This window comes from Triticum dicoccoides, chromosome 2B, assembly GCF_002162155.2.
Source record: "Triticum dicoccoides isolate Atlit2015 ecotype Zavitan chromosome 2B, WEW_v2.0, whole genome shotgun sequence".
NCBI lineage: Eukaryota > Viridiplantae > Streptophyta > Magnoliopsida > Poales > Poaceae > Triticum > Triticum dicoccoides.
Window position 1 is genome coordinate 104,188,671 of NC_041383.1, and position 72,089 is coordinate 104,260,759.

Below are 72,089 nucleotides of genomic sequence, written 5' to 3' on the forward strand. Positions count from 1 at the left end.
GTAGGTGGTTCTCTCTCAGAAAATGTATGTTGGAAGTGTAGGCATGTTCTGATGGCTCTCTCCACGAATGAAGAGTAGGTGGAGGGGTATATATAGCCTCCACACAAAATCTAACCATTACACACAACTTACCAATCTCGGTGGGACCAAATCCTGAAACTCGGTTAGACCAATTCAGCAAATAATGTGACTGTTAGGATTTTCGGTGGGACCGACATGTCAACTCGGTGGGACTGATATGGTTAGGGTTAGGGCATAACGTAATCTCGGTGAGACCGATTACACAAACTCGGTGGGACCGATTTTGGTAATAAGCTAACCAGAGAGTTGGTCAGGCAAACTCGGCGGGACCAATTCGCTCATCTCGGTGGAACCAAAACATTGCGAAAGGGAAACAGAGAGTTTGCATTGCAATCTCGGTGGGACTGGTTGCTCATCTCGGTTGGACCGAAATGTTATGAATGGAAACAGAGAGATTATAATCCCAACTCAGTGAGACCGAGATCCCTATCGGTGAGACCGATTTGATTAGGGTTTTGAGGTAGTGGCTATGACATCTGAACTCGGTGGCGCCGGATAGAAAGAATCGGTGGGGCCGAGTTGGACTCTTTGTTTGGGTCATAGGTGTATGTGAGAAAGTAGTTGAGGGCTTTGGAGCATATCACTAAGCATTTTGAGCAAGAACCTCATTAAGAAACACCTCATCCCCTCTTGACAGTATTGGCTTTTCCTATAGACTCAATGTGATCTTGGATCACTAAAATAAAAAATGTAGAGTCTTGTGCTTTGAGCTTGAGACAATCCTTTTGTCCTTAGTATTTTGAGGGATCCACTTTTCTCATCCATGCCATGCCAATCATTGAGCTTTCCTGAAATATTTATCTTGAAATAGCATTAGCTCAATGAGGTATATGTTGTTAGGAATTACCAAAACCACCTAGGGATAGTTGCACTTTTAGGAAACCATTATGGGATCAAATTTATATGTTGCGTTGGTATGCTAGGCAACTAGATTTGAGATATGATTATACTTGTTGCTCTAGGATGAATGCTGCACACCTTCCCTTTTCATGCAAATTTAATGTTAATGAAACCTTAGCTACTTATTCTAATGGTATATATGATTACTATGATGTTGAACAAATTGAGGAATTTGTTGCTTTTAAGGGTGCTTATGAAATTGAATCTTTGTTTGAAAACTATGAAGCTTTTAATGATGATGTTTATAAGCATATTCCAGTGGCCAAAGAACTAGTCCGCTCCAGTCTAGCAAAAGAATGTCAACTCCATTCTAAGAAGCGTGTGCGTATCCTCGCATCATGAAATTTTATAGCATTCTTATCATATTTTCTACATGCTTCTTACCCATCTCTCCTTTAGAAATTAAGGTTAAATGAAAGAAGACTTCCTCCATTGGAATTGTATTCGAGGAAAATATCTTGCGGGAATTTTCTGTGCTCCAATGTTGATGTAAGTACATGTATATCACTATATTTTTACATCATCATGTATTTTGTTAATCGGCATGAATCCAACCTTTATCTGATCTAAAATTAGTTGTAGCAAAATGTAAAAGGCGCCAATGTTGATTTTTGTAAAGAAAACTACCTGGTAGTTTTGTATACTAAGCTGCATGAGTGTACTATCTCATATCATGCACATTACTAAATTGTAGTGCTGATCTAGTTGCCTATTCAGTCATTGTGTTAATGTTGCTTTCGTATTACCTTAACTAGCTGATGATAGTTGTGCCATATTGTGTTTATTTGGTGTAGGCTAGTTGCCCAAACGTTTGTTGTGTCAATGTTGCTTTCCTATTATCTGACTTGGCCAATGATAGCAATGTTAGTGTGTTAATTTGGTGCAGGCTACTGAAGTTAAGAAGACAAACTCTGAAAACAGCAAGGCAACCCCATTGTTTCTTTCCAATAAATCTAGGCCAGGTAATATGGCAATAACTCATGATTAATCTGTTTGGTTCCCCTCCTAATTTATGTTATGATGCAGTGGTCAAGACACTCTCCACTATCAATAATACAAGCCTTCCAAAATCGCCATCTGAATCTGTTCAGTATCCTCTGTCTCGAATGCAATGGAAAAATGTATGTTTGTGAACCCATTAATGGTTGAAGAAATGATGGAAATGGTGGAGGAATCAGAGGTGCAAATTCGTGCGCAACAACAACTGATCAATGTTTTCAGAGACAGTGTAGCAAAGCAGCAAGAATTTGCCCACATGCTTATGGGCCTCATCCGTGTTGAGGTTGCAGATTGTGGCGTTGTAGATCATTAGGTTCTATTCATTTATTTGCACTGGCATCAATCTTTGATTGCCGAGTGGATGTAATTTCCTGTAATATATGCTGGATGAGCAACGTTTTTCCTACCTTTGCTTGATCGGTTTTGGTCCTGTGCATAATTGCTCATCGTAATGGGCTCAAATTATCTAATTTGGCCTAAAGACATGTACAAACTTTAATGGGCCCATAAATTTAATGGGCCGTTACTAGGCCGAAAGTTAATGGTTGGCCCTCTTACCTCCCGGGTCGTTAATAGGCCGACATCGAAGCGGGCAACAGGTGGGCCCATTTGATTTCACGGGCCGTTAACAAGCCCTTACTAAGTTCGGGCTACATATGGCCCAACTATACTATGGGCCTTTAGCAGGCCGAAAGAGACAGCGGGCTTGTACTGGACCATGAAGAGCATGGCCCGCTAAGAGGCTGAAAGTCAGGTCGTATTGTAAATGGCCCAACTGTCTTGTGGGCCTTTAGCAGGCCGAAAGAGAAACCGGGCTGGTATTGGACCATGAAGGGCATGGGCCATTAAAAGGCCAAAACTTAGGTTCGACTACAAATGGCCCAACTCATTTATGGGTCGTTAACATGCTGAAAGGCACACAGGGCGGGTAATTGGCCCAACACTTAAATGGGTCGCTAAAAGGCCAAAACTCAGGTCCGACTACAAATGGCACAACTGATTTATGGGCCTTCGACGGGCTGAAAGACACACTGGGCCGGAAATTGGCCCAACACTTAAATGGGTTGCTAAAAGGCCAAAACTTAGGTCCGACTATAAATGGCCCAACTGATTTATGGGCCGTCAACAGGTTGAAAGACACACCGGGCCGGAAATTAACCCAACACTTAAATGGGTCGCTAAAAGGCCGAAAGATGTACATCCTGAAAATTGGCCCATCCCTTGAATGGGCCATTAACAGGCCGAAATCTCATCGGGCCAATATTGAGCCCAAATATATAGCGGGCTGTTAACGGGCTCGAACTGACGATGGGCTGCAATGGTGTCAAATTTTTGACGGGCCGTTGACGGGCCGATTTGGCACATCTCATATGTGCCATGGGCTTAAATGGACCTGACACAAGTAGGCCTTATATGGGCCCGGCCTACTAATTTTTACTAGGCCGACCTTTTTCACCACAATGGGCCATTGTTGGGCCATGCCATGTGTCGACCTATCATAGGCGCCTCCTGTCCAACGAGTGGATGACATCTATCCCAACGGTGAGGCAACATGTGTTTCCTTCGACCAATGATGATTTTACACGTGGAAAATCCCCATTGGTCTGGGCTGTTAACGGGTTACCAGATCCAAAACCGGACCCGATAGCTTAATGGCATTCCGTTACGGTGGATGCCACATGTGGGTCACCCTTGATGAAAGCACTTCTGTGACGCATGATTTATCGTCATGGAAGTGGACACTTCCATGATGATAATTTTGGTAATGTCATGGAATACTTCTACGACAACACAGGTATGACTATCTTGATTCTATCATAAAATCATCATGGATGTACATGCATGACAAAAAACGTGACCTACTATGACAAACACGTATCATCACGAAACTGTATTTTTTTTGTAGTGTATGAGCTCTTGAAGAGGTGGACTAGCAGATGTAGGGGAAAGTTGGTGTACCTCTCTACCCAGAGTAGAGGGTTAATGCTTCAGAAAGACTATGTCTCAATCTTCCGATCATGGATGTGGTCGAGTCTTGTGGGGAAAAGTGCACAACCTCTGCAGAGTGTATAAACTAATCACGGTTAGTCATGTCCCCGGTTATGGACATCTTGAGTATCGAGAAGTGGATATTATTATTGATCTCATCATTCTTTAATTAAATGAATTGGGTTTCATGATGTTACTTGATTAATGTTGGGAATTGAGTTGGAGGAACCTTCTCAAATATTGGTTTAACTTTGTAGTAAATAAAATTTATTCCTTTGTTGTTGGGAAAAATTAGCTTTATGCAAAATATTAAACTTAGAGCCTCCACCACGCAAATATGCATGTAGATGTAGTTTCTTGAATTTGCTTTACATTGTAACTCTGCCAGCATATTCCATGTGATGACCTACACGGCTGCAACGTCTCATGTTGCAGGCTTTACCTACGAAGAATAAGGTGCGGTAGGTTGTTGTCGTGCACTCAGCTATGCCGTTGGAGTTGATAGACTCATTTACCTTTGAAGCTTCCGTAGTTATTTAGTTTAGATGGCCTTCAGCCATATTACTTGTGTAACAAATACTCTTTATGAGGACCTCGATGTAATAAGTGTGTGATTGAACTCTGTTATAATCCCTCGAGTATTATGTGTGTCAGCATACTAATCCAGGGATGAAACTTAAGCACAGTGACTTCGGTCCATTGGGATCGTGGTCCTTACAAGATGGTATTAGAGCACACGCTGACTGTAGGACGCGGCCACTAGGAAAAGCCACATGATACTCTTCTCTGCTCATTTCTAATTCTCCTCTATTTCTACTCTATAGATGGCGGACCCCAGGATCAAGTTCACTCAGCTAGATGACGGCACCCCTTTCGGATGACACTTGAAGGAAGTCACGAAGTACCTGAACATCGGACTACCAAGCTTCACTGGAACCTTCACTACAACATTACCGAAAGATGAGCACTGGAGGATCAAAGTTCGCGTACCTGGGAGGACGTTTGCGCCAACAACGGATCCCATTGATTTTACCTTGGATGCACCAAGCTAGAACTTGGGAAAGAGCATGGCAGCCCACATCACTTTTGGACGCATTTGTGAGGTGTAACACAAGGAGCTTGAAGACATCATTTATCAGATATGTGGACACCGAGACGAGCAATGGGAGATGATTCGTACCAGGAAGGATGGATCAATTGCAGCATACATTCAAGAGATGGATCAACACATTCATCGTTATGAGAACCAGATGTGCTCTATCATGAATACGACCAAGAAGCTGATGAAGAGGAATATTGAGCTAGAAGAGGAAATCAAGTCAACACGTGATGGATATGAAGAAGAAATTGTTGTGCTACTAGAGAAGCATGAAGACCTGAAGAAGAAGCTAGGAATACCCGTGGTGAACCATAAGCAAGAACCTGAAGTGGAGATCTGTTCGGAGGACTACATCATCTTGGAAGACACTGACACAGAAAGTAACGCAAATGACGAAAGTGATGACGACTATGTAGATGAAGCTGGAGCTAATATTATGGAGTCTTCCACCGATCAAAATTTCTAGACGACCACCATGTTACTAGTAGTATTCTTCCAAGTAGTTAGCATCGATCGATTTGTAATCATAGTTTAGATCGTTTGTGTGAACCTTGTTTAGTATTGAGTGAAGTGAATTGATTGTATTTGCCTCATATGCATATGGGTAGTGAAATCTCTCTTAGACCTTATTCTATTCTGTTTTCTCACCCCCTCTAACCCATCACATGCCTCCGAGACGTGACACCGGATTCGTTTTCCCGTCAGAGCTCACCCAGTTGATTCAGCAGCAGAATGCCTTGATGAAGATGCTAGTCTAGAACCAGAATCAGAACCAAGGTAACAACAACAACAACAACCCAGCGCTACCACCCCTATGGACAACCTAGCCCGTTTTCTGAGGTTGAATCTGCCAGTGTTTTCTAGTAGCACCGAGCCGATTGTTGCAGATGATTGGCTCCGCAAGATTGGAAGAGAGCTGACTGTTGCCGGATGCACATATGCGGAGAGAGTGCGCTTTGTCGCACATCAGCTTGATGGACCCGCAACATCTTGGTGGGAGAACTTCACCACCACTTACCCCATAGCTACAGTTACATGGGATCAGTTTCAGCAGGCCTTCTGCACTGCACCTGTTTCACCTGGAGCCATGAGTTTGAATAAGCGTGAGTTTCGCAACTTACGCCAAGGGAGTCGTATAGTGGGACGGTATGTCGATGAGTTCAGCAAGTTAGCATGATATGCCCTAGATGATGTGGCCACAGATGGCGCGAAGCAGGAAAAGTTTCTTGAGGGACTCAATGATGAGCTGAGTATGCAGTTGATGGTGGCAACTTTCAACAACTACCAGGAGCTGGTATCTAGGGAAATCATGATAGAAGGCAAGCAGCAACAGATTGACAACCGCAAGAGGAAGTACAGACAGGGGAGGTACAATTCTAGAGCTCAGCAGAAGCCTTGCTATTCCCCGTACTCAGGAGGACAAACTCATAACCATGGAGGGCATAGCCATGGAGGACATTCACACAATGGAGGAACTTCACACAACCACAGTGGCCCTAAGAATGGCAATGGGAATGGAGGAAGCAATAGCCAGAACCGTTCCAACCCCGCAACACCCGCCAAGAAGGATCTGAGTCACATTACTTGTTTCAAGTGCGGGAAGACCAGACACTACGCCACTGAATGTTCTGAAGCAAAGAATGGAAATGGCAATGGAAGTTCTGGAAAGAAGCCCAACCCCTTCACCAGAGGTCAGGTGAACCACGTCGGAGTGGAGGAGATTGAGGAGCAGCCCGACGCAGTTGTCGGTAAGTTTTTGATTAACACATTTACAACACTTGTTCTTTTTGATACTGGTGCATCTCATTCATTCATATTAAGGGGATTTGTGGATAAGTTTAAATTGCCAATAGTAGCCCTTAAGTCACCTATGCTAGTGAGTTCCCCAGGCGCAGAGTATATGGCTAGTCGCGGATGTTATCAGTTGCCAATAACCATAGGTAGACATGTTTTCCCCACCGACATTATTGTACTGGAGTCACAAGGATTGGACATGATCCTAGGCATGGATTGCCTATCCAAGTTTGAGGTAAACATTGATTGCACCAGTAAATCAATTCTTCTCACCACCCCAGAAGGAAAGAGGATCAAGTATGTGTCTAGGCATGCGCCGAGGAGGACTCAAGTGAATTCCCTATCGGGAGTTGTTCAGGAGGAAGTACTAGTGGTGAAGGATTTTCCTGATGTATTTCTGGAGGAGTTACCAGGCATGCCACCAGATCGAGATATTGAGTTTTTGATTGAGTTATTGCCAGGCTCCGGACCAATATCAAAGAGACCGTATCGGATGCCCACAAATGATCTGGAGGAGATTAAGAAACAGATTAAGGAGTTACTGGAGAAAGGTTATATTCGACCAAGCTCATCGCCTTGTGGAGCCCCAGTGCTTCTAGTGGAGAAGAAGGATGGATCTTTAAGGATGGTTGTTGATTATCGTGCGTTGAATGAGATGGCGATCAAGAACAAATATCCTCTACCGATGAGCAATGATTTGTTTGACCAGCTGCAAGAAGCTAAGGTTTTCTCCAAGATCGATCTTCGGTCAGGTTATCACCAGCTGAAGATCCGAGAAAAGGATATACCTAAGACAACTTTTAGCACGAGGTATGGGCTATATGAGTATACCGTTATGTCATTTGGTTTGACTAATGCCCCTTCCTATTTCAAGAGTATGATGAACAAGGTGTTCATGGAGTTCTTGGACAAGTTTGTCATGGTGTTCATTGATGACATATTGGTCTACTCGAAGAATGAAGATGAGCATAAGGAACATTTGCGTTTGGTTCTCGAGAAGCTCAGGGAACATCAGTTGTATGCCAAGTTCAGCAAATTTGAGTTTTGGTTGAAAGAAGTTGGATTTCTCGGACATGTTATATCAGGAGAAGGAATAGCAGTAGACCCTACCAAGGTTGCATCTATCTCTAAGTGGTTGGCACCCACCTCAGTTGGAGAGATCAGAAGTTTTCTTGGACTCGCAGGTTATTATCAGAGATTTATTAAGAATTTTTTCAAGATTGCAAAGCCCATGACAAATTTATTAAAGAAGGACACCAACTTTAAATGGACTGAGGATTGTGAGGCCAGTTTCCACGAGTTTAATAAACGTTTGGTTACAGCCCTAGAGCTTATTATCCAGACATATGCAAGGATTTCCAAGTATATTGCGACGCTTCATGTCGACGACTTGGAGGTGTGCTTATGTAGGACGGAAGAGTTGTTTCATATGCCTGACGACAGCTTCGACCTCATGAGTTCAATTATGCTACGCATGATTTGGAGTTAGCAGCCGTAGTGCATGCGCTCAAGACATGGAGACACTTTCTCATCGAAAACTGTTGTGATGTTTACACGGATCATAAGAGTTTGAAGTACATATTCATGTAGAAGGAGTTGAACCTCAGGCAAAGGAGATGGTTGGAGCTCATAAAAGATTATGATATGGGGTTGCATTATCATCCAGGAATGGCCAATGTCGTAGCAGACGCATTGAGCTGCAAGAGTTATGTTAACACGCTCATAACCAGAGGATTACCTCAGGAGTTAGCCGATGATCTCCGAGAGCTATACTTGGAGATAGTCCCGAGAGGTTATGTTGCCGCGTTGGAAATTCAGTCCACTTTACTGGGAAAAATCCGAGAAGCCCAGAAGACGGACAAGGAGACTGCGGAAATAAAGGAAAGAATGAGTAAAGGAAAATCTAAAGGTTTTTTTGAGGATGAGTATGATACTTTATGGTTTGATGATCGCATCTATGTGCCTAATGACCCTGAGATCAGGAAGTTGATTATTTAGGAGGCTCATGATTCACCTTATTCGATTCACCCAGGTAACACCAAGATGTATCTGGATTTCAAGGAAAGTTTCTAGTGGACAGGAATGAAGAAGGATATTGCCGAGTATGTAGCAATATGTGATGTATGTCAGAGAGTTAAGGCAGAGCATCAGAAACAAGCAGGGTTACTTCAGCCTTTGCTAATACCCGAATGGAAGTGGGATAAGCTTGGCATGGATTTCATCATCGGATTACCCAGGACCCGTTCAGGCTATGACTCCATCTGGGTTGTAGTCAATCACTTGACGAAGGTAGCCCATTTCATCCTCGTGAAGACAACTTATACGAGTGCTAAGTTGGCAAAGATATACATGACTAGGATCGTCTGTCCGCATGGAGTTCTGAGGACCATCGTATCAGATAGAGGAACACAGTTTACTTCAAAGTTTTGGAATCAGTTGCACGAAACTTTGGGTACTAGGCTAGAGTTCAGTACAGCCTTTCATCCGCAGACAGATGGACAGACCAAGAGGGTCAATCAGATTCTGGAGGACATGTTGAGAGCTTGTGCGCTAGATTATGGATCTAGTTGGGATGACAATTTGCCCGATGCAGAGTTCTCCTATAACAATAGTTATCAAGCCAGTTTGAGATGGCCCCTTTCAAAGCTTTGTGCGGAAGGAGGTGCAGGACACCATTATCATGGGATGAAGTTGGAGATCGACAGTTGTTCGGACCAGACTTAATCAAAGATTCTGAGGAGAAGGTTAAGTTGATTCGAGATAGGCTCAAGATAGCCCAGTCCAGGCAGAAGAGTTATCCAGATACTAAATGCAAGGAGGTACCCTATGAAGTCAGAGACAGAGCATATCTTCGTGTATCCCCACTTCGAGGAGTTAAGCACTTTGGAGTCAAAGGGAAGCTAGCACCAGGATTTGTGGGACCATACCAAGTTTTGGAACATATGGGAGAAGTTGCTTACAAGTTGGAATTGCCCGAAGGATTGTCAGGAGTTCATGATGTGTTTCACGTATCCCGGTTGAAGAAGTGCCACGCAGAGATGGCTGACATTCCTCCGAGAGATACAGTGCCACTGGAAGCAATTCAGTTAGATAGTGATCTGACCTATGAAAAGAAGCCAATCAAGATTCTCGAGTTTTCTAGTCGAGTTACTCGCAGCCATCAAGTTTTGCAAAGTTCAGTGGAGCCAACATACCGAGGAGGAATCCACCTGGGAGCAAGAAGAAGACCTCCGCAAGGACCACCCACACCTTTTTAATGACCAACCCGAATCTCGAGGGCGAGATTCATCTTAAGGGGGGTAGGTTTGTAACATCCCAATTTTCAATTTGGATGTTATACTTAGATCATTCATATGCATTCATATTTTATTGCATTTTGTTGTTTAGTTGTGGTTGCATTTTGATCCAAGAGGCCTTAAGAAACTCAAGGACCAATTTGAGAGAGCTCGAGGTTTCACAAAAATCCAGTTTTTATTTATCAAAATTTGGTAATTGGATTAACATGTTTTTCAAAATTCCTTTTCCAGATATTTTAAAAATAATGAGAGAAGATAATATGACTTCTTCAAATCAGTAGAAAAATATTGGAAATTGAATTATGAATTTTTGAGAGTTTATTTGATTTTATTCGCTAATTTAATTATTTATTAGCTCAGTAATAAGTAATGTAATGTTTATATTTTAGTTAGGCATTTTAGTCCTGAAAAATGTTCACGAGGCCATATGTAAGGTCATTTAGCTATGTGAATTTTTCTGGAATTTATAGGATCATATTTATATTTATTTTGAGTGTTATAGTCTCCAAGAAAAAATTGTTTAAAAAAAGTCCAACTGGGCCAGCCCAGCTCGCGCCAACCGCCATCGCCGTCGCGTCGTGTCCCAGTCGGACTCCTGCAGGGAGTCCGGGTCACCGCCGCCGCGCCGTCTCCCAGTCGGACTCCTGCAGGGAGTCCGGGTCACCACCGACGTGTCGCCCCCTTGCCCAAGTCGGACCTCCCCCGACCGCTCTTATAAGCCGAGCCCCCACCGCCCCTCCTCTCCATAAATCGCCCCCGATCCCAAATCGCGCCGCCGTCACCGCTTGTCGCCGCCCGCCGCTGCTGCTATCGCGCTGTGCCGCCGCCGCGCCACTGCCGCTGCTCGCGTCGCTGGAGCCTCGCCCCGTCGGAGCCCGCCGCCTCACTGGAGCCCTGCCTCGCCTTTTGACCGAACCGGTAAAACCGCTGGATCGATCGGTTTAGTTTTTGGTTTAGTTAATTAGATCAGTTTATTTTTTTAGTTCGTTAATTTGTGAACGTTCACCCGTTAACATCTGTGAACGAACGAATTCATTCATTTGTCTCTGTTAGCGGACGTTCGTCCGGTAGATTTTTTGTTTTCTCTTTATTTTCGGCCAGGGACCTATCCGCAAATAGTTTTATCGCAGTTTAGCCCCTGATCTTCAAATTAGCACAACTTTTAACTCGTTTATCCAAATTTGATGAAACCAACGCCTAAATCTTTGTATCAATCCCCTCTATCCAGCTAACCAACTTGAACATGATCTTGATAATTTAAAATTTGAGTTTAGTTCAGATTAGTATTTGATCTTGTTTTGTTTGTATCTTGAGTTTCGTAGCTCCTTGTGAGTTGATTCTTTTTGCAAATCATAGCTAATGACATGTACCTACTGTTAAGATCTAATACAAATAATAATAATGATGTTAGAATTTTTTTCTGTTTAGATTAGTTATTTGCTTGTTTCGAGTTTTATTTGGATGTTTTCGCGATTTCTCTTTGCATCATTTATTTGATTGCTTATGTATGCTATTGTTTGTCTACGCTAGATTTTCCGAAGTGCATTAGTATTGCCATCGTTAGCAAGGCAAGTTACACTTTGATCATACTCTTCTATACCCAGTTTTTCCTATGCATTAGTATTGCCCCTCAAATATTTGCATGAGTAGGATTGGGAACATGTGGTTTGGTTGTAGTACTTGAGGTAGGAACCTATTACCTTTGATCACCCCGGGAATATACGTTATGCTTAATTATTTCTTAGCCATGCTCGTAGACGGGGATTGGATCGTGATGTACATCGAAGCTGTGAGAGATATTAATTTTGGAAAACATTAAGGTAGCAACTTTAATACACATCTGGGTGAATTGATTGGGGCACCTGGAGAAACCAATGCTTGCCCATTTGGGAAATCCCAGAGTACCCGTGTGATTTTTCTTCAGTTCACCACCCAGGCTCAAAGCGATCATATGATATTTCATGCCTAGAAACTTCCGTGTGCAGCCACAAGCCATTATGGGCTCTCGCATAGTTGATTAAGTTGTATGAGCTCTTGAAGAGGTGGATTAGCAGATGTAGGGGAAAGTATGTGTACTGGTCTACCCAGAGTAGAGAGTTAATGCTTCAGAAAGACTATGTCTCGATCTTCCGATCACGGATGCCGTCGAGTCTTGTGGGGAAAAGTGTACAACCTCTGCAGAGTGTATAAACTAATCATGATTGGCCGTGTCCCCGGTTATGGACATCTTGAGTATCTAGAAGTGGATACTATTGTTGATCTCATCACTCTTTAATTAAATGAATTGGGTTTACTGATGATACTAGATTAATGGTGGGATTTGAGTTGGAGGAACCTTCTCAAATATTAGTTTAACTTTGTAGTAAATAAAAAGTAGTCCTTTGTTGTAGGGAAAATTAGCTTTATGCAAAATATTAAACTTAGAGCCTCCACCAACCAAATATGCATGTAGATGTAGTTTCTTGCATTTGCTTTACAGTGTAACTCTGCCAGCATATTCCATGTGTTGACCTACACGGCTGCAACGTCTCATGTTGCAGACTTTACCGACGAAGAATAAGGTGTGATAGGTCGTTGTCGTGCATTCAGCTATGTTGTTGGAGTTGATGGACTCATTTACCTTCGAAGCTTCCACAGTTATTTAGTTTAGATGGCCTTCAGCCATATTATATGTGTAACAGATGCTCTTTATGAGGACCTCAATGTATTAAGTGTGTGATTGAACTCTGTTATAATCCCTCGAGTATTGTGTGTGTCAGCATACCAATCCAGGGATGACACTTAAGCATAGAGACTTCGGTCCATTGGGATCGTGGTCGTTACATATGAACTCTTTTGCTCTTGTTTCACAAATAAGCTTAAACAACACCTAGGTTTTCAGCAAGGATTATAACTAACCATGTTGACAATAACTCTTAAAAATTATATTAACTCATATATGTGACATAAAGAACTAGAGAGCAATAATAACATATATCAAATAGCAACACATTGTCAAAACAACCATGATATATTATGACAATAATGGTATCTCACTAGCCCTTTCTGAGACCGCAAAACATAAATGCAGAGCACCCCCGAAGTTCAAGCAGAGACTAAACATTGTAATTCATGGGAGAAAAGATCCAGTCATGATGCACCCAACATTAGCTATACACAATGCATTAGCATGATAGCAGTGCTCTCAGGTTCTGGCGCTTATTTGAGAAGGTGATGACAAAACATAAAAGTAAATAGATAGTCCCTTCGCAGAGGGAAGCAGTGATTTGCAGAGGTGCCAGAGCTCAAGTTTTTAAAACAGAGGTAAATGATATTTTGAGACATGCACCCTTCTCATTTACTTCACGACCATCAGTTATCAATACATTACATGCCAAACATGCTAGTGGAGGTTCCAAGCGGAAACGTAAAGGTTATGACTCCATTGGGAGTTTTTGTTTGATTATTTGTATGCTCTTTTCTTTTTGCAGTTTGGGACTGGGCGTCCCTATTACCGACATTTTCTCGTGCGATGGCGAGTGAATAAACACTCAACGTGAGAATAACCTGCTTAGCATGGAAGATACCGACTACCTCCTGTCGTTCCATGAACGATCCAGGCACACAAAAAGGATATTTATATGAAGTTTTTTAGAGATGGTGCATGCAAATTTACTTAGGATGGCAGGGTAATACCGCATATAGGTAGGTATGGTGGACTCATCTGGAATAACTTGGGTTTTTGGTTTTTGGATGTACAAACAGAGTTCCCACTTAGTATAGGCGAAGGCTAGCAAATAGGTTGAGAACGGCCAGCTAGAGAGTAACAACGGTCATGAACATGCATTATGCATAAGTAACATTGGATACTAGCATGAGTAGGATATGAACACCATGAACATAAATATCATAGAGGCTATGTTGGTTTTGATTCAACTACATGCATGAACCTGTGCCATGTCAAGCCACTCGAACATTCAGAGAAGGATACCATATCATCATACTACATCACAATCATTTTAACGCAATGTTGATATCCAAGTTAAGCCATTATTCACTCCTAGCTACTTATGCATGGCATGAGAAACTATAATCTCTAATTGTCATTGCAAACATGTTTAATCATAATAGGCTGAAACATGGATACTAGGTTAAACATATTTATAAAAACAGAACAAGTCGAGTTCATACCCATTTCTCTCTTCCACAGCCAGTTCATCTAATATCGTCATTATTGCCTTTCACTTGCATGACCGAACGATTTGAAATAATAATAGTGCATGAGTGTCGTGGACTAAGCTGGAATCTGCAAACATTTTATTCAAGAGGAGAAGACAAGGTAATATGGGCGCTTTGTTAGATCAACGATAATGTAAATGAGAGCCACTCAACATTTTCATCGTGGTCTTATCATCGGTATGACTTGATAAAAGAAAAAGAAATTCAGAGAAACACACTGAAATATTTTTTTGAGTTTTTGGTTTTTCGAAAGCAAGCAAATGAAAAAGGGAAAAGCAAAAACGAGAAAACAATTTACACGGGAGAGCTCCCACCAAGTAAAAGAAGAACAATGAAATCTTTTTGGGTTTTCTTTTTAGTACTACAACAATTTAAACTAGGAAGAAAAATCAAAAGGAAGCAAGAAACATATTTTTGGATTTTTTTCAAACACACAAGAAGAAAGCAAGAAAAATAATTTAAGCATGGATGATACATTGAAAAAGTATGGACACCGACAACTAGAATGAAATGTGTGAACATGAAGGTAATGTCGGTGGGAATACGTACTCCCCCAAGCTTTGGCTTTTGGCCTAACTTGGTAAGTAGTCAGTAGCCTGGATGCTAGTTGGCGTGGTAGCTCACGGAGGCTCTCGGTGTTGATGTCTCGGCCTGCCGTGCTGCCTCCACTGCTGCATTGTGAGCTCGAGCCTCGCTCTCAAGAACAAAATATCTTCCTCTGCTTTGATAGTCAAAAAGAGCAGCCGCAAGAAAATATGTGTGCACAATAGAAGTTTGGTTAAACAACAGATTGTAAGTGAAGTCGTGACTTTTTCCTGTGAGGATCTTATGAGTTTTTAAAGCATCAAAGTCTAAATATTGCATGGGTAGGATTCAAAGGGCAAAGGTGAAACACCCAGCTCTCGCGCTAAATGCATGGCATAAATTCCGCCATAGAAATAGCCACTGTTAGCGTTATGTTGCAGTCTGCGTGCAAAAATCACTCCAAGGTTATAACTCCTTTCACCGATGAGAGCGGCACGTATGGGGCTCAAGCCTGGAGCACAAAGAGTACTACAGTCTTGCTTGCCTACTATACATTTTCCACTAAATAATGCAAAGTACTGAATTGCAGGAAAATGTATGCTCTTTATTCTACCTTGTGTCACTCCCCTAGTTTCACCAAAGCAAAGACTAGTCAAGAAGGCTTCAAACTCAGACCTAGGTGGCTCATCGACCGAACCCCGGAATGGGATTTTTGCAGAGGTGAGCAAACCTTTCTAGAGAAATGGTAAATGGATTATCATAAAGTTTAAAAGACACCCTAGACTCACAAGGAAAGAATTTAAATTCTTTGACAAATGATTCGGTGAGGATGAGGCGTTGGTCACACTTATCTGAAATGTAGGGACCGAGCTCGCCATTGTGAACATATTGCTCAAATTCCTCCTTAATACCAACTCTCACCATGTAATCATTGCATGGCCATAAGCATGTTTTGGTGGTGGCACTTTGAATGGAACTTTCACTTGGTTCAGCATAGGACTGACGAACGGAGCTGCTGCTAGAAGATGCCTCCGAGGATCTCCTCCTCGAAGAACTCCTTCCAAAGAAGTTCATAATGTTCGCGTACAATTTTCTGAAAATTTTGGTCACAAAAATTTATTAATAAAACTTCACAAGAATGATAGCAACTACTCATAGAGGTGTATAGAGGCCATAGCAAGCATTTAAACTACTTAGAACTCTAAGAATTCAACATGCAAGCTCATCTACAGCATCACCAAGAGTAGCTAATTATTCTAAATGTAAACCACTCAAACAAAAACTAGTTCAACACATGGAGGACTCACATACCAGGCAACAAATCCACAAAACAGTTTCAGAAACGGAGCTTCGAGCAAAGAGATCGAAATCCGCGGTTTCGGGAGCAAGAACGCGAGAGAGAGTGGTGGTGATTTTTTTCTGTGTGAATGGAGTGATGTGGGAATAATAAGTAAGTGAGGGGGCCACCAGGTGGGCAGCACCCACCAGGGTGCGCCTGGGGGTCCTGGCGTGCCCAGGTGGGTTGTGCCCACCTGGTGCACCTCCCTCTGATATTATTTGCACCAGGAATTCAGAAATATTTAGAAAAAAATTGTATCAGATTTTCAGAGCATTCTGAGAACTTTTATTTTTGGGTCATTTTTATTGCATGGCAAACTCAGAAAACATACAAAGCATGGAATTTAATTTTATTTAACTAATAAAAACATAAAACAAAAGCTAGGGACAGAAGGTAGTTCTTACTAAATTCATCAACTTCATAACTCTCAAAAATGATCCATTAATAAGGTTGATCAAGTCTTATTAACAACCACTTTCGATTAGAATGAAACCGAAGAGCTTTCGTAAATCACTAAGTTACCTCAATGGGGATATGAATGTCCCCAACAATAAGCATTTCATATTTCTTTTTAACAGTATGTAGCAGTAGTTGAAAACTTCCAATAGTGATTGTTGGAGATTTTTTCAATAACGTTAGTACCATTCACTTGGAATTGTTTCTTCGGAAAGTGCACCGTATGCTCATTATTATTGATATGAAAAGTGACCTTGCTTTTATTGCAATGTAACAGCCCCTGCAGTATTCAAGAAGGGTCTACCAAGGATAATCGACATGTTTTCATCCTCGGGCATCTCAAGTATAACAAAGTCAGTCAAAATAGTAACATTAGCAATAACAACACACACATCCTCACAGATACCGATAGGTATGGCAGTTCATTTGTTAGCCATTTGCAAAGATATTTCAGTAGGTGTGAGTTTATTCAAATCAAGTCTTTTATATAAAGAGAAAGGCATAATGCTAACACCAGCTCCCAAATCTTACAAAGCAGTTTTCACATAATTTCTTTTGATGGAGCAAGGTATAGTTGGTATTCCCGGATCTCCAAGTTTTTTAGGTACTCCATCCTTAAAAGTGTAATTAGCAGGCATAGTGGAGATTTTATCTTCTGGTATTTTTCTCTTATTAGTGATGATGTCTTTCATGTACTTTGCATAAGGAGGCATTTTCAAGATATCAGTCAAGCGAGTACGCAAAAAGACTGGCCTAATCATTTCAAAAAAGTGTTCAAATTCTTCATCATATTTCTTTTTAGTTGACTTAGATGGAAAGGGCATAGGCTTTTGAAGCCATGGTTCTCTTTCCTTGCCATGTTTTCTAGCAACAAAGTCTCTTTTATCATATCTTTTATTCTTAGGTTGTGGGTTATCAAGATCAACAGCTGGTTCTATCTCAGCATCATTATCTGGTTCTTTATCATTTGGTTGAGTGTCTTCATGAACCTCATCATTATCTTTTTCATTATTAGAAGGTGAGTGTTCATTACCAGATTGAGTTTCAGCATCAGAGATAGATACTTCATTATCATTATCAGGAGGTTTTTCTATTTTAGGTTCACTAGAGGCAGGCAAAGTCCTATCATTTTTCTTCTTATTTTTCTTTTTGGAAGGACTAGGTGTAGTGGTGTTGTTCCATTGAGAATCTTATTAAATTCTCTTTGGGTGTCCATCGGGATAAAGTGGTTCCTGAGTCATTTTGCCTCCTCTAGTTGCTACTCTAACAGCAAAACAACTTATATTATTGTTCATTTCATCAAGTAACTCTCTTTGAGATTTAGCAACTTGTTCTAATTGAGTTTGAACCATAGAAGCATGTTTTCCTACACCTCTAACATCATTTGAGATTCTAAATAACAAGTCACTTAAGTGAGCAATCATATCAGAGTTGTATTTCAATTGTTTCATAACATTTATTGAAGTGATCTTGCTTTCTAATGTAATTATCAAACTCATAAAGGCATTGACTAGGATGTTTATTACGAGGATCATCACTATCATTGAATTTCATTAAAGATTTTACCTCTACCACCTTGGGCGGTGGTGGTGCTTCAAGCCCATGTATTTATTTGATAGGTGGTAAATTTTTAACATCCTCGGCCTTAATACCTTTTTCATTCATAGATTTCTTTGCCTCTTGCATATCTTCAGGACTGGGATATAAGATACCCCTCTTTTTCGGAGTGGGTTTAATAGATGTTTCAGGAGGAGTCCAATCATCATAATTTTTCAATATGTTATTCAATAATTCCTCAGCTTGCCCAATAGTTTGTTCCCTGAAAACACAACCAGCACAACTATCTAGGAAGTCCCTAGAAGCATCGGTTAGTCCATTATAGAAGATATCAAGTATTTCATTTTTCTTGAGAGGATGATCAGGCAAAGCATTAAGCAATTGGAGAAGCCTCCCCGAAGCTTGTGGGAGACTCTCTTCTTCAATTTGCACAAAGTTAAATATTTCCTGCAAGGCAGCTGGTTTCTTATGAGCAGGGAAATATTTTTCAGAGAAGTAATAGATCATATCCTAGGGAATACACACACAACCAGGAGCCAGAGTATTGTACCAAGCTTTAGCATCACCCTTTAATGAGAACGGAAATAACTTAAGAATATAGTAAAAGTGAATCTTCTCATCATGAGCAAAAAGGGTAGCTATATCATTCAACTTAGTAAGATGTGCCACAACAGTTTCAGTTTCATAACCATGGAAAGGATTAGATTCAACCAAAGTGCTTAACTCTGGGTCGACAAAGAATTCATAATCCTTATCATCAATCACAATAGGTGAAGTAGCAAACTCAGGATCACATTTCATTTTAGCATTTAGAGATCTTTCTTTATACTTGCATAATAATTTCTCTAGATCATCTCTATCCTTACAAGCAAGAATATCTCTAGTTGCCTCCTCACTCATAGTATAACCTTCCGGTACTTTTGGCAATTCATATCTAGGAGGACTAGTTCTAATAGGTGTTTCAAGATTTTCAGTATCAATTTCATCATCAGATTCAACAATATCATGTTGTATTACTCTAGCAATTTGTTCATCAAGAAACCACCTAGTGGCACATCATCATCAAGCAAGGTACTAGCATCATCATGAGTAGCATTCATAGCAGAAGTAGCATCATCTATAACTTGTGGCATATCATAATTAATAGCATGTTGTGGTGTTGTAAGTTTACTTATAACAGAAGGTGAATGTAAAGCATAACTGGATGGTAGTTCCTTACCCCCCTCATCTTTGAGGGAAAAATCTTAGTCTTAGCATCCTTTAGATTCTTCAAAGTGATAATATAATAATAATCCCAAGTGAATCAACAAATATATCTATGATCCCCGGAAACGGCGCCACAAAAAGGTCTTGATAACCCATAAGTATAGGGGATCGCAACAGTTTTCGAGGGTAGAGTATTCAACCCAAATTTATAGATTCAACACAATGGGAGCCAAAGAATATTTGAAGGTATTAGCAGTTGAGTTGTCAATTCAACCACACCTGGAGATTTATTATCTACAACAAAGTGATTAGTAGCACAGTAGTATGATAGTTTTGATTATAGCAACAGTAGTAACGGTAATGGTAACAGTGATAGCATTGATATTGTAGCAGTAATGATAGCAGTAGCAATAGTAGTAACTTAGCAAGAACAATATAAGATAAATTCGTAGGCATTGGATTGGTGACTCATTGGATGATATTCATCATGAGATAGTTATAACCTAGGGCGATACAGCACTAGCTCCAGTTCATAAATATAATGTAGGCATGTATTTCGTAAATAGTCATACGTGCTTATGGAAAGAACTTGCATGACATATTTTGTCCTACCCTCCCATGGTAGCGTGGTCCTATTGGAAACTAAGGGATATTAATGCCTCCTTTTAATAGAGAACCGGAACAAAGCATTAACACATGGTGAATACATGAACTCCTCAAACTACAGTAATCATCCGGAGTGGTCCCGACTATTATCACTCCGGGGTTGCCGGATCATAACACGTAGTAGGTGACTATAACTTGCAAGATTGGATCTAGAACATGGATATAATGGTGATAACATTAACAGTTCAGATCTGAAATCATGGCATCCGGGCCCAAAGTGACAAGCATTAAGCATGGCAAAGTCATAGCAACATCAATCTCGGAACATAGTGGATATTAGGGATCAGGCCCTAATAAAACTAACTCGATTAGATGATGAATCTCATCCAACACCTCACCAACCAGCGAGCCTAAGAAGGAGTTACTCACTCCCAGTGGGGAGCATCATGGAATTGGCGATGGACATGTGTTAGTGATGACGAAGATCAAAGATCCTTCTCTCAGGAGCCTCAAATGGACTCCAGATCTTGCCTCCCGAGGAAGAATAGGAGACGGCAGTAGCTCCATCTTGTGAAACGCGATAATTCTTTCTCCCTAATTTTTTCTGGAAATATGGGATTTTATATCGTCGGTTTGAGGGTCAATGGGGCCACCAGGTGGGCAGCACCCACCTGGGCGCGCCTGGGAGGGCAGGCGCACCCTAGTGGGTTGTGCCCACCCGGGTTCCCCCCTCAGGTACCTCCTGGCTCCAGAAGTTCTCCTATTTGGTAAAAAAAATCCTCACAAAGTTTCGTTCGATTCTGAGAACTTTTATTTATGCACAAAAACAACACCATGATAGTTCTGCTGAAAACAGCATCAGTTTGGGGTTAGTTAGATTCAAATCATGCAAATTAGAGTCCAGAACAAGAGGAAAAGTGTTAGGAGAAGTAGATACGTTGGAGACGTATCACGGGCACCCATGAAGCTTATGTGGCTTGGTTGCATGGCTAGGAAAGGCTAGATAAAAATAAATAGATATTGTGTTTAGAGTGCACTCCACTAAATAGATACCTTGGATCCATTGCAACGCACGAGCCGACACATTGGTAGTAGTAAGGCACAAATTGCGGGTTTGTCACGAGTTCGTACTGCGGGAGCACCACAACGCATGGCGCAGGAGTGACATTTCCCCTTCTCGGGGCCCACGGGACCTAGCTTCAGTGGCTTAGTGCACCGGCCTATGAGTCAATGACATGTGAACCTTAAATGTGGCTGGCCCACATGTCATTTCATGAAAGCCGAGCGATGGTGGGACCAAGAGGGGTGAGGCGCAGGTCAGCGGATGAGGCTTGCGTGCTCCCCTCCCATGCTCCGGCCCGTACTCCTGCACCACTAATTTTCATTGAATGTTTATAATAGATTTACTCATGTGGGTAATCTATAGCCTCAAAGAAAGGTAAACAAAGGCTGTATTTCCATGAAATAATTTCTGCATGAATCTGTACACGCATCCAAGACCCTTTCCTTTCCTTCTCGTCCTCCTGCGGATCATCAGCTGCGTTGACAATGGCGGTGCCAACGCTAGAGCGTCGCAACAGGTGCCTGCTTAATCCATGTAGCACGCTGCGGCGCCATCGAGTACCACCTCCTGCATGCCAACATCGACGTCTGGGCCATGTGCATGTAGTTGCTCCCGTATTATTTTACCCGCATGTTCGACTGAAGTACCACACCAATCTTGGACGAGACCATGGAGCTTGTGGCCAAGAAAAGCCTCTGCCCGGCCGATGCATGTCGATGTGCCTGAATTTTGTGACGTGCTGCACGATGTTTACTAGCTCGCACTCCGGATGAGCGGCAGAGTGCTGCTCCCGATCATCAGTGTTGCGACGGTAACGGCGGCCGGGTGGGAGCTCAGGCGGGAGCCACTGATCTACCCGGGGCACATAACTTCGACTTGGGCTCGGGATTCCGACTGCTTGCACCATCCCGAGGATGTACCACTCGGGGACGAGGCTGGAATGCTAGATACGTATATGTGTGTGCTTGTGGGCGGGAGGAACCTGCTCAGCGGATACTAGTTTGTGAACGTGATGTACTCTACATAGCCTGAGCCAGGAGGCGTAGATGTACGCCTATGGGGAAGCGGCATCGGTGTGGTTTGAGACGCCCAGTTGACCATTGTGGTGGTGGCGTTTGCGACTCACTTGTTCGAGTTGAACCAGCGGATGGTGGCCTGGCCGTGGCAAGGGTGCCACAACTGGACGTCGGGGTGTTATGAGGCGTAGATGTCCATGGAAGGAAACCATGACAATTTTGCAAAAAGATACCCACACCCCTCTCCACATTTGCAAATAAGGCCTTCCCTCGTTCATCCTTTTCTCCCACAAGATAAACTACTCATACAAATGCATCTTGATGTTCCGTGCAACGCATGGGCATTTTGCTAGTAAGAAACAAATCTCGACTTTGGCACGAGTTCATGCAGCAGTAGCACCACAAGGCCTGGTGCAGGAGTTACATTTCCCTCTCGGGGCCCACGGGACTAAGCTTCAGTGGACCCGATAGGTGGCTACTCCACATGTCTTGCTCCCAAGGCAGAGGGGCGGTGGGTCCGAGAGCGGTCAGCCGCAGGTCGAGGGACGTGTGGTGTCATGGGTTCGAGCGGCGTCGTGGGAATCGCGTGTGGCTATGGAACCATGATGCTCGCCGCATTTTAGCTGGCCCACATGTCATGCACACAAAGGCAGAGGGGTGGTGCGGCCGAGAGGTGTGAGGCGCATGTCGGGGGACATGGTGCGTGCCGTGGGTTGGAGCGGCATCATGGGAATCGCGAGTGGCTGTGTATGAAACGTGATGGTCGTTGTAGTTCAACTTCCATGGACAAGTTGTCATGTCTACTGACACATGCATTGCATACTGATCACTGGAAGGAGTAGTAGAGAAAGTTAGGCGGATAAAAAATTCCTTATAGTCAAGCGGACCTACGCTGCTACTTGTTCCAAAGACATGCACACAATCGAAATAGTTCATCTATTTCAATATACACAGAGAGGAAATATTTGTTTACAAGAGAGGAAATAGTTCATCCATCCATAATGCCCTACTGCTGGTGCAACTTCTTCTTATTCTTCTTCTTCTCATTTTCTGTGCGAGACGGCTTCGCAACAAGCTCTTTGGACCTTGCAGCTATTTCGGAACTCGCACAGGCATAGAGGGCAGCATTTTTTATCCGCGCATACGTCAAGGGATAATTCTCCCAACCATACGACCTTAATGCCAGTGTCTCGTCACCCTTCTAAAGATTGTACCGAGCACAAAATTTGCTACGTCGAATAGGGATGGTATCTGTTTATCACAATCTTCTACATGAATTTTGATTCTGGTTTGTAGGTTAGCGATGCTTTACAAATCAAGGTTGTACGTCACCAGCTTCTGTTTTTCCCCTTCGACGGCTGCCCCACAAAAGTATATATCCTCCCGAGACAAGAAATCATGGAGCTCACCTGTTATGGCAGGCGCATGTATGATGTGGTACACCAACACATCATCTTTGAGGCACAGCTGAAGGACGGCGGCGGATTGGATCTTCCCAGTGGCACGATCCATGTACTCTGCGTCGAGACTGAAGACCTTCATCTCTACCTTTTCAAGGGAGTTGGATAAATTGTTGATCCACTTTCGAACAACCCTTGGGTGGTCCGTGACGGTGGCAACTATGCTCAACGAGCCTTCGACGAGGACATGTTGGATGCTAAAAACCTGCATCTGGATCTCTTTTGCCATTTGGAACCGCTAGAACGAAGGGCTATGGTTTGGAGAATTAGGATTAGATGGCTAGTCTAACTGAAGAAGATGATTATTTAAAGAGGCTTCGGAATTACTCCAGGAGTATGTAAAGAGGTTAAAACAATGTGAATGTGGTGGGGTTTGGATGCAAATGAAGATGAAGGAGAGGTGAAGAAGCCGTGGAAATCGGTTCCTGATGGAGAAGTAGATGGGAGAAGTGGCCTGCATGCAGTTGATTAGACGGCTGGGTAGACTAAACGAAAAGGCTATGAGGGTAGAATGAGGAGTGGTACTTTTCCATGTACGTGCCCATCCTTCTAGCGCTACATGTGCCACTGGCTAGTTGAGGTGACTCTTTTGAATCACCGTGGCGAGACATTTTATGATTCCTTTTTATTTCTGCACCTTTCCTGACAAGTGGGACCTATGCAAACAGATAAAAAATGTGTCCTAGCTAGTTCGGATGGATATTGGCGCGTGTGTGGGAGATACATCATTCTCTGGTTAAGGAATATGCGGTTATCCTCAAAAAATAAAAAGCCCTTCTTCGCGCTTCCGCTTGCACGAGAATTTGGTTCTGCTTGCAACATGGATTATACCTGGAGGATGAAATGAATGCAGAGGCATGCTAGCACGGGAGATCTATTTCCACTATACAGTAGTGGAGTACACATGTTCCTACTACTAGTAGTAGTAGTACAACTGTGGTACACTTGATGGTCAAAATACTATTCATCCAGTCCTCACAGTGAAGTGACAACACCCTGTGCCTCACACTAGTCCAGGCGGCGTGTTCAGGTTACCAAAGTTAGCCTCACCTTGTGCAATGTGCAGTCTGTCACCGCCGTTGTATAGCACATTAGCATGCCTTGCCTCGTCTCCCTCTCCCCTAGCACTACTCCATCTCCATCTGCATCTCACTGTGCCCCCGCGTAACCTCGCCTCGCTCGCCTCCCCCAGTACCACTATTCTCTCGCTAGCCGCTCTAGCACCGATAGCCTTCTCCCCCGTAAATCAAGCCCCCCAAAACCCCACCTTCCAAACTCCACCATGGCCGAGTGCGAACCGTGCAGCATCCATATGAGCCACGACTGTAGCAATCTTCCCAGTGACATCCTCGACCTCTGTTGTTCGCATATGTAAATATTGAGCATCGTGCGGCTGGCTACATGCTCGAGGGACATGCACACGGCCATTGTCGAGGCGATGCCTAAGCTTTTCAAGACACCCTGCTTGCTGCCATCTGGTCTTGCGAGATTTTCTCACCATGACACGAGGCGTACATGATGCCCCTCAACTTCAATCCGACCTCCATTAGACAAAACTTCTTTACAGGTATGTAGTGGGTCGCCGTACATCATTTCCCTCAACTTCGATCCGATCACCATCGCCCGAAACTTCTTGGCAGGTATGTACTGGGTCGGCATGAACCCCCACTGGATGGCATACGTTAGAGAAGACGGGAGAAAGTTTGTGCTCGTGAACTTCCAGACCTCCCATGAGATTATCCTTCCTCCGTTGGATTATATAGGGTTTTACCGTCGCGGTCCAAGTCATTTAGATTACCACGTCAGTTGGACGGACCTTGTTTTGCAGAAGATTGTAGTCTGCCAAGTGCCCACACGACATGCGGATTACGCAGACTTCAAGCTAATTGCCTTGTTCAACCATGGACTCGCTGATACGTCTCCGTCGTATCTATAATTTTTGATTATTCCATGCCAATATTCTTCAATTTTCATATACTTTTGGCAACTTTTTGTATTATTTTTGGGACTAACATATTGATCCAGTGCCCAGTGCCAGTTCCTGTTTGTTGCATGTTTTATGTTTTGCAGAAAACCAATATCAAACGGAATCCAAACGGGATAAAAATGGACGGAGAATTATTTTGGAATATTTGGGATTTTCGGAGGAGGAATCAACGTGAAACAGTGTCCGAGGTGGCCACGAGACAGGCCCCCCCGGGCGCGCCCTGGACTCTCGTGGGCCACCCGTAAGGTGGTTGACGCTCTTCTTTTTCCGCAAGAAAGCTAATTTTACGAGAAAAATCTAGGCAAAAGATTCACCCCAATCGGAGTTACGGATCTCCAGATATAAAGGAAACGATGAAGGGGTAGAATCACAGAACGCAGAAACAGAGAGATAGATCCAATCTCGAAGGGGCTCTCGCTCCTCCCAAGCCATGGGAGCCAAGGACTAGAGGGGAAACCCTTCTCCCATCTAGGGAGGAGGTCAAGGAAGAAGAAGAAGAAGAAGGGGCTCTCTCTCCCCCTTGCTTCCGGTGGCGCCGGAGCGCTGCCGGGGGCCATCATCATCACCGCGATCTTCACCAACACCGCCGTCACCTTCACCAACATCTCCATCACCTTCCCCCTTCTATATCCAGCAGTCCACTCTCCCGCATCCCGCTGTACCCTCTACTTGAACATGGTGCTATGCTTCATATTATTTTCCAATGATGTGTTGCCATCCTATGATGTCTGAGTAGATTTTCGTTGTCCTGTCGGTGATTGATGAATTGCTATGATTGGTTTGAGTTCCATATTTTATTATTGGTGCTATTCTATGGTGCCCTCCGTGTTGCGCAAGCGTGAGGGATTCCCGCCGCAATGCGTTCATGATTCGCTTATAGTGGGTTGCGTGAGTGACTGAAACACAAACCTGAGTAAGGGGATTGTTGCGTATGGGATAAAGGGGACTTGATACTTTAATGCTATGATTGGGTTTTACCTTAACGATCTTTAGTAGTTGCGGATGCTTGCTAGAGTTCCAATCATAAGTGCATATGATCCAACAAGAGAAAGTATGTTAGCTTATGCCTCTCCCTCAAATAGAATTTCAATAGTGATTACCGGTCTAGTAACATAGTCAATTGCTTAGGGACAATTTCACAACTCCTACCACCACTTTTCCACACTCGCTATATTTACTTTATTGCATTTTTATCTAAACAGCCCCTAGTTTATATTTACGTATGTCGGATTTCGGGTTCCGGCAGACCCTCTAGATTCGAACACTGGGGTGCGCGCGGAGATCTCGCCCTCTACCTACTTGCACCTCGCCGCCCCGCTAGGATCTAAGCTATGAAAATAGCAACACAAGAGACACAAGGGTTATACTAGTTTGGGCCACCATTGTGGTGTAATACCCTGCTCTAGTTTGTGGTGTGGTGGATTGCCTCTTGGGCTGATGATGAACAATACAAGGAAGAACAGCCTCGCGAGGGTCTGTTCTTGGCTGGTGCGATGAACTGCTAGGGGGAGTTCAGTCGCTCTACCCGGTGATCCCCCCTTGCCTCGAGGTGGCTAGTCCTATTTATAGGCAAAGGCCCTGGACCTCTTCCCAAATATTGAGCGGGAAGGGCGCCAACAATTGGCCATTTTGAAGGGGAACATCTAGTACACTTATCCTGACTAAAGTTGGTCCTCGCCTGCCAAAGACTCTGGTGGTGACGCCGGCTTGGGCTCCACAATGACCTCCTTCCTGCCGTTGCGACGGTCTTGGTCTCGTTGCACCGAAACAGATGCCTTTGCTTGATGCTCTCGCCTGCGCTTGCTCCCTTTGCACCAAAGAGGAAAGAAGGACACTGCGTGGGCTGGCGCCCGCCTGGCGCCCTTGGTCGTCATGGCTTGTGTCATGGGCACCTCGTGAGGTACCCCGCCTTGATCGCTCCGCCTCCTTGCGAGCCAGCCTGACGAGGCCGTGCCTGAGGAAGCTTCGTGTCGTCCACCCCACGAGGCTTGGCCCCTCGCGAGGGTCTTGAGCTCGTGCTGATGAAGATGGGCCATGCTGGGCCGCCCCTTGAGCCACGCCGCAGGCCGCAGGTAGGCAAGTCTAGGGACCCCTGTTCCCAGAATGTCGACAGTAGCCCCCGGGCCCACGGCGCGCCCGGACTTGGCTGAGCAGAGAAGCAAGGGGTAAGTGCGAAGCACCATGGGCCCTAACAGCCTGCGGCCTCGGGCGCCGCGTGGCGGTTGATTGGACGTGGGCAGCCCTGTTCCCCCACGCCTCCTTATTTTGCGCCCAGCTAGGCGGACCCGTGGTTGCACATAGTCTTTCCTCTTTTCGCCGCTCGACTGTCCCCTGCTCTTCCTCCTCTCGAGCTCCAGTCTCTGCTTCCAATCCAATCTCGAATCCTCCCTCTTCCCATTACCATGGCTCCGACGAAGAAGGGAAAAGGGAAGAAACCGGTGCCTTCGCCTCGCTCGCCGTCGGCGGCGGCTCCCGCCGTCGATCAGCCGATCATACTCAACCGAGAAGGCTTGGGCATGGTCAGCTCTGCTCTAGCCACCATCTTCAACGAGTGCGGGAGGACGACAGCCTGGCCCGCATCCCACTTCTCCATCGACGGAGTAGTCACCGAGGTCCAGTACTTTGCCGACGCCCTGTGGGCGGGATTGGTTCCTTCATTTTCCAATTTCTTTAACGTTGTGCTTTCCCATTACCAGATCCATATGATGCATTTGGGTCCTGAATCCATTACTCTTCTTGCCGTCCTCGCCTTTGTCTGTGAGGCAATGATGGGCATCCCTCCTTCAGTTGCCTTGCTGCGTCACTTCTTCTCTCTGCGCCTCGTTGATCCCACCCAATGCTCAGGGTGCGTGAGCTTTAATTCCGCACCAGAAACAGCGGCCTTGGGGATTGATTTCAGCCTTCCTCCGTCCGCGCATGGGTTCCGCGAGTGATGGCTGTACGTGGATGTAGGGGTGTCCAGCCCCCTGCTTTCGGAGCCGACGTTGCCCGCTGTCCCCAATTCAGGCTGGGGCCAGGAGACGCTCACGAGCCCTCGGCTCATCTTTGTCTAGTGTCGCTTCGCGCTCTTGAGGGAGCTCGGCGTGATGGCGCCCATGATGGTGAAGGAGTTCCTGCTACGCCGCATTGCTCCTCTCCAGCGCCACTCCCGCCGGATGTGGGCCTTCAGCGGGCGTGAAGATCACATGAGGCTCCAGGAGGAGGACCTGACGCCCGAAGCGCTGCGGAAGGTGCTCTTGGTCTTGACGGGGGACCCTTCCCCTGGCAGCGTCCGGCGAGAAGGGGCTTTGTTGTACCTTTGCTCAAACCGGGGCGACTTTGTGAATCAGATGCCCGGCTTTGACGAATGGGGGCTGCGCCCTGCTGACCTCACGGGGCCTCGCGAGAACCCAGTGGTGGTGAATGCCCTTCCAATCGCACGCGACGGTCCTTCCTCGAGTGGCGGAGAAGGGAGGCATGGGCCGCCGGAGGCTGAGGGGGCCCCCGTGGGGGTGATGACGCCAGGCGGCACTCTTGAGGGGGCAGCTCCTGAGGCCCGTACTGCTGCGGCTGAAGGCGTTGAGCCGCTGCCTGCGGCGCCCGTGGTTGAGGCCCCTGGGGCCTCAGCTTCCCTCCTTGGTGAGGCGACCGGCGGCGCGCATCAGGACGGCGCCCCGGACGCTGGGCATCTTGATGGTTCTTCCTCGTCGCAGGCTGACCCCTGCGCTCAACTCCTGGGTCGCTTCCGCATGGACTTCGAGGCTCTCCGGAAGAGAAGGGAGGCCTTGGGTAACGATTACCCTTGCCGCCTGCTGAAGCGCAGGAAGTATTTCGCCATTGATGAGTAAGCCTTCCCCTTTGCTAGCTCCTGATCCTCTCATTGCTTTGGCTGATCCTTGCTCTGCAGGGCCCTTCTTGCCGAGCTCACGGAGATGGCTGAGGAGCCATCCCCCCAGGCTCCACCCTCTCCACCGTCTTCGAGCGCTCCGAGCTCGAGCGGAGCCCTTGCGGTGAGGCCGGTCGGAGAGGTGAGCCATCCTGTGGTGCATCGCGGCTCTGCGCGCCTCGCGACCCTCCTTCGCGAGCCTTCTCGAGGCATAGCCAGCCTGCCTTGGGCTTCGCGTCTGGTCGTGGATGGCGATTGGCTGAGGTCGGCCCTGCGCTCTTCATTTGGGGAGGGGCTGGCTCCTGGCCGGGCTTCTGGCGAGGCGTGCCCAGCCATCGCGAGGGCGCCAGCCCCCAGCCCCTGCCCAGAGGGGGGGGTGCTGATTCGTGGCCCCCCGCGCTTACTTGGCATGGATGACGATGCAGAAGACATGCTCGAGCGCGCCCGGAGGCGTCGCATTCTTCGCCAAGGGTTTCTCCGGAGGGCGGCTGACGCGGTGAGCCGGCTTGGTGAAGAGCTTGCTGATGAAGATGCGCGCCTTGAGGCTGAGGGCCTGCGCCTGGCTGAAGAGAGGCGCAAGCTGAAGGCGGTTGTTGCCCTTGCGCGCCACCAGTGTGACCTCGACAATGAGGAGGCCAAGGCGTCGCTGGCGGCCTCTCGGGAGGCCTGTTCCCGGGCCGTCGAGGAGGCCCGAGAGGCTGATCGGCGGCATGAGGCGTCGGAGGAGCGGGCGCGGGAACTCCAGGCCCGGTGCCACTCCCTGGAGCAGCAGGTGGAGCTGCGTGAGATGGCCCTTGCATCGATGAAGGTAGCTTCGGTCGACCAGGCAGAACTCCTGAGGCGTGAGGAGGCAATGACGCTGGAAGCTGCTGAGCGCGCACGTGATCTTGAACGTCTGGAGACGAGAGAGCGCTTGGTGACACAGGTGGAGGATGACGTCGCTGCGCGCGAGGCCCGAGTCCTGGAAGAGATTGAACGCGGGGTGGCGATGGCCCGCTTGAACCTTGAGCGCGCGTTCGAGGAGAGGCTGGGGTTGATCCGGGTCGAGGCTGAAGGCAGGACCGCCGCCCTGAGGGCCAAGCTGGAGGAAGTGACGCGGCGGGTCGATGCTTCCCGGCCCGCCCTCGACATGGTGCAGGAGGAGCTGTCTACCTCCCGCGCCGAGGCGCTTCTTCTCCGCCAATGGGTGGACGAGGCTGAGGCCGTTGCGCGGCAGAACGAGGACGAGATATGCCAGTGGCAGATTCTGGAGCACGAGCACGGCCCCATGCTCACCACGCTCCGGGAGAGAGCCAACGCGGCCTTGGGTAACATCTGTGAGGTGGCCGTTGATGAGCCCCACGCAGTCAACTATGCTAGCAATCTTCAGTTCTTCACCGACGTGGTGATGCAGCTAGAGGCGTGGTCAGTCGGAGCCAACAGGCTGGTGGAGGAGAGGAGCCGCGCCCTGCTCGGGCGCACCTTCTCTCGTGTCTTCAGCCACCTTCAGAACATGGACCCCAACTTCGACTTTGATGCCTCCATCGCCCCAGTACCCCAGGCCGTCCGGGGCGACCTGGCGCGTTGGGTGGAAGACAACGTGGATGCCCTTGTCGGGGCCTTCGCTTCTGATAACGACGACATGGTCATGGCTGCTGGTAGAGGCAACGTGGTGAATGGCACTGATGCCGCCGATGGCGACGCGGAGGGCGATGGCGAGGCCAGCAACGCCAGCGACGATTCAGGAGGTGCCCCTGAGGATGCATTGGGGGATTTATCCGACTGACCGCGTGTTGTCCCTGCTTCCTTACCCTGCGCAGATAGAGTTCGGGCCTTGCCCTGAAGGTTGTAAGAGCATTTTGGGAGAGGGAGACCCTCATGTAAAAACTCGCATTCAGCATATTAGTAGATGCGATATCACTCGTACGCCTGCGCCAAGCGGCTGACTTTGCGATGAGCTGGCTGGCTTGTTTACCTTCGACCCGCGAGGGCCTCGAGTTAGGCTGCGGAGGGCTGCGGTGTCTGGAGCGTCTCCTGAATGAGCCCATCGAACCTGTAATGAAAACCTCCTGAGAGGGTGTGACGACGACAGTCTGGGCTGCACGCAAGCTAGGCCTGGCCCGGCTCGTGAGGGGCTCACGAGGGGAGGCAGCTGAGGCGAAGTGGTAACAAGAACGCGAGAGATTGCTCGAACGAGACTAAACACCCCTTCCCCGAACACACGCAAATCTTTGAGCTCAAATCCAACTTAAATCCAACGGGGGAAAACGACAGCCAAAGGGGAAAAGCAATGAAAGCAGAAAAAGGCCGCGTTCGGCACCTAGTCTAGTCTTGGACGTCTTCTCACCAGCGCGGAGCTAAGTGCTGCCACTGGGCGTGGGAGGGAGCCCCAGGGCCTGAGGTCGGCACCCCTGAAACTCCGGGGCGTCTACAGCCCCACTCATTATTACGTGAGAGTGTCACGGGGCGGCGAGCTTCATAGGCACTGGGCCTTCTTCACAGGTACCGGCCTTGCTTCATATCGCCAGATGAGGTCCCCGCCTTGCACCACACTCTAGTGCCACCGATGACGACTGGAAACCAGGACGCAGCCGATGGGGTAGAGCGGTCGCCAGCGGTTCCCCCGACGACCACAGGTCCTCTGCTAGGGGCAGGCCCTGAGGCACCTCCCCAGCAGAGGGCCTACCTCCTGAGGACGTCTTGCTCCGAACGCCGCGGTGGTGATGCCGGATCTTGGCCCCTCTCCTGCAGCCCCCGGCGCCCTCCTCCTGAGGGGTAGGAAGCTGCGAGAGTGGGGCAGCCGCCCGTTGTGGCGACCTGTACCTCCTGCGATCCATGGTTGGCATATGCCTGCTCCTGAGGAATTAGTGGTACCTGATAATCGTTGCTTCCAGCGTAGCCAACGGGGCCTTCCCGGGGCTCCTGGAAGAGCTCAGCTTCTGGTGCCTCGTCCCCCCAGCTTGGACCGAGGAGCGAGCCTTGTTCATCCTCATGCGCGCGCCCTTGGTCCATCATGTGGGGCACGTACTCTTCTGGGGCCGCCATCCCGAAGGCCGCGCCGTAGTGCCCGCGTGCCATGCAGTGCTGCTTGAGGCGCCCGCCTGGGGGTGGTAGCACGGCGGCCCTCCGGGGCCGTGGGTTGTGGCGAGTCCTTCTTCGATGGCCAGGGGCGGAGGCAGCGTCGCTGCTGGCCCGGTGCTGACGGCCTGGCCGGCGTTGGGGTGGCCTTGGAGCCCGCTTGGGGCTGCACGGGCGTTCATGGAGCCTCCGTGCGGGCCACCCTGGACCTGAGGTGGGAGTTGGGTGCAGAAGGGGGAGCCCCCGAGGCGGCGAAGCCCAGGAGCTCTGCCACCCGCTCTAGCAGCACGTTGTGACTGGCTTCCAGCAGCCTGCATTGCAGTAGCTCTCGGGCCACTGTGAGCGCGGCCCTTGAGTTCGCCTGCTCCCGTCGGGTATACGGCGTCGTGGCCGCAGCGTGGTGGGAGGCCCTCGCCGCCGACCACGCCTGCCGCATCGTGAGAGCTGTTGTTGCCTGTCCGTGCCGCCCGCGGCCCGCAGCGCCCTGCGGACCGCAAGCTGCCTGGGGCATGGGGTTGCCCGGGGCGAGCGGCTCTGCGTGGGCGGGCCAGGCCGCCCAGGGATTAGGGTTGCCTGCCTGGTCGCCGGACATGATGATGACGATGCGACGGGACGCGAAGCGGCAGAAGGTGGATTCCGGCACACCCCTACCTGGCGCGCCAAATGTCGGATTTTGGGTTCCGGCAGAGCCTCTAGATTCGGACACTGGGGTGCGCGTGGAGATCTCGCCCTCTACCTACTTGCACCTTGCCGCCTCACTAGGATCTAAGCTATGAAAAGAGCAACACAAGAGACACAGGGTTTATACTAGTTCGGGCCACCATTGTGGTGTAATACCCTACTCTAGTTTGTGGTGTGGTGGATTGCCTCTTGGGCTGATGATGAACAATACAAGGAAGAACAGCCTCGCAAGGGTCTGTTCTTGGCTGGTGCGATAAACTGCTAGGGGGAGTTCAGTCGCTCTACCCGGTGATCCCCCCCTTGCCTGGAGGTGGCTAGTCCTATTTATAGGCAGAGGCCCTGGACCTCTTCCCAAATATTGAGCGGGAAGGGCGCCAACAATTGGCCATTTTGAAGGAGAACATCTAGTACACTTATCCTGACTAAAGTTGGTCCTCGCCTGCCAAAGACTATGGTGGTGACGCCGGCTTGGGCTCCACAATGACCTCCTTCCTGCCGTTGCGATGGTCTTGGTCTTGTTGCATCGAAACGGATGCCTTTGCTTGATGCTCTCGCCTGCGCTTGCTCCCTTTGCACCAAAGAGGAAAGAAGGACACTGTGCGGGCTAGCGCTTGCCTCGCGCCCTTGGTTGTCATGGCTTGCGTCATTGGCACCTCGTGAGGTACCCTGCCTTGATCTCTCCGCCTCCTCGCGAGCTAGCCTAACGAGGCCGTGCTTGAGGAAGCTTCCTGTCATCCACCCCGCGAGGCTTGGCCCCTCGCGAGGGTCTTGAGCTCGTGCTGATGAAGATGGGTCATGCTGGGCCGCCCCTTGAGCCACGCCGCAGGCCGCAAGCAGGCAAGTCTGGGGACCCCCGTTCCCAGAACACCGACAACGTACTCTTTATTATCTTGCAAACCTATCCTATCACACCTACAAAGTACTTCTAGTTTCATACTTGTTCTAGGTAAAGCGAACGTCAAGCATGCATAGAGTTGTATCGGTGGTCGATAGAACTTGAGGGAATATTTATTCTACCTTTAGCTCCTCGTTGGGTTCGACACTCTTACTTATCGAAAACTGTTGCGATCCCCTACATTTGTGGGTTATCAAGACCTTTTTCTGGCGTCGTTGCCAGGGAGTCATAGCGTGGGGTGAATATTCTCGTGTGTGCTTGTTTGCTTTATCACTAAGTAGTTTTTATTTGTTGTTCTTAGTTGTTCTCTATCTTTAGTTATGGATCTGGAACACAAAATACCAAAAAGATTAGAGGTACTTGCTACTCATGTAGATGGGGTAACTCCTAAAACCCCTGATTCTCATTATGTGAAAGATATTATGTACTATTTTGATAATCCTGAGAAAACCCCATTCAACTTTATAATGGGAGACACGTTGGATCAACGTGAATACTTTAGGGATTATCGCTCGACACAAAAAGGGAAACTATTATGGGATCAATTTATTATGTTGCGTTGGTATGCCTGGGATCTATGCTTGAGATATGATATTACTTGTTGCTCTAGGATGAAGGCTCCACACCTTCCCTTTTCATGCAAATTTAATGATAATGAAACCTTAGCTTCTTATGCTAATGGTATATATGATTACTATGATGTTGAACAAATAGAAGAATTTGTTGCTTTTATGGGTGCTTATGAGATTGAATCTATGTTTAAAGTGTTTGACAATTTTGATGATTCAGTTTATAGGCCTGAAAATCTTGCTATACTTAGATATTGCTATGAAAATTATGAATACAATTACTATATTAATGCTTTTATGAAGAAAGTCTCTGCTGTCCAAGAAGAGACTAATATTTTGTAGGAAGCTATGGAAGAAGAAATTGATGAAACTGTGAGCTCATTGGATGAAAAAGATGATGAGGAGAGCGAAGAACAAAAGGAGGAAGAGCGGATTAGCTACCCGTGCCCACCTTCTAATGAGAGTAACTCTTCAACTCATGCATTGTTTAATTCCCCTTTGTGCTTACCGAAGGATGATTGCTATGATGATTGCTATGATCCCGTTGATTCTCTTGAAACATCCCTTTTTGATGATGCTTGCTATGCTTGTGGCCAAGATGCCAATATGAATTATGCTCATGGGGATGAATTTGCTATAGTTCCTTATGTTAAACATGAAATTGTTGCTATTGCACCCACGCATGATAGTCCTATTATCTTTTTGAATTCTCCCTACTACACTATATCGGAGAAGTTTGTGCTTACTAAGGATTATATTGATGGGTTACCTTTTACCATTGCACATGATGATTTTGATGAACGTAATATGCATGGGCTTGCTGCTCCTACTTGCAATTATTATGAGAGAGGAACTATATCTCCACCTCTTTATGTTTCCAATACGATAAAATTGCAAGAAACTGTTTATACTATGCATTGGCCTTTACTATGTGTGAATGAATTGTTCTTTTATGACATGTCGATGCATAGCAAGAGAGTTAGACTTCATTGTTGCATGATATATGTTACTTTGTGCTCATTACTAAATTACAAATCATTGTTAAATAAAATTGGCTTTGATATACCTTGGGATCCGGGTGGATTCATTACTTAAGCACTAAATGTCTAGCTTAATGGCTTTAAAGAAAGCGCTGCCAGGGAGACAACCCGGAAGTTTTAGAGAGTCATTTATTTCTGTTGAGTTCTTTCATATAGTTTAAAAATAAAAAAATAAAGAGGGGAACCTAAAAACTTTTCAAAAAGGAAAGTGAAAGTGAGAAAGACAAGCATTGTTGAAGTGGGAGCTAGCCTTGAACCTTGTTCATGCTCACGGAAACTTTGTGAATCTTGATTACAGAAACTTTTCAACAAAAATAATTATCCCCTTGTATAATTCCATTGTTTTATAAAAATAATGTGCCAAGGTTTGCCTTTAGTATGTTTACAATGCTTGATGGTTTGTACGGTGCAGGACAGAAACTTTGGCTGTGGTGCACGATTTTATATTTTTAACTGGAACGTCAAATGGTTCTGATTCCTTTTGCAATGTCTTCCTGTACAAATTGTTTATTTCTCATAATTTTGGTAGAATTGTTGGGGTACCAGAAGTATGGTGGATGGTCAGATTGCTACAGACCGTTCTGTTTTTGACAGATTCTGTTTTTGATGCATAATTTGCTTGTTTTGATGAAACTATCAATTTATATTAGTGGATTAAGCCATGAAAAAGTTATATTACACTAGACACAATGCAAAAACAAAATATAAATTGGTTTGCTACAGTACTTAGAGTGGTGATTTGCTTTATTATACTAACGGATCTTACCGAGTTTTCTGTTGAAGTTTTGTGTGGATGAAGTGTCTAAACGATGAGGTCCCGATATGAGGAAAAGGAAGAGAGGAAAGAGCTCAAGCTTGGGGATGCCCGAGGCACCCCAAGTAAATCTTCAAGGAGACTCAAGCGTCTAAGCTTGGGGATGCCCCGGAAGGCATCTCCTCTTTCTTCAACAAGTATCGGTATGTTTTCGTATTCGTTTCGTTTATGCATTATGTGCAAGTCTTGGAGTGTCTTTTGCATTTAGTTTTCACTTTTCTTTTATGCACCATGCTGGTATGAGATAGCCCTTGGTTGATTTATAGAATGCTTCATGTGCTTCACTTATATCATTTGAAGTCTGGATTGCATGTTTCTCTTCACATAGAAAACCGCCATTTGTAGAATGCTCTTCTTCTTCAATTATATTTGTTAGAGCGTGGGCATATCTTTTGTAGAAAGAATTAAACTCTCTTGCTTCACTTATACCTATTTAGAGAGATGACAGGAATTGGTCATTCACATGGTTAGTCATAAAATCCTACATAAACTTGTAGATCGCTGAATATGATATGTTTGATTCCTTGCAATAGTTTTGCGATATAAAGATGGTGATATTAGAGTCATGCTAGTGGGTGGTTGTGGATTGTAGAGACACTTGTGTTGAGGTTTGCAAGTCCCGTAGCATGCACGTATGGTAACCGTTGTGTGACAAATTTGAAGCATGGGGTGTTTCTTGATTGTCTTCCTTATGAGTGGCAGTCGGGGACGAGCGATGGTCTTTTCCTACCAATCTATTCCCCTAGGGGCATGTGTAGTAGTACTTTGCTTCGAGGGCTAATAAACTTTTGCAATAAGTATATGAGTTCTTTATGACTAATGTGAGTCCATGGATTATACGCACTTTTACCTTTCCATCATTGCTAGCCTCTTCGATACCGTGCATTGCCCTTTCTCACCTCGAGAGTTGGTGCAAACTTCGCCGGTGCATCCAAACCCCGTGATATGATACGCTCTATCACACATAAGCCTCATTATATCTTCCTCAAAACAGCCACCATACCTACCTATCATGGCATTTCCATAGCCATTCCGAGATATATTGCCATGCCACTTCCATCATCATCATATACATGACTTGAGCATTTATTGTCATATTGCTTTGCATGATCGTAAGATAGCTAGCATGATGTTTTCATGGCTTGTCCGTTTTTTGATGTCATTGCTACGCTAGATCATTGCACATCCGGTACACCGCCGGAAGCATTCATATAGAGTCATATCTTTGTTCTAGTATCGAGTTGTAATATTGAGTTGTAAGTAAATAAAAGTGTGATGATCATCATTATAGAGCATTGCCCCATAAAAATAAAAAAAATAAAAAAAGGAAAGGCCAAAGAAGCCTAAATAAAGAAAGGGGGCCAAAGAAGCCCACCGAAAAAGAAAAAGAAAAGAAAAGGGAAAAAAAGGGGCAATGTTACTATCCTTTTTCCACACTTGTGCTTCAAAGTAGCACCATGTTCTTCATATAGATTGTCTCCTATGTTGTCACTTTCATATACTAGTGGGAATTTTCATATAGAACTTGGCTTGTATATTCCAACGATGGGCTTCCTCAAATGCCCTAGGTCTTCATGAGCAAGCAAGTTGGATGCACACCCACTTAGTTTCTTTTGTTGAGCTTTCATACACTTATAGCTCTTAGTGCATCCGTTGCATGGCAATCCCTACTCATCGCATTGACATCAATTGATGGGCATCTCCATAGCCTGTTGATTAGTTGTGTCGATGTGAGACTTTCTCCTTTTTTGTCTTCTCCACATAACCTCCATCATTATATTCTATTCCACCTATAGTGCTATATCCATGGCTTGCACTCATGTATTGCGTGAGGGTTGAAAAAGTTGAAGCGTGTTAAAAAGTATGAACCAATTGCTCGGCTCGTCATCGGGGTTGTGCATGATGGGGCATTTTTGTGTGACGAAAATGAAGCATGGCCAAACTATATGATTTTGTAGGAATAAGCTTGCTTTGGCCTAGTTGTTTTGAAAAGACATGATTGCTTTATTGGTACGCTCGAAGTATTATTGTTTTTTATGTCAAATGATAGACTATTTCTTTGAATCACTTGTGTCTTAATATTCATGCCATGATTAGACATATGATCAAGATTATGCTAGGTAGCATTCCACATCAAAAATTATCTTTTTTATCATTTACCTACTCGAGGACGAGCAGGAATTAAGCTTGGGGATGCTGATACGTCTCCTTCATATCTATAATTTTTGATTGTTCCATACCAATATTCTTCAACTTTCATATAATTTTGGCAACTTTTTATATTATTTTTTGGGACTAACATATTGATCCAGTGTGCAGTGCCAGTTCCTGTCTGTTGCATGTTTTATGTTTCGTAGAAAACTAATAACAAACGGAATCCAAATGGGATAAAAACGGTTGAAAAATTATTTTGGAATATTTGGGATTTTCTGGAGGAAGAATCAACGCGAAATAGTGTCCGAGGTGGCCACGAGACAGGGGGTGCACCCTCCCCCCCTGGGCACGCCCTGGACTCTTGTGGGCCACCCATAAGGCGGTTGACGCTCTTATTTTGCCGCAAGAAAGCTAATTTTACAAGAAAAATTTGGGCGAAAGATTCACCCCAATCAGAGTTACGGATCTCTAGATATAAAGGAAACGATGAAGGGGTAGAATCACAGAACACAGAAACAGAGAGATAGATCCAATCTCGGAGGGGATCTCACCCCTCCCAAGCCATGGGAGCCAAGGACCAGAGGGGAAACCCTTCTCCCATCTAGGGAGGAGGTCAAGGAAGAAGAAGAAGAAGTGGCTCTCTCTCCCCCTTGCTTTCGGTGGCGCCGGAGCGCTGCCGGGGGCCATCATCATCACCGCGATCTTCATCAACACCACCGTCACCTTCACCAACATCTCCATCACCTTCCCCCTTCTATATCTAGCGGTCCAGTCTCCCGCATCCCGCTGTACCCTCTACTTGAACATGGTGCTTTATGCTTCATATTATTTTCCAATGATGTGTTGCCATCCTATGATGTCTGAGTAGATTTTCGTTGTCCTATCGGTGATTGGTTTGAGTTGCATATTTTATTATTGGTGTTGTCCTATGGTGCCCTCCATGTCGCGCAAGCGTGAGAGATTCCCGTTGTAGGGTGTTGCAATGCGTTCATGATTCGCTTATAGTGGGTTGCGTCAGTGACTGAAACACAAACCCGAGTAAGGGGATTGTTGCGTATGGGATAAAGGGGACTTGATACTTTAATGCTATGATTGGGTTTTACCTTAACAATCTTTAGTAGTTGCGGATGCTTGCTAGAGTTCCAATCATAAGTGCATATGATCCAAGAAGAGAAATTATGTTAGCTTATGCCTCTCCCTCAAATAGAATTGCAATAGTGATTACCGGTCTAGTAACATAGTCAATTGCTTAGGGACAATTTCACAACTCCTACCACCACTTTTCCACACTCACTATATTTACTTTATTGCTTCTTTATCTAAACAGCCCCTAGTTTATATTTACGTACACTTTATTATCTTGCAAACCTATCCTATCACACCTACAAAGTACTTCTAGTTTCATACTTGTTCTAGGTAAAGCGAACGTCAAGCGTGCGTAGAGTTGTATCGGTGGTCGATAGAACTTGAGGGAATATTTATTCTACCTTTAGCTCCTCATTGGGTTCGACACTCTTACTTATTGAAAACTGTTGTGATCTCCTGCACTTGTGGGTTATCACTCGCCTATCTTTACATCGGTGCTTTCTTTAGCTGGAGACAATTCAGCTCACAATGGATCGTCAAAGCTGATACACAATTCAGTGATGCTATTGAATACAATGGCATCATCTACGCGATCCACAAAGCAGATGGCACCATGTATTGTTGGGATGGCATGTGTAAGTTGTTTTCATCTGATGTTAATGATAATGCCATGACACTGTTTGAACTTTTTGTGATGATTGGCATATCCCTGTTTGAGCAGAATTTGAGTAGAACTATGGCAATGTATTAGAGACACCGTAAATCAACTATATTTGGAATGAGTTAATTCATGCGGTTGTGACCATGTCATTACAGCCAATTTGTACGCTTGAATAATCAAACGGTTAGGAACATATGGATATCCTCCTTAATTTATTCTCCTTGAATATGTTTGTACCCTTGAATTTGAGTAGTAATCTATATACTATTAAATATGAGTGTGTATCAATAGCCATGTGATTTTCCCCATTTTCGTGATGTAGAAACATGCATCACACTTTTGGTTTCATCTAACCATACATTAGGGAAGTAAATGTGCATATGGAGAAATTTCTATATTTGGAAGTAGTGAAATCCTGTAATGCTTACCACGTGTCATACCATTTATTCCGCCAAGAAGCATTCGTCTACGGCACCTAGAACGCCTCGACACATTTGTACTCATGCCTAGGACGGTCTTGAAATCTGCGTTACCTACTTGCTTGCGATGACAACAAGCAAAGATTTGCTTGTATAGTAAATTGTTCATATACTTATTTATAATCAACACTTTTCTGCAAGCATTAACTTTATGCAAATAGCTAAACACCAAATGGAATATTTATTGGCCATAGAGAAACACGTGGGCTCGAAAATGCGAGAAAAATTGCAATCCCTACCGCGTAATAGTGCACCTACACGCCTTCATCGACGTTGTTTTTTAACCGGAAGACGTAAAATGCTTGCACAAGTAGTTGTATCAAATCCGAATAATCTTTCCATGATTTCCGATAAAATAAAGATGCAATCAATATTCTAAGGTTTCTTTATTTTATTTTATTATGCAATAAGAAGAATTCTTCCATTTTCTTTTTCTTTAGTTGCGAATTTATTTATTACTAAAGCCGAAGTCAGTAGGAGTACTATTATGAAGAAATTTAGACCTCTAGCTTGAGGACGTAGTTTCCTCTATTCGAGATATTTTTGGGCCCTTAGGCGCTATTGTAGCTAGTATATCACATTTTTCTTCATCTTACTATTTACTAACGCATAATAAAATCATGTTTTTAAAAAGAGTTTATTAAATCCAAATTCTGGAAAACAGAATAAGATTTAGGGATAGATCGTACCTCTTTTTTTATCCCCTCGAACAAATCAAAATGATTGAAGTTTTTCTATTTGGGAGGCTATCAATTGGATTCCCCCATCCAATTGAAGACAATCCAGTGGTTTATAGTTGATACAAAGAAAAAGGGAAGAGGGGTAGAAAAAGTTATTAGATAGCAAAGCGAAGCGGCTCCTCGGTCAATTCTTTCGAAGGGATCCTTTTCCTCGTTCGAGAGTCTCCGCCCTTCTTCCACTCCGTCCGTTCATTGCCTTGATCAGAGCCTTTAAGCCTTTTAGAATCGAGCATTTCCGCAGCTTCTATTTTTCCTAAAGCTAATGAACTGCTTTTTTGTCTCTTCGTCACTAAACGCCCGCTTCCTGGCTCCTCCCTCTTTGCCTAGCGGTTAAGTAGATAGTAGGTCCCCCCTGGACCGAAATAAAGAATACCACTCTTTGATGATTTTGTCGGCATCCAACTGTTCTCGAATTGGTTTTTTTTTGTTGTTTATTTGTAAACAATCTTCTTGCTTACCATTAGCATCTTATGGAACTTTTCTGGAACGAATCCACTTTTCTAGGAATGTACCATTCTATCCAAATCCAATTTGCATTGATAAAATAAATCCAAATTCCTGCTCTTAAGCTAAATTGAGAAAGTCTAGTTTTCATAATCGACCAATTCGTTAACATACCACTGAACCACTTTTTAGGATGTTGTTCGTCCTTTATGGCATTTCAACGAGCAAACTAATCCAATCCCACAAAGGATTGGAATCTAGGCTCTTCTATCTTCGACTTATTTTTTTCGCTTTATTCTTTATTTATTTCATTTCGATTTTTCCGTAGAAGAATTTAAATTTGAGAATCAAAGGTTCATAATATAAAAATATAAAACTTCTTGGCTTGAATTTCTATTTTCAAAAATGGGGTTTACCAAATTTTTAATGACTCTGAGGTTAAACCCAATCCATCTTTTCTTTATTTTTCTAAATTTGAAAGAAATTGTATTGAGAAGTAATCTCTATGGAGTTAGAGACGCATCGTTCTACCTTTCCCTATGCCAACAAAGCAGGCATACTTGATTGACTCTTTGGGGCTCGTGAGAGACATTCATATTACTGCGTTTTGTGATTGTAGATCATCAGGATTCATTAAAACAAAACCCCTTAGTGCCCCGGGATGGGAGTGGGGATGGCCCTACGCAGACAGCAGCAGCACCGGCTTTTGTGATCCATGGATCCCCGATCGGGAAATCGTATCCAAGCTCTATGGCTAGTATCCGCTCTTTGGACTTTTCAAACCCCTTTTTTCACTTTAAATTGGTCCAAATACGCAGAATTTTTGACTTTTCGCCCGAATGCTCCTATCTCTCGGCAAAGATCGTGTGAGTGTGCAGTTATGCTTTCGATGCTCCGCCACACAATCAACAATTCAATTCATTTTCATTTAGGTCTTGCTCTAGCTTCTTTAGGGGTTATTACTTCCTTAGTATCTCAACCCTTGCCAATTGATTCTGACTTGTTTTATCGAGAGCAGAGGCGAATAATGTATAAGAAAAAAATTATTTCTGTTTCTATAGTATAAGAAAAACAAATAGTATAAGAAAAACAAATTGAATCAAATTCATGGATTTACCAACCCACACAAGAGTGCCTACTAGCTTGTCACGAACGCAGAGGAAAATAAGTAAGATACCCCCGCCCCCGAGCCGGGACCCCTTCTTCTTGTACCGCTAGTGGTCTTGGATGAAGAACCATAAGAGCAACCTGAGGTAGTCGAGGAGGAGCATTACAGACGTATGATCATTACCCTTCAACCGGGTTATTCTATTCCACTTCTAGATATAGAAAAAAACTAAAGGAGAATACTGGATTCTTCAATACCTGCTATTGTAGAATATTCGTGCGGCACGCTCCCAAATTTTGCATGTTGTGTACATACCTATCTTCGCCCTTAAGCAATTAATGGCTAGAATAATATCCTCACAAAAAATTCCCATAGAACATGAGTATATAACAATGCATGGTCTGTTAGTTTCCTTGAAGAATTTGTTTGTGAGGACAGAACATGATTACATAACATGCATGACATGGTAGTTTCCTGTGAAGAATCGATTGCGAGATAAGATGAGTGCAACCATGTATGGCACTTCTATATTTTTGAACCCAGTACACATTTCCCTGTATTTTCCTCTCAGTTCCAACAGGGACATATCAATGTTGTTTCTTGCATTATCCTACTCATACTCTGAACAATCTTGATCTTACATTAACAATTCATGTCCTTTTTGATATGATGTCCTGTACCTATAGTTAATGCCCTTTGTAGTCACACCACCTTTGCCAAAAACATGGAAGCACAACTGTTTCCTCGCTCGATCAGACGATGGCAAAAAACTGATGATCATTCACACACATGAGCCGAAAAAGTTATATTGCAAACACCCCATTGTGTATAAGCACCGTGAAATACGTGAGTATTCGGACAGTGGCTCTTATGTCTATGAGCAGGATACCAACTTGTTGGGGCCTTTAGGATTTTTGAGTTGGAGGCGGGCAAACAGCCTTGGTTCACACTCTCTGTTACTCGAACTCAATTATCCGATTAACCAGGAGATCACAGTTGACAAGGATCTTGATGGCAGAGAGGCTCTGTTTGCTATGGAAAATTGTGTCTACACAGCGAGCACTAGGAGTTCGGGAGCAAACTCCCCTGATTGTCAACGATACAGCCTACAGCCAAAAGAAGGTGAGAATGACACAGGCATCTCGATTAACTTTGATCCTTGGATGTCTCAAGTCCGACATGTAGTGATGTGGTTCAAGCCTTCATGTTCATAGGTAATTGGGATGTTGTGTCGAAAGGGTGGAGTATTGGTGTCTCCGATCACTGGTGGCTGAAGCGGGGCTGCAAATTATAATGGTGTTGGATCATCCCTCTTTGAATGACTTATAGTCTTTGATGCTTGTTATGGATGGCTAGTTCTATCTTTTGTTATGCATATTCCTTGTCATTAGTTCATCCTCGTCTATGTCACCCTTACTATGTAATAGTTTCCTCTATTTAGAATGTCATTCTCATCTGGATCATGAGAGTCTGAGCGCTGCGGATGGGTGCGTTTTGTTGGTGTAGCAAGACTGCTTATGAACTATCATGTCTTGCTGTTTATGTCAATAGTAGTCACTAGTCAGTGTTTGAATGTTGTATATATTGTTGTTTCGAATTGTTTATTGTCTCGAACTGCTGGTGGGCTAAATGAGGGCATCACCATTCTCCAGTGTTCAGAGTATATCTCCTTTTTTCAAGTTATAATTTGAGCTTGGTGTCTTTTCAATAATGTACACTTGTTTGGGCCAGCGAGGTGTCGTTGAATATGGGCCGAGTAGTAACGCAATGCCAAACAAGTCAATTATGACTCTCAGGCCGGTCTCTCAAAAGATCCTCAAAAAAGGGCCAGGCTCTCAAAAAAAGAAAGAATAAGTACTCTTAGGCCGACATGTGGGCGCCACCAGTGTTTTCGTGCGCTTGTGTGCCGAGAGCATATTGGCGCGTGTTCGAAATTCATGCTACCTTTTCATCCCTATTCTCCCGCCCCTCCCCCACCTCTGGAATCTCGATTCCTACTCCAGTCCCCAAATCCCCCTCCTGTACTCCTTATACTCAAGTGCACTATCATGTCGCCAGTCAACGCGAATCTCCGAGCCAGAGATCCTGAGGTTCGTCCTGCCTTCGTGTGCTGCGTGTTGTCACTCAACAATGGCATGGCGGCGTTTGATGACCAGTTTTCTGGCAAAGTGCTGATGCTAAACATCAACGATGACCGGCCTCCTGTCTCGCCGAACGACCTTGTCAAAGCTCTTGGCATTGCGCAAGGCATCCAAATAAGTGACTTGCTCGTCGAAGTATGTCCGCCACTTGCTGATTTCTTCGTCGGGTTTCGGACAACTTTGGACTGCAGTCATGTGTTCGAATCTTCCCGGTGTTTGTTCTGTGATGGCATGCTGGTGAGCTTTGATCGCTCACACCCAGGATGGGGCTCGGTGCCCTCTGAGCTTGAGTTTTTAACAAAGCTTACCTTCCACGGCATGCCTCGACGTGCTCAGAATAACGAGTCCATGAATGAGCTTATCAATGACCTTGGAGGTGAGCTCGTAAGTATGTTTGTTTCTCCAGACAGCTAGGCTTTGATGGTTATGGCATGGATGAAGAAGCCATCCACCATACTGAAGGTGATTGGTGTTGAGATACTGGTGCAGGAACCGGGGTTGTACTATTCGTCGCCACCAAGGCCGTCGCGGACCACGTTAGGGATGTACCTGTATCGAGTGTTCGTGCATGTCGAAGAAGTGGTTAATCCATCAATCGAAGTCCTGACACTGCCGCTGGTGTTAGGGTCCGTCGATGACGTCCATTATAGGAGTCAATGTCAGACTTTCCCCGTGTTGCCCGAAACGATGGATGGCACAGGGCCTACTCCATCGTGTGGTGGAGGCCACTGCTCCTTTGGGAGAAGAGGCAGGGTCGGCTGCCTAGATGTGCTCTAATTTGAGGTAACAACTGAATCTTGTTAGATACTTGTTAAATCCGAGCTATTGGTGTGAAGCACTGATGTGCCAGTACATTTGATTGTGACTTGTTCTATTTTTGTACCTGAACTTTTTCTAGAAAGGGTTGTACGTCAACTTAATGTGCTAGCAGAACTTATTGTGTTGTCAGCATTCAAGATATTTCCCCGTTGTTGATAAACACGATGAACCGTTATGTACGAGTTCGTTGGTTTCAACATAGCCCTACCGGTAGCGATCCACTTCTTCCACCCTGATTGTGCCACCTACGTGAAATTTTTGTATGCAAGTTCACTGTGTTATGATGTCCTATATGATTGTGTCAACTATATAAGTATATACTGAGCATCAGTAATTAATGCATATGGCTGAAAGATTTATTGACGAGCATCGATCGATGGGTCTCTCTCTCTCACACACACACGCACAAGTGGGACACGTTGAACTATTTTGCTCGTGACAGCTTTTAATTAGGTTCCACTGTACTCTAACTTTTTTCTTAAGTTATTAATTGAGCTCAGTGATTTCAAAAAGTTGTACAGAAGCCTTGTTTGGGCCTTCTCGGCGTTGTTGAATGTGGGCTGAGTAGCCATGTAAAGTTGTATTGTACTACACATGCCTTTTGTTTGAACATCAGTAATGCAACTGGGCTGGCGGTTGTACACAATATCCTAAAATAAGCGTAGCCTAGCCTATCTTTCTTTTAATAAAAAGCATAGCCCAATTCATTTTTTATATAATAAGATTACCTAGCCCAACTTAATTTTTTTAATAATATTCATGTCTCAATATTATTGTTATACGAAATGCTTAGTCTAGACCATCATAGTTTTTTCACCCATCCCAGAAAATGGGTACATTTGTACTAAAATCAAGTGGCTTGTAAATTATTAGAAATGATAAATGCTTTGCATGTATGCAATATTATTTTTGAGCCAACTCAGTAAATAGGTGTATTCGAATAAATAATCAAATGCTTGTAAATTATCATAAATAGATTTTTTTTGAGAAAAAATTATCATAAATAGTAAATCGGCTATTTTTTATCCAGCCCAGGAAATAGATGTATTGGCAAATAAAATGAAATGGGTTGTAAAACCTAAATAAACGGGCTGCATTCCGGCACTGCTTTCGAAGCTGACTTTGTTGGCCCACTAGAGGAAGCCTGCGCAAGGTGTTGTCCATTTAGTGAACAAAACAATTTAATGGTCTAAAAAGAGTCAACAAATTATTCTAACATCTGTAGTCACTGGATTGACATCCAACAATGATCCTGCTTCTTCAATCTGTGATCTAGTTGTTCTTGCTCCAGCCGCCAAAACCATCGCCGGCTCGAGCACCTGTATCTGCCTCCCGTGGCTGGCTCTGCTACCGCGCAGGTCTCGCCGCCCCACACTACCCCCAATGGTGGTCAAGTCATACCTGTACTCACACACACCTTCTGTTATTCTACGGTGGAGGTAGCCTCACCCGGTAGCTGAACCAGTCCCTCGTACTCCCCTCCGCCAGGGACTCCAGTGCCCTTGTTCCATGACTCCAGATCGTTCCCATCTTAGGCCTCGCCGTCGTCCACCGCCTTGGTGCTCTCGGTGCGGCGTGGTCAACGTGGTCAAGGAAAGCCTTCTATTGGAAGAGGACTGTACGTGGAGAGGCTGATAGCTGGGTCCACGGCCGCAGCAAGGAAGTGCCTACGTGCAAAATAATGATTCCTCCACCTGACAGCGGGACCTACCGGAAGGGCCTCGAAAAAATGTTTCCCCCTGACAGTTGGGACCCACTAGCTACATCTTCGTACGCAAGGAAGTGCGTCTGTATTATGAGCAAAAAAATGATTCTTCCCCCTGGCAGTTGGAACCCACCAGCTATATCTTCGCACGGAAGGAAGTGCCTCCTTATACTCCCTGATAGCAGGGACGCACCAGCTACATCTTCGTACGCAAGGAAGTGCGTCTGTATTATGGGAAAAAATGATTATTCCCCCTGATAGTTGGGACCCACCAGCTATACCTTTGCACGGAAGGAAGTGCCCCCTTATCCTCCGTGACAACTAGGACCCACCAGCTATATCTTCGCACGGAAGGAAATGCCTCCTTATCCTCCCTGACAGCTGGGACCCACCGGGTCGAACAGTATGTTGGGGTCTCTGTCTGGTCGCGATCGTGTACGTACATATGGGTTGATCGGTCTCTCTACAGCGATGAACCGTGTTCGAGTGAGGAGATGCACGTGTCGTAGTAGGGGCACGGACGTAGCATGTCACGCAGTCCCGTCTATATATATCGTGTACACGTACGTATAGCCACGCTGCTAGAAAATAAATACGGCTATGTACGTACATACGGGCGGGGTCTCGAACGCATACTCACGCATACGTACGGCTAGGGCTCGTGTACATGGAGAGGCAACGGACGACGGCGACATTGTCCTGATCATCGGCAGCTAACCGGCTCTGAACGGAGGAAATAGTGTCGTCTTCACCGAGAACCAAATGATTGGGTCGGAATGCGTCTTGTTCATCGGGAGCGAAGCCACTAGGTCGGAACGCGTCGTGTTCATCGGGAGCTAGCCGTCTTGGACGGAACAGCCGAAACGAGGCCTGGCGTACCACAGAACGGAACAAACAGGCCTTCTGTTCGACCGCGTACAGTCGAAACGGGGTCCTGTTCATCGGGAAGGGTCTAGCGTACCATAAAATGGTCAAAACGGACTTGTGTTCGAGCTCCTACGGTCGAAACGGGGTCCTGTTGATCGGAAGGGTGTGGCATACCGCAAAATGGAGGAAAAGGACTTCTCTTTGACCTCTTACGGTTGAACAGGGGGTCCTATTCATCAGGAGGGGTGTTGCGTACCGCAAAACGGGACTCCACGGGCTACTGTTCATCCATCGTCGACTTCCTCCAGCCTCCACCTGCTACTGTTCATCCACCATCGACTTCCTCCAGCCTCCACCGACAACTGTTCATCCAGCCCTCCACGGGGTCCTGTTCATCCAGCCTCCACTGGCTACTATTCAACTAGCCCTCCATGGGGTCCTGTTTAACCAGCCCTCCATCAGCTACTATTCATCCACCCCCACTTCCTCGATTGGGGTCCTGTTCATCCAGCGGCAACGACCTCTACTATCACGGGATCCTGTTCATCCAACCCCCACCAAGAACTACTCATCCAACCCCAACCACGCATGTCTCGACTCATTCAACCAACCCTTCGTTCACTGTTCATCAAGAGGCAGCAGGTTCGATCGGCTTCAGTTAGCAGCAGTAGCGAAGGAACCACTCGGGTTCAATTAACAGTAAGGGATCGATTGGGGTTCAGTAACCTAGCTAGTGCAATCGCTCGGGTTTAGTTAGAGCCCAATGCCTCGCTTGGGTTCAGTTAGAGCGCAATGCCTCACACACACGCGTGTACGTGTACGAGAGAAACACGCAAACCTCTGTGCATCGCTCGGCCTTGACCACCCACCATAAACGGAAACTCCCCGAAATTTCCCTCACCTTCGCTTCTACCATGATTTTTCAGTCATGGACGGCCCAAAGAATGTCATGTGGGTGCGTCTCAGGCCCGCCCAGGACGAAAAGCCCATTTTCTGTCATGATTTTTTGTCATAGAAGTAGGATCCCACCACATCTATGATGATATAGGGTTTTGTCACAATTATCATCATAGAAGTGTCATAAGCATGACAGGAAAAAAATTCGTTCGGCCGAGAATGTCACAGATGTTTCTTTTTTTTGTAGTGATAAAACCTTCGCGATGATTTTTCTCGAACCATGAGACACCCCAGAGACTTGGAGATGAAGTCAGAAGAGCCACAAGGCAGCAACAAGGGTGGAGGGCGCGCCCAGGGTGTAGGGCGTGCCCCCTGCCTTGTCGCCTCCTCGGGACTCCTCTAACCTAACACTCGGCCCTATATATTCACAAATATCCACAAACCACCAGAAGCATCCATGAAAACACTTTTCCACCACGGCAACCTTTTGTACTCGTGAGATCCCATCTAGGGGCCTTTTCCGGCATCCTGGCGAAGGGCGATTCGATCACGGAGGGCTTCTACATCAACTCTATTGCCCTTCCGATGAAGCGTGTGTAGTTTACCTCAGACCTATGGGTCCATAGCTAGTAGCTAGATGGCTTCTTCTTCTCTCTCTTTGATTCTCAATACCATGTTGTCCTCGATGTTCTTGGAGATCTATCTGATGTAATCTTGTTTTGCGGTGTGTTTTTGAGATCCGGTGAATTGTGGATTTATGATCAGCTTATCTATGAATATTATTTGAATATTCTCTGAATTCTTATATTCATGATTTGATATCTTTGTAATTCTCTTCGAACTATCGGTTTAGTTTGGCCAGCTAGATCAGTTTTTCTTGCAATGGGAGAAGTGCTTAGCTTTGGGTTCAATCTTGCGGTGTCCTTTCCCAGTGACAGTAGGGGCAGCAAGGCACGTATTGTATTGTTGCCATCGAGGATAAAAAGATGGGCTTTACATCATACTGCTTGAGTTTATTCCTCTACATCATGTCATCTTACTTAATGTGTTACTCTGTTCTTCATGAACTTAATACTCTAGATGCAGGCAGGAGTCGATCGATGTGTGGAGTAATAGTAGTAGATGCAGGCAAGAGTCGTTCTACTTGACACGGACGTGATGCCTATATTTCATAATCATTGCCTTAGATATCGTCATAACTTTGTGCTTTTCTATCAATTGCTCGACAGTAATTTGTTCACCCACCGTATTATTTGCTATCTTGAGAGAAGCCACTAGTGAAACCTATGGCCCCGGGTCTATTTTCCATCATATAAGTTTCTGATCTACTATTTTGCAATCTTTTACTTTTCGACCTGTAAACCGAAAATACCAAAAATATTTTCTTTATCTTTTGTTTAGTTTATTCTATCTCTATCAGATCTCACTTTTGCAAGTAACCGTGAAGGGATTGACAACCCCTTTATCGCGTTGGGTGCAAGTCGTTTGATTGTTTGTGCAGGTCTTGGTGATTTGTGCGTTGTCTCCTACTGGATTGATACATTGGTTCTCAAACTGAGGGAAATCCTTATCTCTACTTTGCTGCATCACCCTTTCCTCTTCAAGGGAAAAACCAACGCAAGCTCAAGAAGTAGCTTCCGTTCCCGTGAAGAAGCCCAAAGCTGGACCCAAGCCTGAGACCGAGTGCTTCTACTACAAGGTTAATGGTCACTAGAAGCGGAACTACCCCAAGTATTTGGCGGATAAGAAGGATGGCAAAGTGAACAAAGGTATAATTGATATACACGTTATTGATGTGTTCTTACTAATGTTCGTAGTAGAGCCTGGGTATTTGATACTAGTTTGGTTGCTCATATTTGTAACTAGAAACAGGAGCTATGGAATAAACGAAGATTGGATAAGGACGAGGTGACGATGCGCGTCAGAAATGGTTCCAAGGTTGATGTGATCGCCGTCGGCACGCTACCTCTACATCTACCTTCGGGATTATTTTTAGACCTTAAAAATTGTTCTTTGGTGCCAGCGTTGAGCATGAACATTATATATGGATCTTTTTTATTGAGAGGCAATTATTCATTGAAGTCAGAGAATAATGGTTGTTCTATTTATATGAGTAATATCTTTTATGGTCATGCACCTTTAATGAATGGTCTATTCTTGTTGAATCTCGATCGTAGTGATACACATATTCATAATATTGATGTCAAAAGATGCAAAGTTGATAATGATAGTGCAACATACTTGTGGCACTACCGTTTAGGTCATATTGGTGTAAAGTGCATGAAGAAACTCCATATGGATGGACTTTTGGAATCACTTGGTTATGAATCATTTGATACTTGCGAACCATGCCTCATGGGCAAGATGACTAAAACTCCGTTCTTTGGAACAATGGAGCGAGTTAATTACTTACTCCAAATAATACATGCCGATGTATGCGGTCCAATGAGTGTTGAAGCACGCGGCGGGTATCGTTATTTTCTCACCTTCACTGGTGATTTAAGTAGATATGGGTATACCTACTTGATGAAACACAAGTCTGAAACATTTAAAAAGTTCAAAGAATTTTAGAGTGAAGTGGAGAATCATCGCAACAAGAAAATAAAGTTTCTACAATCTGATCGTGGAGGCGAATATTTGAGTTACGAGTTTGGACTTCATTTAAAACAATGTGGAATAGTTTCATAACTCATGCCACCTGGAACACCACAATGTAATGGTGTATCTGAACATCGTAACCGTACTTTATTAGATATGGTGCGATCTATGATGTCTCTTACCGATTTACCACTATCATTTTGGGGTTATGCATTAGAGACAGCTGCAATCACGTTAAATAGGGCACCATCTAAATCCGATGAGACAACACCGTATGAACTGTGGTTTGGCAATCAACCTAAGTTGTCGTTTCTTAAAGTTTGGGGTTGCGACACTTATATCAAAAGGCTTCAGCCTGATAAGATCGAACCCAAATCGGAGAAGTGCGTCTTCATAAGATACCCTAAGGAAACAATTGGGTACACCTTCTACCACAGATCCGAAGGCAAGATCTTTGTTGCCAAGAATGGAACCTTTCTAGAGAAGGAGTTTCTCTCGAAAGAAGTGAGTGGGAGGAAAGTAGAATTTGATGAGGTAATTATACCTTCTCTCAATTTGGAAAGTAGCTCATCCGAGAAATCCGTTCCTGTGATGCCTACACCAACTAGAGAGGAAGATAATGATGATGATCCTGAAACTTCAGATCAAGTTACTACCAAACCTCGTAGGTCAACCAGAACACGATCGACACTAGAGTGGTACGGTAATCCTGTTCTGGAAGTCATGTTACTTGACCATGGCGAACCTAGGAACTATGAAGAAGCTATGATGAGCCGAAATTCCAATAAATGGCTTGAGGCCATGAAATCTGAGATAGGATCCGTGTATGAGAACGAAGTGTGGACTTTTGTGCATTTGCCCGATGATCGGCGAGCCATAGAGAATAAATGGATCTTCAAGAAGAAAACTGACACTGATGGTAATGTTACTATCTACAAAGCTTGACTTGCCGCAAAATATTTTCGACAAGTTCAAGGAGTTGACTACGATGAGACTTTCTCACCCGTAGTGATGCTTAAGTCTGTCTGAATCATGTTAGCAATTGCCGCATTTTATGATTATGAAATCTGGTAAATGGACGTCAAAACTACATTCCTTAATGGATTTCTTAAAGAAGAGTTGTATATGATGCAACCATAAGGTTTTTTATATCCTAAAGGTGCTAACAAAGTGTGCAAGCTCCAGCGATCCATCTATGGACTGGTGCAAGCATCTCGGAGTTGGAATGTACGCTTTGATGAGGTGATCAAAGCATATGGTTTTATACAGACTTTCGGTGAATCCTGTATTTACAAGAAAGCGAGTGGGAGCTCTGTAGCATTTCTAATATTATATGTGGTTGACATATTATTGATTGGAAATAATATAGAATTTCTGGATAGCATAAAAGGATACTTGAATAAGTATTTTTCAAGAAAGACCTTGGTGAAGCTGCTTACATATTGGGCATTAAGATCTATAGAGCTAGATCAAGACGCTTGATAAGACTTTCAATGAGTACATACCTTGACAAGATTTTGAAGGAATTCAAAATGGATTAGTCAAAGAAGGAGTTCTAGCTTGTATTGTAAGGTGTGAAGTTGAGTAAGACTCAAAGCCCGACCACGGCAGAAGATAGAAAGAGAATGAAAGTCATTCCGTATGCCTCAACCATAGGTTCTATAAAGTACGCCATGATGTGTACCAGGCCTGTTGTGTGCCTTGCCATGAATTTGGCAAGGGGGTACAATAGTGATCCAATAGTATATTACTAGAGAGTGGTCAAAATTATCCTTAGAGGACTAAGGAAATATTTCTCGGTTATGGAGGTGATAAATAGTTCATCATAAAGAGTTACGTCGATGCAAGATTTTACACTGATCTAGATGACTCTGAGTCTCAATCTGGATATGTATTGAAAGTGGGAGCAATTAGCTAGAGTAGCACCATGCAGAGCATTGTACACATAGAAATTTGCAAATATACATACGGATCTGAATGTGACAGACCCCTTGACTAAACTTCTCTCACAAGCAAAATATGATCACACCTTAGTATTCTTTGGGTGTTAATCACATGGCAATGTGAATTAGATTGTTGACTCTAGTAAACCCTTTGGGTGTTGGTCACATGGCGATGTGAACTATGGGTGTTAATCACATGACGATGTGAACTATTGGAGTTAAATCACATGGCAATGTGAACTAGATTATTGACTCTAGAGCAAGTGGGAGACTGAAGGAAATATGCCCTAGAGGCAATATTAAAGTTGTTATTTTATATTTTCCTTATATCATGATAAATGTTTATTATTCATGCTAGATTTGTATTAACTGAAAACTTAATGCATGTGTGGATACATAGACAAAACCCGTGTCCCTAGGAAGCCTCTACTAGACTAACTCATTAATCAAAGATGGTTAAGCTTCCTAACCATAGACATGTGTTGTCATTTGATGAACGGGATCACATCATTAGGGGAATGATGTGATGGCTAGACCCATCCGTTAGCATAGCATATTGATCGTTCAGTTTTATTGCTATTGCTTTTCATGATGTCAAATACATATTCCTTGGACTATGAGATTATGCAACTCCTGGATACTGGAGGAATGCCTGGTGTGCTATAAAACGTCACAAGTAATTGTGTGATTATAAAGATGCTCTACAGGTATCTCCAAAAGGTGTTTGTTGAGTTGGCATAGATTGAGATTAGGATTTGTCACTCCGAGTATTGGAGAGGTACCTCTGGGCCCTCTCGGTAATACACATCATAAGAGGCCTTGCAAGCAAAGTGACTAATGAGTTAGTTGCAGGATGATGTATTAAGGAACGAGTAAAGAGACTTTATGGTAACGAGATTGAACTAGGTATGAAGGTACCGACGATCGAATCTCGGTCAAGTAACATACCGATGACAAAGGGAATAACGTATGTTGTTATAATGGTTCGACCAATAAAGATCTTCATGGAATATGTGTGAGACAATATGAGCATCCAGGTTCCGCTATTGTTTATTGACCGGAGAGGTGTCTCGGTCATGTCTACATAGTTCTCGAACCATATGGTCCGCATGCTTAACGTTCGATGACGATATAGTATTATACGAGTTATGTGATTTGGTGGATGAATGTTGTTCGGAGTCCCATATGAGGTCACGGGCATGACGAGGAGTCTCGAAATGGTCGATGGGTAAATATTGATATATAGGACGATGGTATTTGGACACCGGAAGTGTTCCGGAGGGTACCGGGTAAATATCGGATCACCGGAAGGGGTTCCGAGCACCCCCGACAAAAGATATGGGCCTTATGGGCCAAGAGGGGAAACGCACCAGCCACAAGGGGCTGGTGTGCCCCCCATATGGGTCGGCCAAAGAGAAGAAGGAAAGAGGGGAAGGGAAAAAGGAAAAAATAGGAAGTACTACTTCCTTCTTCCCCCTTTCCTTCCCCCTCCGGCCATTTATGGAAGGAGGGGGCGCCACTTGGGAAAACCCCAAGTAGGATTCGGATCCTACTTGGGGTGCCCCATGGCTGCCTCTCTTCTCCCTCCCACCTATATATATGTGGTGGGGTGCCCCTAGCACACCCCAAACAATTCTTAGCCGTGTGCGGCGCCCCCCCCCCCTCCATCGTTTACTCCCACGGTCCTATCTTCGTAGTGCTTAGGCGAAGCCCTGCGCGAATCACTTCACTGTCACTGTCACCACGCCATCGTGCTGACGGAACTCATCTACTACCTCGACATCTTGCTGGATCAAGAAGGTGAGGGACGTCACCGAGCTGAACGTGTGCAGAACTCGGAGGTGCCATACATTCGGTACTTGATCGGTGGATCGTGAAGAAAGTTTGACTACATCAACCGCGTTGTGAAACGCTTCCGCTTACCGTCTATGAGGGTACGTAGACACACTCTACCCCTCTCGTTGCTATGCTTCTCCTATATAGATCTTGCGTGAGCGTAGGAATTTTTGGAAATTGCATGCTACCTTTCCCAACAAATACTTAGTAATAAAAGCATCCTTGCACTTATCCCAATAATCGATACTATTGCGAGGCAAAGATGAAAACCAAATTTTTGCACGATCCCTCAGAGAGAAAGGAAATAATTTAAACTTCACAATATCATTGTCCACAGCCTTTTTCTTTTGCATATCACACAATTCTATGAATGTGTTTAGATGGGACGCGGCATCCTCATTAAGAGTACCAGAAAACTGCTCTTTCATAACAAGATTCAATAAAGCGGCATTGATATCACAAGACTCCGCACTAGTGGCTGGAGGAGCAATCGGAGTACTAATAAAATCATTGTTATTAGCATTGGAAAAATCACACAACTTAGTGTTTTCTTGAGTCATCGTGACTATGCAAATGAGAATGCAAACAAAGAAGAGATCTGACGAGAAAAAGGCAAATAAAAAAGAAGGCAAATAAAAGGGCAAATTTTTTTGAAGTGGGGAAGATGAAAACGAGAGGCAAATGTCAAATAATGTAAATTGCAAACAGATGAGATTTGTGATTAGGAACCTGATAGATGTTGATGATGTCTCCCCGGCAACGGTGCCAGAAATTGGCAAGTTGACGGGAGACTGCATTGACTTGATCCTCCCCGGCAACGGCGCCAGAAATTGGTAAGTTGACGGGAGACTGCATTGACTTGATCCTCCCCGGCAACGGCGCCAGAAATTCCTTTTGATTGATTGTATCTGCATCGGTATTTCCCCAAAGAGGAAGGGATGATGCAGTACAGCCACGGTAGGTATTTCCCTCGGTTATGAAACCAAGGTTATAGAACCAGTAACTGAACCAAGCAACACTATGTAAACAGTACCTGCACACAAAGAACAAAACCTCGCAACCCAATGTGTAAGAGGGGTTGTCAATCCCTCCCCGGTAAAAAGATAGATTAAAAAGTATGAGTTTGGATAAATAGATCTGGATAAAGCATGAAATAAAATATGACCCAAGGGTTGTAGATTTCACTAGTGGCTTCTCTCGAGAAAATAGCATATGATGGGTAAACAAATTATTGTTGGACAATTGATAGAAGATCAACTAATCATGTCGATACCCAAGGCAATGATCTTTATATAGGCATCACGTCCAAGATTAGTAGACCGAACCGATTTTGCATCTACTACTATTACTCTACACATCGACCGCTATCCAACATGCATCTAGTGTATTAAGTTCATGGAGAAATGGAGTAATGCAATAAGAACGGTGACATTATGTAGACAAGATATTCATGTAGGAATAGACCCATCTTGTTATCCTTAATAGCAATGATACATACATGCCTCGCTACCCCTTCTGTCACTAGGTGAGGACACAGTAAGATCCAACCCATCACAAAGCACCTCTTCCCATGGCAAGAAAAAATGATCTAGTTGGCCTAACTAAACCAAAGATTCAAAGAAGAAATACGATGCTACAAGTAATCATGCATATATGAGATCAAAAGAAGACTCAAATAATATTCATGGATAGAAACTGATCATAAACTCGATCTTCGTAGGATCCCAACAAACACACCACAAAAAGTCATTACATCAAATGGACCTGCAAGAGACAATTGTATTGAGAATCAAAAAAGAGAGAAAGCCATCTAGCTACTTCCTACGGATCCGTAGGTGTATGGTGGACTACTCATGCATCATTGAAGAGGCACTAATGAGGATGATGAACCCCTCCGTGATGGTCTAGTGAGGATCTTGTGGTTCTGGAACTTGCGGCGGCTGGAATTGTGTTTCATCTACTCCCCTATGGTTTCTGGAATTTTTGAGGATTTATAGAGCGAAGAGGTGGTGGAGGAGACCCCTATGGGCCCCACAACCCATCAGGGCACGCCTGGGCCTCCTAGCGCGCCCTGATGTCTTGTGGTCCCCACAGGCCTCCACCCAGGTGCTTCCTTGGCTCCCAAGTAGTCTTCTGGTCCAAAAAAATCTCCAAAAAGTTTCGTGGCATTTCGACTTCGCTTGGTACTGATATTCTGTGAAGTAAAAAACAAGCAAAAAAGAGCAACTGGCACTAGGCACTATGTCAATAGGTTAGTCCCAAAAATGATATAAAATTGCTATTAAATTATTGTAAAACATCCAAGAATGATAATATAACAGCATGGAACAATCAAAAATTGTAGATATGTTGGAGACGTATCAGGCTCTTGAGTTATTTGCTACGAAGAAGGTTGATTCTAGTTTGCATTTGGACTTGAACTGGAAGCCCTCCCCGTTGGTTGCTAGTAGTCCCCCATGCATGAACCAAGATGAAATGAGTGAACCTCCTTTGACTCAACAAGTGTGGCCAACATTGAACCGAAATGTAACTTTGCAAGAGGTGAATGATGAGTATGCGGACGATGACAATGAAGTTGATCTCCATGACAACAATGTGTGTGATCTTGACAAATATCATGTGCAAGAGACAATGGACCCTTCCATCCCTTATTCCCATGGCTATGCATCGGAGTCAGATGACGAAGGTCCCGATGAAGAAGTTGATGACGAGGGGTTCACGGTGAAGGAGGCCAAAGCTTTCGAGAAGGTATTCAGGCGGGATCATCGGACACCATTCTTCAAGGATGTTAGTCTCGCAGATGAAGTCGTGGTAGATGGCGGCCAAGGTTTATCTCTTGGAGTTAGGCCAAGTTCTCACTGGGATTTGGAAGACGGCAAGAGCGGGATTTCTCCCAGGTCTAAGTTTCAAACCTTCTTGGAATTGGAGATGTGGCTCGACAACTACTCGGTTACGCATTATCATCCACACATGGTGGTTCACTTGGACGTTAATGTGTGCTACACGGTTGCATGTAAAGAGAAAAATGTCCATGCATTGTGCGTGCAAGACCATGGAAAGGAGGGCCCACTTGGCACGTAGTGAGTTGTGTACCAAGTCACATGTGTCGAGGCGAGAAGGTGGATGGGAAGGTTGTGTCCCAAAATCACAGACAGCTCACGTATGAATTCACTGCTTACAGGCTTTCCAACTCAATATCCACACTTCCAACAATGAGCATCCAACAAGTCATGGACCTTGTGAAAGCCATCTTTCAGTACAAGGTGAAATACGGCAAGGCATGGAAGGCAAGGCAAGCCTCATTTAATATGTTGTGGTAATTGGGATGAAGCATACAACCGAATCCCTAGCTTGTCGTTAGCTATGGCCGCCACTAACCCGGGCATGGTTCATGTGGTCGAACCTCATGGGCAAAAAACAACGATTCACGATGTCAGGACCGTCCGAGTATTTTTGTTGTGCATTTTGGGTGTTCGAGCAATGTGTGAGGGCTTTCAAACACTGTCGGCCCGTCATCGTCGTTGATGGCACATTCTTGACAGGACAATACAAGGGCACCTTGTTGGTTGCAATAGCAAGTGATGCCAATAACCGGGTGTTGCCTTTGGCATTTGCTTTGGTTGAGGTGGAGAACAATGACAACTCGGATTGGTTCTTGCGTCTTTTGAGGACCAAGGTCTTACCCGCTCAAAGGGAAATTTGTGACATATCGAATCGCCATCTAGGAATTCATAACACGGTGAACATTGACATTCCTGGGCATGCACCGTTGCACCATCGGTGGTGCATGAGGCATGTTTGTTCTAACTTCTCTAGGGCATGTGGCCTTAAGGAGTTGGTTGATGATCTTCAAGATTGTTGTCTCGCTTTCCCCGACAAGCGGTTTGCCTACATGTACAACAAATTGCTCACACACAAAAAACTTGACCCCGGGGTCTTGAATTTCTCAATAGGAACATTCAAGAAAGAAATAAGTGGGCACGTGATTTTAATGAAGATGGCCGGAGGTATGGTCAAATGACAAGCAATATGTTTGAATGCTTCAATAGGGTGCTCAAGGTGTACGTGCATTACCCGTGACGGCAATAGTTCAATACACATTTGACAAGATTACTTTCTAAAGTACTCAATGGAAACGGATGCGCAGATATGGGTAAGAACATGCGCAAGTACAAGTACAAGTTCCCACCCAAGGTTGATGAATGGTTGGAATTTCAATCACAGAAGGCGGACTCACAAGAAGCTATATTGTATAACAACGACAATTGGTTGTACGAAGTGAAAGAGCCAGGAGAAACCACAAACGATGGCTGCCAACATGGAGGCTTTCAAGGTCTCCCTAACACGGTGTGATTGCTCTTACGGGAGGCCATTGTTGCTTCATCTCCCATGCTCACACTTGTATAACGTCAGTCGCATTAGGAATGTGGATGTCAATCATCCGCTCACTGTGAGGGAGTCCGAGTTCTCAATCATGACGGTCAAGAATACATGGGCTCCCTGATTTCACCCATACTTTGACCAATCACAATGGCCGGAGTACCATGGAGTTCAACTATGGCCGGATCTGGATTTGAAGGTTGTTAAACGGGGTGGACGTAAGACAAAGCGTCTTAGAGGTGACATGGACGGATGGGGCCATGGTGGCGAGCGCGAATCGAGCAACAGCCAATTCCAAGAGCCTCATGAGAGCTCCTGTTGTGGGGAATGCAAAGGTCAATGCCACAACAAAATAAAATGTACCAAACCAAGAAAGGGGTAAAAGAAAAATGATGCAAGCACAAGCCAACAAGGAGGTACACAAGGTCCTAGCCAACCAAATAGTACTCAGCAAGGGCCTAGCCAAGCAAGTGGTAGCCAACCAAGTGGTAGCCAACAAGTGGCAAGCCAAGCAAGTGGTAGCCAACAAGTGCCAAACCAACCCGGTAGTAGCCAACAAGGGGAAGACCAAAGAGAAACTAGGCAACAAAGAGGGAGGCAACTAGGACTTACAAGAGGACATTGTGGTGGTAGAGGCCGTGGTGGTGGTAGATCTCGTGGTGGTGGTCTAGGCCTTGACGGTGCTCTAGGCCATGGTGGCGGTTTAGGCCGTGGCGGTGCTCTAGGCCGTGCTGGTGGTCTTGGCCTTGGTGGTGATCTTGGCCATGGTGGTGGTCTTGGGCAAGGTTGTTATAGAGGGATGTTTGGATACCTTAATGGACCATTTTTGTATGTTGCTCATTAACTATAATGTTTCAATTTACATATTTTTCATATGTTCTTGGTGTCCTTATTCACTAATATGTTGCAATTTACATGTTTTCCATATGTTCTTCTTGTCATTACTAACTATTACGTTTGTCCCATCGTAGGTATGGCGGCTTATCAACCCAATAAACCAACAGAGAAGGGGTGGAGGAGAAGGATGGCGAAGGTGAGATGGCGGAGTGGTGGGAGAAGGCTGTGAAGAAGCTGAGAGAGGAGGATGTAGCCGCACTAGAGAAGAAGAAGCAAGAGGAGATCAAAGAGAAGAGGAAGAAACATGAGAGAGGGATTTTTTAGGAGATCACGAGGAGGCACAAGTTGAAGATTAAATGCGAGGAGGCAGAGAAGAAACCTCTAAAGGATTTTCAAGAAAGAACCTTGAAACTTTGGGCTTTCGAAGATGCAAAGAAAGAGAGGGAGAAGAAGATATTCATGGAGAGGGTGGTTCAGGAGGCTCACCGCATAAGGAAAAGGGAGGAGGAGGAAGAAGAGAGGAATAAGAAGAAGGGAAAGGGGCCTTGCTTGACACAATAAATCTATGTGATCTTCGATTTGGTTGTCGACTATGGCCATGTTATCCTCTTAGCTATGATCTTCGATTTGGTTGTCAACTACTATGTGTTTTGGACTCCTCCTCAATTTGGTTGTGAACTACTACGTGTTTTGGACTCCTCCTCTATTTGGTTGTATGGACTCCTCTACTTGAACTAGTATGTGCTATGGACTCCTTCATGTGTACCACTCTATGCTCTGATTGTGTATGTGCGCTATGTGTTGCTATTTCATTATGTGCTATGGACTCCTCCTCTATTTGAACTAATATGTGCTATGGACTAATCCATGTATTGTCTATTTCAATATGTGCTTTCTTCAATATCCCCAAAAATATGTTGTCATCACTAGTGCTGCAAAAATACACAGTGCAACGCCTAGCTCCCAGGCGCCACACAGTACAGTGGAACGCCTAGCTCTTAGGCGCCGCACAACCCAGTTTTTGCCTGGAACCTTCTGTTGCTCACTGGACATTTGTGCACACATGGACTTCCAAAAATTTGGCCTCACCACTGGCTGGAAAGCTTCTGTTTCTCACTGGACATTTGTCCACATGTGCAACGCCAAGCTTTGCAGCCAGTGGTGAGGACAATTTTTCGCCAAGTCCATGTGTGGCGCCTACCACCAAGGCACTACACTGCACAGTGCAACGCCTTAGGTGCAGGCATTGCACTATGCAGCACAGTGCATCTGCACTAGGCGTCACACAAGTGTCAACATGCAGAAATTAAATAGCACCAGCACATTTGCACTCCAGAGTTTTGTAGCATAAATCTTATGACAATTTCATGAAGTAATATGATAAAGCTTAAGAAATTAGGATCAACTAACACATCCATTAAACTTAAAGAAAGTCAAGAAGTTCAACATTGCTACAAGTTCAACAAAGCGCTACAAGTTCAACGATATAACAAGTTCAACAAAGCCTAGACGTTCAACGACATAACAAGTTCGACATAACAAAACGACCACTAGTCAAGTTACATAAGAAAATGAGGACGACGACTAGTTCCTTCCACGCTTTTTGCCTCCTCTTCTCCTCCTGACTTATGTCTTCTTCTTCCTAGAACGAGCAACTGGCTCCGGCTCCTCCTCCTCCACCTCGTCCACATAATCATCCAAGGTCACCATCCGCGAGGTAACAATCGTACTCTTGGATTTTTCAATGAAGTCTTCGGGCGTGTATTTATTGATTCCCCTCCCAGGCTTTAACATGTATGCTGACCGAACTTGATAGTTCTGCAAGGTCATGTCATCATCAACCTATTATAAAAACAAACGATATGGTAAAGAACATGCGTCAAGATGAAGTTAGTTGTGCATCAAGAAATGAATATGTGCTATTGGCATACCTCTTGGGTGAGCGCACCCACGTCCTCCAAAGGAGCCCCATGGTCAGAAGTGGGATCTGATGGTGTAGCCGACCTAGACCGCTCAGGTGATACATATTCAGGGTCACGACAACTCACAAGGTTCAATAACCTCCTTAAACTTTGGCCCCGACGCTACAACATGTACAAGCGAATGAGATATTGGACGTAGAAACACATGTAACATGGATGATTGAAAGAGATGTGTACCTTAATGAATGCTCGAAGTGCACCTTCCCTATTGCTTTTTCCAACCGGGGTTGTCTCCAGAATAGTATGGCTCTCATTAGCTGCTTTCTTGATCTGGGTACGCTGTGAACGGAAATGACATAAACGTGTTATGCAAGCAAAGATGTGAATAGGGCAAACGGGAAAGCACAGAGGGGATGTCTTTACCATGAAGTTCATCATTGGAGCTGAAGGGACTCGGTTGCCTTCCCTGACAAGTTCGTTCTACTGCTGCTGGGTTAGATCATCAAAGACGTTGGTATCTTCCAAAATCTCATCATTATACGCCGGCTTGCATATCTCCACGCGGGTACTTGCAAGAAACCATGTGAGGTAGTTGTTGAACGCGAGTGGGAAGTGCTCACGAAGCTTGGATCCTTTGCCAGCGTTAGCTTGCTCCACACTAAGCGCGAACTATGTGACATACTTCCTGTGATGTTTGTCCCAGTCCTTAATCTTGTGTTGCCTTCTCCTATCCAACCTACATGTTAAAAAACAGAATATTAGCATCGTCGAAATGGACCTGACACAGCTAACTACACAAGGTTCATCTCTCTTACCCATGTAGCATTCTGTTCATGTCCTCCCACACTGGCTGGTGAGACTGGAACAAACCAAACTGGCGATACACACGATGTGGCATGTGAAGCTTAAGCACCCAGTTGCATATGAGTGGGCATCACATAAGCCAAAGATACCTATCCCTCAGGCACATAAGATTCAGCTCGAACTCTCGAGCGATACCTAATCTATCCCCGACGCCATACGGCTCCCATTCCACCTGCAACATAGCATACAACAAAGCAACATTGATGGCGAGTTTCCATAAAAGCATGAGAATGAGTGATGCAATGTCAGTGTCACCTGCTCAGCCATAATCGTGCCCAACCCACTCGTGTACTGCTTATACATAAGCAAGGGGTCGTCCGTCATCTCAGGTACCACACCCCACTTGTAAGCCCAAGTGGGGAGCCGTACTGCGTCGTGTTTGTCGCCCCAGTCCTCGTACGTCACCTGCTTCGGGCGTCCAACCGGCAAGCGCTCCCAACTCCATACCGAAAGTACGAGCATACAACCACCAATACATCCGTCCTTTGAGATCCTACAAGAGGCGTCGTCTAACTGCACATAAAAGATAACATGGTTGACTTAACAGGAAGATCGCATTGATAATGTAGCAATGAAGTGAAAACAAACAACTGCCTACCAGTTTATATAAGTAAGCCAGTGCCGCCAAACCCCAACTCCATTTGCTATCGAAGACGGTCAACGCCTTCAGCCACATCCATGGAGCATTCTTGCTCGTGCAGTCAGCAAACAGAGTCTTGGAGATAATGTACCATATGTAGACACGAGCATATGTCTGGACCTCTTCATTGGTAGCCTCCTCAGGGCAATTCCCAAAGTGCCATGCAATCCAGGTGAAAGGAGCACCGACTGCGACTCTTTCCTTCTTCTTGTCTCCTTCTGGTTCTGGAGGCTCTGGAGGAGCCATACCGATAAGGGCCTCCATCTGCTGGCGCCGCCCATCAGAATCGATACTCATACAGAGAGGATTCCCCTCGATAGGAAGCCCGACGATCATAGAGATATCCTGAAGCGTCACGGTCATCTCTCCGGTCCGAAGATGGAAATTGTGTGTCTCTGTCCTCCACCGATCAACAAGCGCGGTGATTGTTGCAGCATTGAGGTTCGACGTCGACCGGCTGACCAGCTAAATGAAAGGGAGGAGTCTTGTCTCCCTGATGTACGGTGTGTACCGCTCATCATAGCTCATGCCACCAGCTGTGACCAGGTGAGACCAAATCTTCAGAGGTTGAAGCTCCTACAAACAAGCAAATCAGAATATCACATATGGGGCATGTGTGTTTGAAATAAACACAAAATACAAAATACAAACCACTTTGATTATTACCCGCTGCTTCTCCGACATAAAGTAATCCCGGTGTCGAGTGTCATAGTAATCATCGAGAAGCCAAACAATCCTGCACATTTCAAACAATACTAATGTAAGATATACAATCAAAGCAGTCCAACAATCATCACAAAATACATATGTATCCAAAACAATATAGGGTTCCATAATGGTTTCGTCTCAAAAACATCTAAACATGTAGGGTTCCGCAACGAAAGCATTCTTGTAAATACAAAGCTAGGATTTCATCTCACTCATCTAAAAAACATCAACACAAACATCTACACATGTATAGGGTTCATCTCAACAATCTAAGTTTTCACTATGGAAGCATATATTGTCAATACAAATCAACTAAAGTAGGGTTACAAAATGATTAGAAATCATCTACAAATCCTAGATCCCACAAATCTATTTCAGAACATACATGCAAGTTTTTAATCCAAACAAATAAGGGTTCCACAAATCTTCAAAATAAGTAACATTTTCTGGATAGAAAGAAGGTGATCGGAAGAGAATACCTTCTACGATGGATTAGTGAAGAAATCCACCGACCAAATAGTCAAATTTGAAGATTTTGGGAGAAAGGATTGAGAGGGGGGAAGAGGAAGCCGTTGTCGCGCTGTTTATGTAACAGGAAGGAATGGGGTGGGTGGGAGGGGCCAGCGCGTGGCTGCCTCTAAGCCATAGTGCAGCGACTAAGAGCTAGGCACTACAAATTGCATGTGTGGCGCCTAGCTCTCACGCGCTGCACGGCTCTGTGCGGGCCCCAGGGGTGCCACGCTAGCCAGACGTGCAGCGCCTGAGAGCGAGGCGTGACACCGTAAGGTGTGGCGCCTGGCTGTCGGGTGCCACATAAAGGGGTCATCTGAGTGATTTTTTTTTCGAACGAGTTCAGTTGGGGAATTGTTTTCATCAATAGGTCATTTTTGTCGTTTTCCCCAAATTTTACAACGGTACACGCGTGCACGGTGGATCCCCGAGCCGAAAGTTCAGATGGTGGTGAGCCCGGCACTGTCAGACCTGCGCGCACGCCCCACGTGTCCGTGCACCCCCGCCCTGCTTTTTACCGAACCAAATCCAAATATCCAACCACTACCTCCTGCTGATGCTGCTGCGTGTGAACTTTCGAGTTTTGTGTAACTTTTTTTTACTACATTTGAATTCTGCGTGCTACTGTAGGAGCGCGGTAGTAGCCATGGTAACAAAAAAATGACTCGCTTTTCGTCGTGTCCTCTTGTTCGTAATCGCTCGCACGTGAACCAGCTCGTGGTTCTCTCCCCCCATCTCTCTCTTTTGCCGTGGACTGGTCAAACTCCATTGTTGGATTAGTAGTTAAGTATGCCCAGCTGATCCGTACCGGAGCGAAAAAGCTCAAGGTGCGTTGCGCAAATGGTGCAAACTCAGGGAGCATTTCCTGATTAGTCAAAGCATGGGCACGCAGGCGACGCGCTGCGGTCTGGACTGCTCGCTTGGAGGAGTAGCACTCTACTCGTAGAGTATGTTATTCAGTACACTTGTTTAGTTCAGAGCAGCTCAGCCTGCGATCGATGCGCCGGTGCGGGCCAGCAGCGCGACACGAGCGCGGGCAGGGCCCACCTGTCATCGCCCACCACCTTGTTCAAGCAAAGCAAAGCAAAGCAAAACCAGTGTGTGTGTGTCTCTCGATCGGTATGATCTCCCGGTGTCAAGATGGCAAGTGCGTGCACGCCTGCGGTGGTGTGTATGTGTGTCCTGCATCGATCGCGGCGAGTGTGTGTGTACTGTGTGGGGTATGCGCTCGTCTCGTTCGTTCTCCCCTATCCTGTCCTCTCCTGTCCCTACCCGGGAGCGCCGCGGTCGAGGACGGACGGCGAGCATGTGCCCCCCATGTGCTGCCGCTGCCGCCCATCTCCAGCTTGTCCCCTCAGATGCACTACTGTACGTCTGTACGTGTCTGCGGCCTCAATAATGTGTCAGTCGCTGCATGCCCGATCGCTCGGCTGGCTGCAGGATACGTACGTGCGTACGTAGAGCTGTTGATGGAGACGGTACGTACGGTAGGCCTTCCCAGCGCCGTGTCCTCGTGGTGGCAGCGAGGAGCTTGGCCGGCCGGCCGGCCAGCCGGAAGGCAGCGTGCATGCATGGTCTCAGGTAGGACGGGAGGAGTGGATCTGTTGGCCACCGCGGACGTGCAGCCAGCGCCGACCCGGCCGTGCTAGCTGGAATCGTTATCCGGAGACCACCGGGGGTGGATCACCGGAACCATGCAGGTACCATCAATGAGCAGAGCAGAGGCTTCTGCTCCACAACCTCCACTCCACTCCACCGGTGCTACGTACAGTATAGTTTTTACTCGGGATTGAGGTGTAGAAAAATGAAGCGTTGTCCTTTTTGAGAAATGGAAGAAAAAATGAGGTGGCGGGTGTGGGGAATGTGCGCGCCCAGGAGACCGTGCCGGCCCCCGTCTCCGCCCGTGACCGGTGCGCGTGTTGGTGCTCCGTTCCCCATGCCATGCGCCGATGCGCGCGTGGTGGTTTCCTTCGGGTTCACGGATGCCCCGCCTCCCAACCGGGTTTCTCCTCCTCCGTCGGGTTGCGGTCGCGGGGTGGATTGGGCGACCGCTGCCGCGGAGTCTGACTGAGCCTTGGAATGCGTGCGTGTTTGCGGGCAGGCCCGTGTGGTGCAGTTGTTGCCGTGGCTGCGGGGTGCAACCGCGTGCAAGGCTAGCCCTGCCCTACCCGTTCTTGGTAAACATCGGGAGGTGTCTTGAGTTACACGGCTGCCGTGTTTTTGTCATGTAGGGTCAGTGTAGTCTTGCGTAGGTTCTTGCCCAGATCTTTTGCTGTTTCACACCTCACTTGTTTGTGCGGCGTTGCGAAGACCGAACCGATCGATGCATGGAAGCCCCAATGCATGTGCGTCAGGGCTTCGAGCAGATTAACCTCACATGCATGTGCACGGGCACTCATCTGCTTTATAACTTTCTTTAGGCCTTGTTCGGTTAGGCAGGGCTCGGTGAGGTTTGAAAGGGATTGGAGGGGATTAAATCCCTTGCAAATTAAAATTCTTGTCAAACCTATTCAATCCCCTTCAATCCCTGTGGCGAGGGGATTAAACGAACAGGGCCTTAAGGGGAAACTCATCTGGTTTAATTAGGCACTACTCCCTTCTTTCTGCGGGACCCGCAAAAAAAAAATCTTTCCATAATTTGGTGCATCTAATTTTTTTTGAAGAGTGGAACCATACAAACTTGGACCAAGTTTGTGGATAAAAATATTTGCATCTACAAGGCCAAACATATGTCGTTAGATTCATCACAAGATGTCGTTTCATATTTTTATATTCTACAAGATATAGAGAATTTTCTCTATAAATTGTATCAAAATTTGTAAAGTTTGACTTTTCAAAAAAAAATATACACACTACATTATGAAACAGAGGGACTATTAGTACTAACAGCGTGCTGTCACTGCCGTTGAGCGTTGTGTTGCACATAGCTTTGCTGGTTTGGCTGTCACGTCACTTCTAGTGGGCCATGTTTATAATCAAGGACTTAGACATCAGGCCCATAAACCCGCATTGCATGTGTATGAACTGTTTTCTTTATGCAAAGAATTTGTATCCATTATAAAAGTTCATCAGAAAATACAAAGCATATTAAATAAAAATTTTACCTCAAGGTCTCTGGACCACCGAACAACCACTATCGTCATCAGAATGAGCGCCAACGCGCCACTTCGCCAATCAAAACCCGTCTAACCTTATCAATGACAACTTGAAAGTCTTCGTACAAATATCCCTAACCCTAAGGATCAGTGCTCTGGAACTACTGATGTCTCCCTTGAGCTCTTGAATTGATTTGGAGAGCTTGACGACGGATCTTGCCATAGCGCACGCAAGATGAGCATCCCTGACTCGCCACCTCGAAGAGACGACATGAAATGCCGGTACTCCATCACCTCCGACCAGGCGAACGAACCCGAGGAGGATCGAAGCCCGAAAGATCACCTTAATGAAGAAGGACCACCGTCCGTTCGAGCGCCGAAACCGAGGCACTAGTGTGCTTCTTCCCACCACCGGGCGTAGGAGTGACATTATTATTTATTTTCTTTCAGTCCTTTTGTTTTTTCTCTTTACATTTTTTCCAATTCAGATTTTTTTAATTTGGGAACATTTTTTAATTCATTAATATTTTTGAAATTTACGAACATGTGTTTAATTGGTGAACATCTAAAAAAACTAGGAACACATTCTGCAATTTGCAAATATTTGTTGAATCGACAAACATTTTCTGGGATTTGGGAACATTTATTGAAACATTTTTTTGAATTGGCAAACTTTTTTAACTTCGAATGTTTTTTGAATTCATGAAGATTTTCTAAATTAACACACATTATTTGAATTGATGAACATTTTGTGAAATCCCAAACACTTTTTAAAATTGGTGATTTTTTTGAAACAAATTCATGCATATAAATGAACAGTTCTTGAAGTAAAAAAATTAAAAAACTAAGAGAAATGAAAAATGAAAAGAAAAATAGGAGTGCCAGCCCAAATATGAGCGGCCCACAATGCGCAGTGGTCGAGGGGGATGCCTGATTGGTGGCTATCTGCTAAATGTAACAAAGTTTTTTTGAATGACCAAATGCAACGATTTTTTAAACATAGTACAAATGCAGATGCTCAAGTATACGCACACACACTGAATCCAATGAATGCACTCACACACCCCCTTTCTATATGAGCAGCTCCGAGATACTGAACTGGCATAATATCTTAAAGATTGACGAAGTCACTGTAGACGCCTTTGTAGTCAACGAGCCGTCTCCTCTCATTAGACGCATATCACTGAAAGATCTGAAATGAAACAAGGAAAATGCGACCAACAAAATGCAACAGAGTTAACAAAAAGATATGTCGGATGTGAGACGTAGAGGCCCAAGCCCATAGACTTCCAATTCAACTCATGAACCTGGAAAGTACTGCGCCTCACTCCCTTGCTAAATTAGATCTCTTCCAATGCAAAGATGCTTAGATATGGTGCTAAGTATATTAAATGTCTTAGCAACTCAAGTCCCAGTGCAAAGGTGCTAAGCTTTTGGGTGCTAAGCTTCATGCATTTAATTAGCTGTAGACTCGGAATTATGTTTCCACCTAGGTACACGTGCCTAGCACCGTTTCTTTTTGGGGTCACCATACTACTTTCTCTCTCTTCTTAACTAGCATTGCCACATCAAATTTTTTGCTTAGCACATGTACAAGGTGGAGCATTGAGAAAGGCCTTAGACTGCTCACAGTGGGGAGTAACATAAGTAGTAACTTGCCGATGTTACTAGTCTATGTTACTATCTCCATAGTGGGTAGTAACATATGAGTGGTATCATGAAAGAGTTCATTTATTAGGCTATAGACTCATTATGTCTTGAAATGTGTGATGTTACAGTAACTAGCTAAGTTACCACAAACCTCTCTCTCCTTATTAATTAGCTGCCACATAAGCAATCTTGTATTGAAATGTGTGATGTTACTAGTCAAGTTACTCCCATTATGACTAGTCTTAGGCTGGTTGTAATGGGTAGTATCATAAGTTAGTATCATGCATATGATACTAGTGTATGATACTACCTCTCTAATGCATAGTATCATATGGTAGTATCATAGATGACTATTTATTGCCATGCATGACACATACTAGTGTAACATTTATTATGATACGGTATCATGATATGATACTCAACTCTATTACTTCATTTAATTCTATGCCACCTCATTAAAGTTGCCTAGTTGACATGCATGATACTAGATATGATACTCCCATTACAACCAGCCTTAGTCCCACATCGCTAGTTTCCAAGCGTAGACACCAACTTAAATAGCCATCCCTCCCCTTCGCTAACAGCCGGGGCCTGGTCGTGCGCGCCTATTACTCCAACTACGTTAGGCGAAAGAGTTGGTACATGGTGGGTTGTATGTTTGAAGCCCATGTCAAAGCGTTCCCGCTGTTTGGTGGATTACGCGGCGAGTCTGCTGGGCTTTGGCCTCTCAGGTCCAGCCTTGAAGAGGATGGCGGGTGTGGTCGTATGTATGGTAATTCCTAAACGGCGCCCTCAGCGCCCGTTTACAGCCATTTCCCAATCCGGCGCATACCCCTCAAGCGACCTGGGCTCGGCCCATCTTCTCATTTTTTTCCTGCTTTTATTCCGCAAAAAAGGAAACGCCTGAAGAGGGATTCGAACCCACGACGTCTTCGCTGATTCCAAGCACCACTTACCAACCCAGAGATCAGATGTGGCTAATTGCATCTTGTACGTTCTTTTTTTCTTTCCTCCTTTTTTTTTTCTTGTTCCTTTCTTTTCAAGGTTTAGTACGTTTTTTTTCTCTTTTGCTAAATGCGTGAACTATTTTTCAAAATCGATGAACTCTTCTTGAAAGTTGATGAACTATTTTCAAATTTGATGAACTTTTTTTCAAATTTGATGAACTTTTTTCGAATTTGATGAATTTTTTTCAAATTTTATGAACCTATTTCAAATTCGATGAACTTTTTTTTCAAACTCAATGAACTTTTTTCAAACTTAATGAACATTTTTTCAATTTCAATCAACTATTTTTCAAACTCGATGTTTTTTTGGAACTCGGTGAACTTCTTTTCAAATTCATTGATGTTTTTGTTTCTTTTTCGTGTATTATACACAGTTCATTGCATATTTATATACAAAAATGTTCATCGTATATTTAATAAAATGTTCAACATATTTAAGAAAATGTTCATTGGGTATATTAAAATTGTTTAACATATATTCACAAC